Source organism: Notechis scutatus, chromosome Z (assembly GCF_049901735.1).
Source record: "Notechis scutatus isolate UNSWTSFEM ecotype Mainland chromosome Z, rNotScu1.2, whole genome shotgun sequence".
Classification (NCBI taxonomy): domain Eukaryota; kingdom Metazoa; phylum Chordata; class Lepidosauria; order Squamata; family Elapidae; genus Notechis; species Notechis scutatus.
This window is the reverse complement of record NC_142025.1, coordinates 113942589-114014677: the sequence shown is the minus strand read 5'-3', so window position 1 is coordinate 114014677 and position 72089 is coordinate 113942589. Positions and strand designations below refer to the sequence as shown.

The following is a 72089-nucleotide window of genomic DNA, read 5'->3' as shown; positions in this document are numbered from 1 at the left end:
GTAGCTTACACTCAGTAAAACAGATACACTATGCCAGTTAAATAGTTTTTATTCCAGTAAGAGTTATAGCATAGTCAAACAGTCCATATATCATACACTAGTTCAGTCCATCCGGGGATTATTCATTAGCAAAGTCCAGTGTCGAAAAAGAGGTCAGTAAACTTACAAGTAATCAGTCCAGTAATATATCTCTTTTTGCAGTAGAGATATGAAGAAAATCAAACCTCTTTTCTTCGTTCAGCAATAGCAGGGAAAACACGCAGTTATCACCATCAATCCATCATTGTCAGCAATCCAGTAAAAGCCAGCAAACAGTGAGCTCTCTTGCTCCCTCTTATGGTGATTTTACAACCGCACCCAAAATACATGTTTTACAGTTAAAGTGATACACACACTTAAACTCACTAACATAGTTTATATATATTATTTTACCCAAACTAAGTTAGGTAACCATGTTATTCCTAACAACAAGTACAAAAAATGGAAAGAAGGACATAAACTAAGGCAGAATATCAGCAGATAGCCAGAATCTGCAAAGACGAAGTCTGGATAGCAAAGGCTCAGAACGAACAAAAACTTGCAACAAAAGTCAAAGATAATAAAAAAAAGTTTCTTCCAACATATAAGTAACAGGAAAAAAAATCAAGAAAACAGTCGGTCCACTAAAGAGAGAAGATGGCAAGTGTTCTATATTAACATTCTCCAAATCCTGAGTTCTGATTGGTCCACGCGGACCGCAACCCGATTGGTTAACTAAACCACTGTGATTGGCGCGCTAAGAATCTACCACGATTGGCCGAGCCGATCGCAGGAAATTCAAAGCGCTGTCATTGGCCGCCGAGCCACCGGCGGGCTGAATAAAGCCGAGTGGCTCGCAGGTCTTGCACAGAACTGTATATTCAATAATGAGCTGACTGTTCACTTTGGTCTCGCGTCTCAATGAACCTGATCTACCCGATCTAACAGCAAGGAAGTAACAAGCAACAGAGAGAAAGCAGAGCTTGATTAACTCATTCTTTGCATCGGTTTTCACGCAAAAACAAACTAGCTCAACCCACCAAAAACATAACTGTAAAAGACAGACCAGAAATAAAAGTTAAAAAAGCAAAATAATAGTAAGAGAACACCTGTCTGATCTTGATGAATACAAATCACCAGCACTAATGGATTACATCCCAGAGTTTTAAAGGAGCTGGCAGAGGTCATCTCAGAACCAGTGCAACAGATGGGGTATTCAGCAGGTTCTAACAAGTTCTGGAGGATCAGTAGTGGAAATTTTGAGTAGTTTGGAGAACCAGCAAATACCACCTCTGACTGGAGATTTTAAAATATCCTTCCCATGCCATGCCCACCAAGCCATGTCAACAGAACTGATAGTAAAAATATTTGAATCCCACCACTGCACTGCACCATATCATTCAAAAATCTTGGAGCACCGGGGAACTACCAGAGGACTGGAAAAGAGCTGATGTGGTTCCCATCTTAAAAAAAAAAAAAAACAGACCCAGGAAACTACAGACCAATCAGCCTAACATCAATACCCTAGAAGATACTGGACAAGATAATAAAACAACAGATTTGCCAACATCTAGAAATAAATAAAGTAATAACGAGCAGTGAGGATGGGTTTGTTAAAAACAGATCATTCCAAACCAATCTCATTTCATTCTTCAACATAGTGACTAAATTAGTAGACCAGCGAAATACTGTGGACATAATATACTTGGATTGCAGCAAGGCATTTGACAAAGTAGACCACAACCTACTCCTTAGTAAGCTAGAAAAAAGTGGAATAGAAAGCACCACCACTAGATGGACTCGCAACTGGCTGGCCAACCGTACTGAACAAGTAGTCCTTAATGGGTCTAAGTTTACATGGAGGGAAGTAAGCAGTGGGGTGCCACAAGGCTCCATCTTAGGCCCAGTACTCTTCAATATCTTCATTAACAACATAGATGAGGGAATAGAAGGGAAACTTATCTCTCCTTGTTTAGTTTCCATCCATTATTCCTTGTCTGGCCTACAGTTGCTTTAGAAAATAGCTTGACCCTTCCTCCCTGTGGCAGCCCCTCAAATATTGGAAGACTGCTATCATGTCTCCCCAGGTCCTTCTCTTTACTAGACTAGCCAAGCCCAGTTCCTGCAACCGTTCATTGTATGTTTGAGCCTCCAGTCTCCTAATCATCCTGGTTGCTCTTCTCTGCACTTTTTCTAGAGTCCCAACATCTTTTTTATAATCTGGTGAACAAAACTGGATGCAGTACTCTAGGTGTGGTCTTACTAAGGCTTCATAGAGTGGTATTAGTACTTCCCTTGATCTTGATTGTATCCCTCTGTTAATACAATTTAGGATTGCATTAGCTTTTTTGGCTGCTGCTGCACACTGCTGGCTCATATTTAGCTGGTTGTCCACTAAGACTCAAAAATCCCTCTCACAGTTACTGCTATTGAGCCTAGTTCACCCAATCTATATGTGTACTTTGTTTTTTCTTGCCTAAGTGTAGGAATTTACTTTTCTCTACATTGAATTTCATTTTATTAGATATGGCCCAGTGTTCTAGTCTGTCAAGATCCATCTGGATCTTGAGCCTATCTTCTTGGGTGTTAGCTATTCCTGCCAGCTTAGTATCATCTGCAAATTGGGTAAGTTCCCCTTCTATTCCCTCATCTAATGCCAGGGGAGGCATGATAGCAGTCTTCCAATATTTGAAGGGCTGCCACACAGAGGAGGGGGTCAAGCTATTTTCTAAAGCTCCTTAGGCCAGACAAGAATAATGGATGGAAACTGAACAAAGAGAGATTTAACCTAGAAATAAGGAGAAACTTTCTGACAGTGAGAACAATCAACTAATGAAACAGCTTGCCCTCGGAAGTTGTGAGAGTGCCATCCCTTGAAATTTTCAAGAAGAAATTGGACTCCTATCTGTCAGAAATGGTGCAGGGTCTCCTGCTTGGGCAGGGGGTTGGACTAGATGATCGACAAGGTTCCTTCCAACTCTGATTATCTGTTATCTGTTATCTTCTACTTTTTCTTGGGTTACGTGTGTGTGGATCTCCTTCTTTCTAGCGTACCTGAGCACAAAAGGAAAAGCCATCGTAGCTGTGGAAGTCTTCTCTATCTTGGCCTCTAGCACTGCATTACTGGGGTGCATATCCTTGCCAAAATGCTACATGATTGTTTTTAGACCTGACCTAAAAGAGTAAAAGAAGTAAAAGAAGTATTTGTGTGTGATATTTATGATTATTAAGATTTAATATGATTGCCCATTCCCAAAAAAATGCTCATGTTGCTGTGTTATCATTTTCCAAGATTCTTTACCCAAGTCCTTTCTTCTTTTCAACACATGCATTTAACTTAATTTTGGTCATCTAGTTTTCTTGTACCCCATTAGGATTTTTCAGATATTGGCTCAAATAATGTCTAATGTTTGCAGAGACATGTTCATCATTTTTATACTATCGATTCCTAAAGCATTACATAAACACAGTAAAAAACTGATTATAATTTTATGAACATATAGTTAACACAGTATCTTAGGATATCAGTTTTGGATTTGTTAGGGTTCATTCAAGTGTAAAATATGTTGAGTTTGTGGATCTTGTCCATTTATCTCCATTTCTTTTTAAAAAGGTTGTCCATTATTTGAGCAGATTCCTCTGCATAGACTTTAAGCAATAAATCAGATTAGTTGAACTTGATTATGTGTGGAACTGTATTTATCTGCCTGACATTGATTTCCACTCCAGTAATTTTTTCCCAGGGAGCAACAGAAACAGCCAACATTGCATCTGACAGAAGCAGTGTCTGACCACTAAACAGTTGACACTCTCCTGCATTGTGTTCCCAATTTGTGCAAGTTTGCAGCACTTCAACTATGCAACAAATGCTAAATTTGGTACAACTTGTACCCTTTGCTCCTCTCACACCAGCAGCAGCCTCAGTACTACAATTTGTGTTGCAAAAGAGTCAAGAAAGCTTACCAGAAACATTCAGATGAGAATCAGAATGGACAAGAACCTTCAAAACACACGGAGAGTTGTTTGTGGGAACCTGAACAGTGGAAGCAATCCACTAATCATGAACCTTCTTCATTCTGAATCTATTGATGGCTTCAGCAACTCATTCGGCACTTATATCAATTAGGTAATGCCTCAGTTAGGGATCACTATCACAAGTTTATAGATACCTTAAGGGGCCACTTTGGAAATCTGATATAATTGTAATAACTTACATAATCCATTAGCTTAAGCAGGAAAATAGAAATATCAGACTGTCTGCAGAAAATACAAGTTAATCACAGCAGACCTAGAGTAGAATAAGGAATCTGTAATTGCTTTTTTTAGATGGGGAGTGATTGACCAAATTGGCAATGAAATCATAAGGCAAGGACATCAACAGATACCGGACTAAATCTGCTACATTTCTATTGTCATAGAAATAGAAATTAGAAATTTCATGCTTGGAAATTCTTCAAAGTCTATTTGGATGTCAGAGGCTGCTGATATCACAGATTACCTATTGAGCCCCACTTCCCTTATTGCTGCAAAGGATTGAGTCATCAGGAGAGTAGCCCATTGAAATAGGAGCCATAAAGAGATCACCCACAACTGAAAAAAGACAGAGGTGCAGAGACCTGGCACTCTATTTTTTTACTTTGGAGATTCTGGGCATGAAATGAGAATGTGTCCAACCAGGGCTTCAAGAAGAGGAGAAAGACCTCCATCCAGGGCAGGGGAGTTTATTGTGTTAAACACAGAAGCCACCACCAGGGAAAATAAAACAGCTCCTCTCACAAGAGCTCCCAAAGGGACTCTTCAAACATTAAAGAGAGAGCAACACCATCTAAATGAATATGAATTGCTGTAATTTAAATTGACCTGATCCTCTCAGATAAATAGAAATAAGGGACTGTGATGTTAGTGGATTCTGGGGCAAGAACCGACTTTATAGACTTCACAATGCTTAAATTTCATAAATCCCTACAGTCCTTTGAGACACTCCAATATAAGTAGAAACAATACTTCACAAAATTTAAAAGTTGGTCCAATTATGTGGTCCCCACTGCAAATATCAGTAAGCCATCATACTCAACTGTTAACTGAACTGTTAACCCTGTATGTCACCAGCCACCTTCACATTCAGATCATCTTGGAATCAAAATGCCTGAAACGTCATATCCCATTGAGGAAAGGAAAAAGAAGCCTTGGCCTTTTGTAATAGGCAAAGTTCTTTCCTTTTGTAGATTCAAATTTCCCAGCTGGGAGAAATGCAAAATGATTTGGTCAGCTGTGTTGAAAGTCAGAATCAGTTTATTAATAGGAAGGCATGTAAGAAATCTCACAGCGTTCCTAGGATTAATCTAATCTTGTGAGTAGAGAAACTCCTTTTTTATACCCTTCAGATCCTTTGATTTTGTAAGTGTGAACCTTTGAAGTCTTTGATTTGTGTGTGTGTGAGATGAGTTCCTGTCTTTTGACATTGGGATCTCTTCCTGGGATCTTGGTAATTGTTTTATAGTAGCTGTTTGTTGCATTAGGTTGCAATATCCTGAGTTTCCTCTTATGCCTTTTGATTTGCTTTTCACAAGTTTTTTTTATAGCTTGCCATCTATTTGTTTTTTATGGGAAAGGATCTTGGCTAGTTTGTAAGGTTTTTTTCTCTGTATCTCATGCCTGTAATTTTCTCCTTCCTTTGTTGTGAAAAGTAAGCTGGCTCCAGCTATTTTAATAGCCCTACTTGACAAAGGGTGGGGGCTGTTTTCCTAGAAGAGAGGGGAATCTTCCAACAATCCCTCATTTTTTTTTTCAAAACACCGGAATGTTTTGACAAAAGTTTAAAAGGTGATCAGATCAGGGAGACTTGATGGGTGCTTTTAATTTTTCTGATGCAAAGGGGAACACATTGAAAAAGAGGCAACAGAAAAGGATTCTTTCAGTGGCTCCCAAAAGCTTTTAACTCTGAAGGTTTAGTAGTCTGGGAGAACTTCTGGTTTTTCTTTTCTTTTCTTTTCTTTTTTTTTTTTTTTTTTTTTTGTATCCAATTTTTTTATGCCAATTAATTTTCAGATGTTTGATGTACCCCTTTTTTATGAACTTACAGTCAGGTTATAAGCAGAAGCCTCTACATTTTCCACAGCCTTTAAATTACAGACTGCTCATTTCCAAGGTTGTGGTTACTACCTGCCTAGCTCTTAGCTTCCAGGGTTTGTGAGGCCAAATTGAGGTTAGTCAGTGTGCAATCCAGGCTATTTAGTGTTTTTTAAAAATACACATGAATGGGCCCTGGACTCATGAGACCACCAGTGCAACATGTTCTACTTTACTGGGGAACTGGGCAGCATCATTTGTGAGTCACAGTCAGGGCTTGGGATTTGGAGATCTCTTTTCTGCTATCTCTTCAGGAATTGTCTGAGAGAGATGCCCCCTCCCCCATGGAATTAGCAGGGAGTTTTCATGGGCCTTAATGCCACAGAGCAGCAAAAAAAAAAGGCAATAAACACAAAAAAGGAAGCTAGGAGCAGCAAAAAATAAATAAATCTAGGAGCAGCTTTGTGTGGAGGTAGGTGAAAGGGATAACAAAGGGATAGCCTCTGTGTCTGTGTATGTGCTGTGTATGCAGCTAGTTTTACAATACAGATAATACAAACATGCTGTATAATTTTCCCTCCCACCAAGGTGTCCAAGGTGTGCAGAACTTGCTGGGCAAGCCACTCAAATACAATCCTTACATGAGTACATTAAACTGGTTACAATATAAATGATACAAGAAAGAAAACATTACAATGAATTTCACATTACAAAGAAAACACCCTGTTACATATCCACAGACTTGAAACCCCACATTCCCATTGGTTCGTTTAAACCGCTACCTGATTGGACAGCTTGGACAGTTCTGATTGGCTCGCTAAGAGTCTGCCGCGATTGGCTTAAACCAAGCGCAGCAGACTTGAAGCGGTGTCATTAACGCCCTAGCCACGGCCGGCTCTATAAAAGAGCCGCCGCGGCTACTGTTCTTTAGAGTGTTATCTAGCCGATAAATAAAGAGCTGTTGTTACTGAGCCGAAGTCTCTTGTCTTAATGAACCCGACCTTCCGAACATAACACTGGCGATGAAGGTGGGATAGAGAAGACAACGAGACAACTCAGCACATGGTAAACAGCGTGAAACGACCATCAAGATGGCAAGCAACACCATGCCACCCGCTCCCTTTAACCCGGCCATTGAGGACTGGGAGTCCTACATCGATCGGTTTCAGATATTCTTGGAATGCAGCAACCTGAAGGACACCAACGGGAACTGGAAACGGGCTGTACTTTTAATACACTGCGGACTCCGTATTTAAAATGGCCAAAGCTTTGGCAAAACCGGCAGACGTCAAGACGATGGACTGGGACGACCTCGCACCCATCCTCCAAAACCACTACGCTCCAGCCGTGCCCACTCTCATTCACCGGCATGATTTTTACCAAAGAGATCAGTGCGAAGGTGAGAGCATCAGCAAATTCATCGCTGATCTAAGGGACTTAGGAGGGTTATGTGGATTCACAGACCTAGAAGAGGCCATGCGCGACCAGGTCGTCCTTGGCCTAAAAGACCCCACACTACAAAGCAAGCTGATGGCAAAAGGCAGTATCTCCCTCGCCGACACCATAGCTGAGGCAACTGCAGCAGAAGCCACCCGCAAATCAGCGGCTCGAATGCGGCGAGCAAATACAACCGACCGCCATCCTGCCAGTGAGACGGCCTCAACACCGGAGAAACACACCACCTCCACCCACCACGGCAACGTCGAATCTCCCTCTGACAGTGACTACGAGGAGGAAGAAATCCACCGATCGGAATGCGATCGACGAGACCGGCGGGGTCGTAAGTCAGGGTTTCAATGCGCCGGATGCGGAGACAATCACCCCCGCTCTGAATGCCGTTTTTTTTATGCCATTTGTCGGCATTGCGAGAAGGACGGGCACATCGCAAAAGTTTGCCGAAATAAACGCAACCATAGTCCCCGGCGCCGAGGCGGCAGCCCTAGACAACGAGACGGCACCCGCCCCCAAAGCATCGGGATTGCCAAACTGACAGTTGCTGGAGCCGAGACGGCCGGACCAAACAATTCAACGAGGCACCGCAGAAAGAAGAGACCCATCAAACGGTAGTCATCGGCCACTCTTCAACCATAGACGCCCGAAAAGTACGCGTAACAGTAAACATCGAGAACCAACCGTGCTCCATGAGGTCGATTCGGGATCCTACCTCTCCATGGTCTCCTGGCACACTATCAAGCGCCTAATACCCAGCATATGCCGACACGAGCTTTGCGACCAAAAGCTGATCCTTAGAGACTACCAAGGGAACCGCATCCCCGTAACTGGCATTGGGCATTTCAAAGTCTCATTCAAAGACCGCACCAACATATTGCCACTCACCATTGTGGACAAAGACCATCCTAGCTTGCTCGGGCTACAATGGTTCGAGCCGCTAGGGATAGAAGTGGCTGGCACCCACCACACCAACGAAGAAGATTGGGAAGCGGCACTTGCACGGGACTTCCAAGAGGTCTTCGACAACGCCTTAGGCAAGTACAAGGGGTCCCCAATCTCCTTCAATCTTAACCCAGATGTCGCCCCCATCCGCCTCAAACCACAGCGAGTGCCATTTGCACTCAAGCCTAAAATAGACGAGCAACTAAATAAGCTCATTGCCCAAGGGGTATTGGAGCCTATTGACCATGCCCATTGGGAAACGCCTATAGTCACCCCCATCAAACCGGATGGCTCCATAAGAATTTGTGGTGACTATAAGGCCACCCTCAACCATGCCCTGCAGCAAAGTGCCTACCCCGTACCAGTAGTCCAGCACCTCCTGCACTCACTAGGGGGAGGCCGGGTCTTTGCAAAGCTCGACCTGGCACAAGCCTATCAACAGCTGCCGGTCGATGCAGAAACTGCCGAGGCACAAACGATTGTAACGCACCAGGGGGCATTTAAATGCAACCGCCTCCAATTCGGCGTCAGCGTGGCACCCGGGGTTTTTCAAAGCCTCATGGAAAGGCTATTGCAAGGAATTAAGGGAGTAGTGCCATACTTAGATGACGTGTTAATAGCAGCGGCTAATAAAAAACAACTAAAAAAACGCCTAAGGGCTGTACTCCAAAAATTTGACTCGGGGTTGAAAGTTAAACAAGAAAAATGTCAGCTATGCACCGAGAAAGTCGAGTTTTTCGGGTACCTCCTAGACAAACACGGAATTCACCCCACCGAGAAAAAACTTAAAGCCATCAAGGAAGCCCCAAGACCGAAAAACAAAGCGGAGCTTCAAGCGTTCCTAGGACTCATTAATTTTTATAATGTTTTCCTACCCCAAAAGGCGACCGTGGCAGAACCCTTGCATAGACTCCTGGACAAAACCGCTTCCTGGACTTGGTGAAAACGGGAGGAAAACACCTTTCAACAAATAAAAAACCTCTTAATTTCCGACGCCGTCCTCATCCAGTGTAGTGAAATTCTACCATTAACATTTACATGTGATGCATCTCCTTTTGGAGTAGGGGCAATCCTCAGTCATACCTTACCAGATGGAAAAGAGGCACCCATTGCCTTCTTTTCACGAACCCTGTCCTAGCCAGAAAGAAACTACAGCCAGCTGGACAAGGAAGCCCTAGTGATCATCTCCGGAGTGAAAAGGTTCCACGAATACATCTACGGTAGGACCTTTTCAATCATTACTGATCATAAACCCTTGCTAGGCATATTGGCGGGCAACAAGGCCACCCCCAACATTCTATCACCTCGCATGACGAGGTGGTCTGAGTTCTTGGCCGCCTATAACTACCAGCTCACACACCGCCCCGGCAAGGACATTCTGCACGCCAATGCCTTAAGCCGCTCACCCCTCCCAGACATGCAAGATGACCCAGCACCCACTTCCCAAGTCCTCCAAATAGAAACCCTGCCCAGCCCACTCCTCACCGCGCCAGACATTGCCCGTGAGACAAGAAAAGATAAGCGGCTGGCATGAGTCTTGAGCTGGGTAGAACGAGGTTGGCCGGAAAATGACAAAAACGAACACTTTAAAGCCTTCAGGAACTGGCAAACCGAACTCTTTGTGCAAAAAGGGTGCATACTTTGGGGAGACTGAAAACATTACAAACCAAAGTATTGGACATGCTGCATGAAGGGCACCCGGGCATCGTCCGGATGAAAGCCTTGGCAAGGAGTTACGCGTGGTGGCCGGGGATGGATAGACAGATCGAGAACTGGGTCGCCGCATGCAACAGTTGCCAGCAAACGCGATCCACCCCCCCACACACACAGCACCACCCCTGGAATGGGAAACACCCAGAGGCCCCTGGTCACGAATCCACCTTGATTTCGCTGGCCCCACTCATGGACACACATTTCTGATCACCGTTGATGCCTATTCCAATTGGCTGGAAGTTTGCACCATGAAAAAGACAACCACTGAGGCCGTCATAGCTAAACTCAACAAACTTTTTGCCACACACGGGTAGCCTGATGTAATAGTGTCCGACAATGGGCCACAGTTCACTGCATTGGCATTCGAACAATACCTAGCGGCCCGAGGCATCAGACATGCATTGACATCGCCCGCTCACCCGGCGGCGAATGGGTGAGCAGAACGAATGGTTCAGTTTACAAAAAAAAAAAACATACAAAAAATTGAGGAGGGCAACATCCAGGAAAAAATCAATAAAATGCTGCTGATATAACATATCATGCCTAACTAAACCACCAACAAGTGCCCAGCAGAACTGCACATGGGAAGAAAGCTCCGCTCCCCACTAGACCATTTGCATCCCACCTATAATCCAGAGAAACCCCCAGGCTCCACTAGCCGACATCGCGCATTCAACATCGGTGACACCATCTTCGCAAAAAGCTTCACCGGGGACCCTATCTGGGTACCCGCACGCATCACCCAAATCACCGGCCCCTGGTCCTACCACCTAGAAACAACGGATGGGTGAAGCTGGAATTGCCACATTGACCAACTATGGTCAAGGCTAGCCAGTCCAGACCTTAATAAAGAAACCGGAGGGGGGGAACCCCAAACACCGAAAATGAAAAACTCTACGCAGGCAGAACACCCCCAGACAAAAACCAAAAAATAAACCAACCATACTCACCTGAAAACTTGGAACCATTGCAGACGGGTGCTTCACCTGGAAGGAACGGCCGGACAGGCTCGACCAGCCCAGAAAATCCAGGCGGGAGCAGCGGAGCAAACGACTCGACCAACCCAGGCGAACCAGGTGGGAGTCGAAGCTATAGGCCCGGCTCACCCTTCCAGGTGGTTCCAGCAGCAGAGTTGAGAGTGACGTGGAGCCCGTCTGAACCGGCTGGCGACCAGAGACTAAATGAAGCATGCAAGTCAAGTAGGCTGGTATGGAGACCCGCCTACCTATGTGACTACATCACCCCGCCCCTTGGACGATACCAGGAGGGGAGGGGTGTTACATATCCACAGACTTGAAACCCCACATTCCCATTGGTTCGTTTAAACCGCTACCTGATTGGACAGCTTGGACAGTTCTGATTGGCTCGCTAGGAGTCTGCCGCAATTGGCTTAAACCAAGCGCAGTAGACTTGAAGCGGTGTCATTGGCCGCCTAGCCATGGCCGGCTCTATAAAAGAGCCACCGCTGTTCTTTAGAATGTTATCTAGCCAATAAATAAAGAGTTGTTGTTACTGAGCCGAAGTCTCTCGTCTTAATGAACCCGACCTTCCGAACATAACACACCCTCCCCCCATAATCTTTTTAACTGTCTTCTGGAGATTGAAAAGAGTCTTTTACTCTTTTACTGGTCCATCTCAGGGTCCTTTCCTTCATGTCTCTAGCGGGCATAGACTTGGCCTGGTGGTATGGGTGGTCAGTCAGGCTTCGGGAGGGCTGCTCCACTCTGGTTTGCTGAAACAACTTTCAGTGGATGCTGGATCCAAAGCCAATTCCTGGCTCTAATGGATGGAATGTCTCATTTAAGGGGGCAGCATCTGCTGGCACATGTTGCAGGGCTGAAATACAAAGAACAAGGGTCCCCTCCCCCTTCTCTGTAACTCTACCAGAAAAGGCTTTGTAAAAGGAGTAAAGTTCTTTTTTTTGGGGGTTAGATAGCTTGCAGACAGGGTTTGAGTAGGAAGAAAAATAATACATCTAAACAGATAAATCAATTTCAACAAAATGGGAACACAACAGATGAGAAAGGGGGGGAAATCTGGCTTCATGTGCTTCAGAAAAAAAGATCAGGTAAAGTTATTTAAACACACAGTCAATGCAAGGATAAAACTTTTCTTGTAAATGAACTTAAAACATTCGTTAATAACCTTGGGTTTTTCTTAAAAAGCACAGAGGAAAGAAAATTGAACTGTGTTCCTCATCCAGTCTAGTTGGCCTGACCAGACCGGGTGAAGACATTTTCTTTTCCCCTCAGTGTCTCCAACTCTTAACAATTTAAAATTAATATTTGAAAGGATCAGAGATGCTTAACAGTTGCAACAGTTACCTTGAGGACACTCAAAGACTTAGACACACAAATACTTGGACACACACACACATGCGCACACACAAACAAACAAGGATACCAAGAGGAAAACAAAACTCTGAGGTTTACACACAAACACTGTTCATTCCCACAATAAATCTGTAAAATTGGGGAAGGCACAAATCTTAAGGAACAAACCACATGGTTGCATAGAAGACAGATAATGAGACGCAGAAGGAAAGAATTTTAAAAAAAAATTCCATGTGATCCTGTTTTATATATATTGCCCATTTTAAGTACCTTTATTTAGCCAAATTGGTCTTCCTGTATCCCTTAGCAAAGCCCATTCTCTACATACACATTTAACTTTTTGCTTTTTTTCCTTATCCCAGCTAGGGTAGGCATCTGCCGCTTACCAAATTGTTGGAAGAAATATCCTTCTGGGTTCAGTTCCTAGTGGGAAAAAGACACTGGAAACACGGAGGCTATGGTGGACAGGATCACATGGCCTGGAGCTCCAGAGTGAAAAGGGAGGATGATCACATGCTTCAAAGTGAAGGAAGAGAGCAAGACAGGCTGATATACTTGACAAAGGGTGGGGGCTGTTTTCCTAGAAGAGAGGGGAATCTTCCAACACTGGTTCTTCTATTGGAGGCTGGAACTCTGTCTTTTGTGACTCCAACTTACATACTTATCTAAGTACAAGCAGCAGACCAGAAGATCCATTGCAGTCAGTGGCAGAACACCCCAAAGGGGAAGAACCAAGTTACCAGTTAAATGCCCAGATTTTCCAGATGTTTTTGGGGAGGAAGAAGAAGTCCTTCCCCCACATAGAGACCACAACTGTGCTTTCGACCCAGTCCTGGGGAGTGGAGCTAAAATGCCCACTTAGTTGTAGTACCCCATGTCAGTTAGGAGATGCCCCAGTGCTGATTTACCTGGATCAAAGCACAGAAAACCCTCAACCAGTTTTTAGGGACAACCAAGGGATGAGCACCAAAGAGCTCCACCAGAGAATTTATCCTCAGTTGAGTAGGGCTGCTGAAGCAGAGGACAGAATAGCAGTAACCCATCTTTGAGAGGGGAAATGTATTAGTTTTGCCATAATGACTAAAGAGGAAAGCATGAAAAATAGTTGCTGGAATTGGGTATGTCTAGTTGAATGAAAAGAAGAGCTGGAGTGACATTATAGCAATGTTCCAATATCTAAGGGGATACTATAAAGAAGAGGGGATCAACCTATTCTCCAAAGCAACTGAAAACATAATACAAAGCAATGGAAGGAAACTAATCAATGAGAAATCCAAGCTAGAACTAAGGAGAAAATTCCTGACAGTGAGAATGATTAATTTGATTCCAGAAGTTGTGAATTCTCTAACACTGGAAGTTTTCAAAAAGAGACTGGACCACTCTTTGTCTGAAATGGTATAGGGCTTCCTGCCTGAGCAGGAGGTTGGACTAGAAGACCTCCAAGATCTCTAAAAAATTTCTAAAATTGTGTACTCACATTTTGGCATGACTATCAGAGAAAAGAAAAACAGCAAGAATTTCAAAGTATATTTTTAAATGAATTTCCTGCAACTTGATATATACAATTTGAAGATGTTCTGCCTGGTTTAAGCTCTATTAGCAAGCATAATTTTGAAACAACAATGTGAAATATAGGAAGTAAGTATACATTGATATTCCACACTGGAGGGAAGATTTGAACTGTTCGCTGCTATGAAAAAAAAAGACATGTTTGAAATAATTCTAAGAAATTACTTTCTTTATTAATATTTAGAAGAATTTCAGGAAAATAAATTCTTCCTTGGATAAGAGGTCTATAGGGAGCATGCATAAGTGTACCAATGTGCCTACTGTCCCTGTCTTATTGTTTCTTTTATTTTTCTTATATGTATCCATGTATTCATAACTATGTTTATACTTACCTATTATCTTGTAAGCAATTGATGAATCAAATCAAATCAAATAAATAAATAAATAAAATAACAACTCAAGAGAATATTGCTCTACTCTCTTGCAGATGACATATGGCACATTAGTCCAAGAGGAATTTCAGACAGTAAACTCTCTTTAGTTTATTTCAAGGTCCCAAATGTGGACCACAGGGCCTTGGGATTTTCCAACTGCTTCATCATTTCAGCTGGACGTAGATTGGGACTTTTGCTGTTCATAACAATATTGGAGAAAATTTGTTCTTTTATCCCACTCTAGGAGGATCTCGAAGGAAATCATACAAAATTTCTTAAAATGGGAGAATGTCAAAATATCTGTGCATTGGCAGACTTGAACAATTGGCCCTATCCAACAAAATGAAGTTTAATATGGAGAAATTTTATACCCGGAGACAAAAAAAACCAAAAGCACAAGTACTTAAATTTTTTTAAATGAGGTCATGTTAAAATATCTGTTCATCTTAGTGCTATGCAAAGGAAGGTGAACTGCATTTATTATTCATTGTAAAAATTAGATACATTTCAAAAATAAAGCAGCTTGTATTGCAAATTTCCCTCTGTACATTTTATTAGCAAGTGCACATTTAAACATCGTCCATTTATTCTCTTATGAAAAACAAAGTAATTATCTCCTGTAGGCATCGCCATATTTTCTTCACTAGGCAAAAACCTCCAAGATTGAACAGAAGGCTATTTCAAGTCAACAACAATCAATGTATCTTGAACGCCAAGGGACTGACAGAAGGATAATAATGGCCGTTGGTCAGAGTCATTGCAATGAGTTTCCTGCCTCTATTTTCCTCTGCAAAAATATCTGTTCATTCTATTCAAGAGATGAATTTGCACTCTCATGGATCTCTAAATACCCAATGGTGGATTTTCTGATTAGATGCATTCTCAGATATAAACCTTGAATTAATCACTATTGGAATAATACAACCTTTATTGTAGGATAGGATGAAAGAGGAGACATTTTCTAGAGTGAAAATGTTGTTCCTCCTGATGTGCTTGATGAAGAAAATATTGACTCTGAGCTGCCCAGCAAGTGATGCTTTCCTTGTTCCACATGAGTGGAACCAGCCTGGGGATCTCATCATTGGTGGAATGGTGTCCCACATCTTCTACAACCTTTATGAAATTAATTTTAATGAACATCCTTATATAACATCTTATGATGAATCAAAGTAAGGATTCCTTTTTTACTTTTTCTAATCTTAATCAGTTTCTCAAAAACACCCCATGACAGTAAAAGGTTCTCAGTATATATGTAGGCTTTATATCTAACTGAAGTCTATCTTTTGAATGTTTTTAATTACAGGAGAATAAACCTTTTTTCTTTACTTTATGGTGAAGTGCTTGTCATATAATGTATGAAACATTGGTACAAAACATCTTTTGGAAGAACATTTAGTAAGCTTTCGGTAATATTTTTTTTAACAAAATCTGTATTGTCACTCTGAACAAAACATACATACAATAAATGACTGATACTGGAATTGTTTATATTCCATTTTTTGGGAGAAATTTAGAAATTAAATGGAGTTCCATGAAAAAAGCACTATTTTTATTTCTTGGAGCAGATATTGGTTGCAAATCATGTAAAAACTGGAGAAAAGCTAATTTGAACAGTGGACAGATTATTCAGTATTTTAGAAAACCTATTACTTTCTTACCTTCCTCAGAGAGAGAAATGTTTGTTATTTCATATAGAAATGATGCCACCTCATGAGAATTTGCCAACTTCCTTTTTCAACTGGGATATTTAAATCGTTTGCAGTGTAATAATCAAATTCTATCAGCACATCCTTGCCTTGGCCTTTGCTGTGAAGGAGATCAATGAGCACCCCCAGAACTTACTCAGCATCACTCTTGGGTATCACATCTATGACAGTTACTACAATTCAAGGATGACCTATCTCACCACTCTGGACCTACTTTTTAAATCCCAAGAATTTGTCCCAAACTACAAATGTGATTGTCAGAAGACTCTCATGGTTATCATTGGGGGACTGGATTTTGTCACATCATCTCATATAGCTGAAATTATAGGATTCTTCAAGATTCCACAAGTAAGTTCTTAAGGGGTTGAGAAGAAAATTCTTAATGGTTGTTACACAATAATTAATGGGGATCAAAGATTAGGCTTAGTTTTCTGTCGAAATGTTCTGCATGGCTTAAGGTCTAATGCTTGGCATTTTTTTCTGAAACTATAATGCCAGTTACAGGAAGTGCGTATCCATACCTGAGGGAAGATTTGAATGGGTTCTATTAAAACAATTGATCTAGTAAATGTGTTTAAAATATTTTTACGCAATGAGAACATTCTCAGAATAACAGAGTTGGAAGGGACCTTGGAAGTCTTCCAGTCCAAGAAGTTTGTCACTTTTTTTAAAAAGAATTCTAGATGAAAAATGTTCCTAGGATATATTTTATATGAAAACAAGATAGAAAAATTAAATTTAATCCTAGACTTAATAGAATACTATTGTATTTTATTTTAGCTGACATACGGCTCATTAGCCCAAGAGGAATTTGAGACCAGTAATCTCTCTTCACTTTATTTCATGGTTCCCAAAGAGCACCATCAATACATTGGGATTATCCAACTGTTTCATCATTTCAGGTGGATGTGGATTGGGATATTTTCTGTTGATAACAACAATGGAGAAAATTTCTTACACAAAATGAAGCCCTTACTTCTACAGAATTTAATGTGCTTGGCATTTATAGAAAGGCTTGCTGAACAGCAGCGTATTGATAGATTCTCAGAATTTATCAAAGATTCTCAATGACTTCCATTCACGTGATGAATAGTGAAACCAATGTATTTCTTGTCTATGGAGAAGCCTGGACAATTATATGGCTAATATTTGCAACATTTATGGTAGATCCTGAAAGCAACAAAACTGCATTATTAAGAAAGGTGTGGATCATGACTGCACAGATTGATTTTGTATCATCAGGCATTCAAATCAAATGGGATCTTCAGATGTACAATGGGCTATTTCCTTCAGTGTTCATTCAACAGCAGTTGCAGGTTTCAAGGAATTTCTTCAGACCATAAATCCTCTTTCAGACTACAGGGATGGTTTTTGGCAGAATGTTTGGGAACCAGCATTTTACTGTTCATTTCCAAAACCAGAATTACACAGAATGGACAATAGGCAGTGCACTGGGAAGATGAAGTTGGAGCTTCTTCCTGGGCCTGTGTTTGAAATGGAAATGACTGGCCAAAGCTACGGTGTCTACAATGCTGTTTATGCTGTGGCTCATGCTTTGCAGGCTCTACACATGTCAGGATTCAATAGGAAGAAAACTCTGATTGGTAAAATACCTGATCTTCCAAATGTGCAACATTGGCAGGTATTCTTTTTGAATTGGAATCTTCTTTTAGTTCAATCAGCAGTTTGATGTAGAATTATGTTTTGAACCCATTCTGGAAAGTCTTAATATTTTCTGCATGTAGAATCAATTTATGTATAAGAAAAACATAGAAATAAGAAAGAATTTCTTCACAGAACAATGAATTAATGCAAAAATGTGTCTTCAGAAACCCGGGGTGCTGCATAACTGGAGATTTTTATGAAGTGGTTGGCAAGTCATTTGTCTAATGAGTGTCTTCTCCTTGAGTAGGGTGGTGTACTAACTAGAAGACCTCCCATGTCCCTTCCAACTTTGTCAGGCTGTGTTGTATAAAACTGAAACACAAAAAACTGGTTTGTGTTGTTATTTTGTCATTCAGGTATTCTGCCATTCTGATAATGCAGAAGCCGCTATAAAAACCATGGTTTAGGTGCTGGTAGGAGTTATTTAATAAATCACCCTAGATTGCACAATAAGAGTTAGTTAAAATGATAATTTACATTACTTTTTACTATCTCTTCCAAAAATGATCAATTCTCTAAGATCTTTTGTGTGACTCCTGAACTTTTCATGAGTGATAAGCTGAGCTTTCTGTCTCTATCAGAGATTTAGAGGAATGAAAAGGTGGTCCTTCTTAGATGTGCCATGCATAGTTTGAAAACACTCTATGTTTGCAATAGTCTCTGCTTCTCATTTATCTATCAAAGAATGGTTAAATCTCAGATTCTGAAATCTGGCTGAAAGAAATTAATCCGATTCTCAAATGGCTTTGTACCGATGAGGAAAGATTAAATATGCTCTATCTTGAATTAGTTGTTTAAGTAGTGGACATAAAACAGAATTGGAGGACTTTACATAAGCCCAAAAGCCTATTTTCATTGTGCTTCAGTTCATTCCTACCTTTCCTTAATATAATATCAGGGGTGGGATTCAGTTTTTTAACAACTGGTTCTGTGGGCGTGGCTTAGTTGGTGGGTGTAACTTGGTGGTAATATGACTGGGTGGGCATGGCCAACTCGACATCACTCATGTCAAGGGACACTTCTCCTCACCTGGCCTCTCATGACAGTGGGGATGCTGCAACAGTCATAAGTGTAAAAAATGGTCATGTCACTTTTTTCATTGCCATTGTAACTTTGAATGGTCACTAAATGAACTGTTGTAAGTAAAGGATTACCTGTACAAAAATATCAAAAGCTTCTTTACTTGCAAAAAGCTTTCCTAAATACCAATCATCAGATTAAAAATACCTGCAAGCCAGAGTTACAAATCAGGCAGGGTGCCAGAGCACTTTGAAGAATGAAAATAGTTAAAATGCAATCATAACTATTAGCAGCCAACTCTTGGTCGTAAAGTGAAACCATTTAGCAGAGAGGTCATCTAAGCTCTCCAGAAAAAGCTCACCCAGGAAAAGCAACCCTTACATCCATTTGCTCCATTTAAAGATACCTGCTGGTCTCACTCACCCCACAAGATATCCTTAGGAAATCATCCAGATTTAAGGAAAGTTCATATGTCCCCCTGAAAGGCAGTAAAAATAAATAGTGCCAAGCTTGCAACCTGCCTCTTGGAAGTATACCCCAAAAGGACAGTGCCAGATAGTACTATAAAGCAGTGAAGGAAGACCCCCTCCCCAGATAGAAAAACAAATCATGAAGCAGGAAAAAATTAAAACACAGTACAAATAATTAAATCACAATAGTAGCTGTTGCTTGTTCAAGCTGAATAGGGAAAATTATCCTATCAATAAATACAGGATTAAAGCTCACCAAGCACAGATTTAAACTTCACCAAAAACCAGTTTTACACCAAAACTCAGAAAGGGTATGTAAACTCACGTTTAAATGTAAATCTTTCTAGCTAGCCAAGAAGCCTTGCTGAATATTATTCATCTTGGTTCCTTGTCATTAAAAGCTCCTTTCCAGTTATTCAATTATTTCTTCAAAGTGCTGATTGTCCAGGGAAATATTTCCTCCCAACAGCAGTATAAAAAGCTTAAAACACCTTCCCCTTTAAGAAAGCCAAGCTGCAGAAACTCCGGAGACAGGAAGTGTAGGCGTTTTGGCAAGAATGTAATAAGGGTGGAAAAAAACAAAAGGAGATTGCTTCTAACTATAACTATTTCCCAGCTGGTAAGAGTGAGAGGTGTTTTGCTTAGAGCTTTGCAAAATGCCGAACAACTGATAAGGTATTTTCCCAGCTGGTCTCATTGAAGTGGGGAGGGGCGGTTATGCCTGGCTTCGTTGGCTGTCATTGACATCGATTCGGGACCTTCAAGGGAGATAGCTCTCCCTCAACCACAACGATATGTCGGCCTTCATTCGTCAGCAGTGTTGTTGAAGCCTGACATGTGGCCCCCTCTACCATGTGACTCTCTGAAACAAAAAATAGGCAATAATTATCTTGTATATACAATTTCCCCCTCCCTGCTCTCTTTTGTGGGGTATTTCCTATGGAACCGCCACCACAACCGGGGAGCGGACACATCTGTACACGGTGTCCATGCTGCATCTGATAGTAGATACCCCTTCCAGCTAACTAGATATTGCAGGACACCCCATCGTCGATGTGAATCAAGTATCTTGTCAATTTCATAATGATCATCACGTACTGGTCCTGGCAGAATCACTCTCGGTTCTTGTCTGGTCCTCTTAGCCAGTTTTAATAGAGCAACGTGGAATATAGGGTGAATTCATTTAAAACGGGACAGCAGTTGAAGCTTCACTGTTACCGGATTTATGATTTGTGATATTTGAAATGGTCCAATAAATTTTGGTCCTAATTTCTTCAGGTGTATGTATTTTGTGGATAAATAAACCCAATCTCCAATACTGTATGGCTTTTAGTTGGCTTGTTTCTTGTTGCTTTGGATTGCATATGCTTCCTGGGCTGTTTTTAATGTGATTTGCACTGAATCCCATTGTTTTGCTATATTGGTTGCCCACGTATTGGGAGTTTCTTGTGTTTGTGCAGCTTGCGGCCATTCTAGTATGGGTGTAAATTCCATCCCATTAACTATTTGAAAAGGAGAATAACCGGTACTACTATCAACCATGTTGTTGTATGCAGGAGGGGGGGGGGGGGTGTGTGGTGGGGTTTGGGGTGGGGGGCCTCTGTTGGGGGGTTGTTTGTGGGGGGTCGGCGGGGGGGGTCTTCAGCATATGGCAGTAAAGTTGTCCAATTACTTTGTTGATAATCAACATAACATCAGAGATATTGTTCAAAGGCCGCATTCTCTCGTTCGGCTGCACCATTGGTAGCCGGATGGTAGGCTGTACTTAACCCTTGTGTTGATCCAACTGCATTGAGGAATTCACGCCAAAATTTGGATGTAAACTGCACTCCTCTATCAGATATAATCCGTTTGGGTACTCCATGTAATCGATATATTTGTTGTATGAATAATTGTGCTAGTTTTTTGGCTGATAGTATTCCTTTAAATGGTATAAAATGTGCCTGTTTCAAAAATAAATCAATAACAGTCTATATAACTGTGTACCCGTTATTTTCTGGTAAATCCACTATGAAATCCATTCCGATTTCTGCCATGGTTTTGTTGGTTTTGATACAGACTGCAATAGACCCATCAGTTTCCCTATTTTAGTTTTATTCATCATGCAAGTTGGACAGGACTTTACTATGCTTTGATATCCAACCTCATGCCTGGCCACCAAAACTGTCATTTTGTTAAATGTAAGAATTTCAGGAATCCATAGTGTCCTGCCTGCTTAACATACTGACATCTTTTCAGTACCACTGATCTCAATACATTTGGTACATAAATTTTGTTCCCATGCCAGGCTATACCATCTTTCATTTCAATTTGATTTATGTTATGTACCAACCAATCATCTTCTGCTAATAATACAGGCAGATCTGGCACTAGTATAATGGTTTTAGTTCCTGCCACGTGATCAATTATCGGTATAAGCGGTTGGATTGTGTCTTCACGTTGGCTACGATACTGTGGAAGTTGGGATAAAGCATCCGCCATAAAGTTTTTCCCTGCTGTGACATATTTCAATGTGAATCTAAACCTTTTAAAAAATAAAGCCCAACGAACCTGTTTCGGCAATAAACAACGTGGATTTTTGAGGGCTTCCAAATTTTTATGGTTAGTCTACACCTCGAACAGTTTTGGACTGCGCTGCAACAAATGTCTCCAGGTCAATATGACCAATGAACCATGAAAGCTTCCTTCTCCCATATTGCCCAATTACGTTCAGTTGGGCTGAACTTACGAGAAGTGTATACACATGGGTGTAAAACCGCATCTGTACCCCTTTGCAGTAGCACCACTCCTACTGCTACGTTGCTGGCATCAGCCTGGATTACAAAAAGTAACTCAATATCTGGAAGTTTTAATACTGGTTCCTTTGCAAATAACTCTTTTAAGTTGTCGAATGCCTGTTGACATACTTTTGTCTATGGCAACTTAGTATTTGTCTTTGTATCTGCAATTCCGAAAGGTTTTGTCTTTAATAAATCTGTCAGAGGTAGAGCAACATTGGCAAAACAGGGAATGAACTGCTGATAAAAATTTGCAAACCCCAAGAAACTCTGCAGCTGTTTTCGGGTGGTTGGGGCTTGCCACTTTAACACGGTTTCTACCTTCTTTGGGTCCATTTCAACCTCGTTCAGAAATACAGTAACCGAGGTAATCCAGTCATTTGGTATGAAACTCGCATTTTGAGAGCTTCACATAAAGTTGAGTGTCTAACAGTTTTTTGAGCAACTGTCTGACTAATTGGATATGTTCTTGTTCAGACTTTGAATAAATTAAAATGTCAACCAAATAAACCAAAACTCCTCTATATAAATGTTGATACAACACAAAGCTTATCAGCTGCATAAATACAGCTGGAGCCCCCTGCAGTCTGAACAGCATCACCCTGGATGGTGGCACAGACTGTCCAGAGCCCTGGGCAGCAGACAGCAAGCCTCCAGCCCAGCCTTTGAGCTCCCAGGGCACTGGTACCCCACAGCCCAGCCCAAGCCCAAGTGCCCGGCTGTGCTTACCTCCTTCTTGGGGATGCTGCTCGCTCTCCTCAATCAGGTTGCTCATGGTGTGTGTGGGAGGGCAAAGTGTGTGGGTCAGAGGGAGGCCCATTCCCTCTCCACACAGGGAGATCCAGCTTTGTAATCAAAGCATCCTGAGTGATAGGATGAGAGACAACTAGGAGAAGTGAGGAGGAGGAGGAGGAGGAGACAGAGGGATGGTGGTGCTAAGGCAGGATTTCCCTCAGTCCCTCCCTCCCTCTCATTATAATTTCCTTCCTCCCTCCCTCCCTCCTCTTTCCTTCTTTTTTTCCCTTTTCTTCTTTTTCCTTCTCTCTTCCCTCTCCTTTCTTTCTTCTTCCTTCCCTTCTTTCCTTCTTTTTCCTTCCTGGCTCTCTTCCCATGTTCCCTTCTTTTCCTTTGTCTTTTCTCTTTCCCTTTCTCTTTTCTTTTCCATTCATGGATGCTCAAATGCTAAAGTTTTCTTGATGTCTCCTTGCCTTGTTCTCAAATGCCACTTTTGCTAGTAGATCGGTTTGCTAGCATTCTGCCCACGAAAATGGAGCTTGGGAGAAGCACAGGAGGCCTTCCTAAGCTCTGTTTTGTGCTGTGACAGCCTCCTGCAGCACTCTGCTAGCAAAAATGGAGCTTGGGAGGGGCAAAGGTGGACCTCCTGAGCTCTGTTTTCTGCTGCAATAACCAGCTTCAGCATGCTGCCAGCGAAAATGGAACTTAGAAGGGCCAGGCTGAGGTACCATGGGCCAGTCCTTCACTGTTTCCAGGGCAGCCACATGGCCCTTGAGTTTGGCACCCCGATCTAGTACATATGCTTGAAATATTTCCAACAAATTTGTTTCTATATACTTTAAATAATGTTGGTGGAAAGTGTTCCTTGGATACATTTTAAATGAAAACAAATAGAAAAATTAAATTTGATCAAAAGACTCATCAGAATACCACTGAACTTTCTTTTAGCTGACATATGGCTCATTAGCCCAAGAGGAAATTCAGATCAGTAAACTCTCTTCACTTTATTTCATGGTCCCCAAAGAAGACCATCAGTACATTGGGATCATCCAACTGCTTCATCATTTCAAGTGGACATGGATTGGGATATTTTCTGTAGATAATAACAATGGAGAAAATTTCTTACAGAAAATGCAAAACTTACTTTCACAGAATAGAATCTGTCCATCATTTATAGAAAGACTTGATCAACAAATCCACTTGGAAGGCTTAGAAGGATTTTATCAAAAAATCACAATTACTTCTATTAATATATTAAATAGTAAATCCAATGCATTTCTTGTCTATGGAGAAGCCTGGACAATTATGTGGCTAAGATTGATAACATTTGTGGTAGATCCTGGAAGCAAGGAAACTGCATTATTTGGAAAGGTATGGATTATGACTGCACAGATTGATTTTGTACTATCAGGCATTCAAATCACACCGGATCTCCAGATGTACCATGGGGGCTATTTCCTTCACTGTTCATTCCAGAGCAGTTGCAGGTTTCAAGGAATTTCTTCAGGCCATAAATCCTCTTTCAGACTCCAGAGATGGCTTTCGACAGGATGTTTGGTAACAGTCATTTGATTGTTCATTTCCAAAAGCTAAGTTACAAGAAATACACAGTAGGAAATGCAGTAATGAGATGAAGTTGGAGGATCTTCCTGGGCCTGTGTTTGAAATGGAAGTGACTGGCCAAAGCTACAGTATCTACAATGCTGCTTATGTTGTAGCTCATGCTTTGTAAGCTCTGTCCACATCACAGTACAATATAAAAAAAATATGGTTAAAAAATCTGAGCTTTCAAAGCTGCAGGCTTGGCAGGTATTCTCTCTGCACTGGACTCCTCCTCCTCCTCCTTTTCCTCCTCCCCCTCTTCCTCTTCTTCTTTTTCTTTAAATGAGCAGTTTGATGTAAAGTTATCTTTGGACCCAATTTGGAAAGTCTTAATGTTTTCTGAAAATGGAAACAAGTATGAGAAACAAAGTAGATATAAGGAAGAATGTCCTGATGTGAGAACAATTAACAATTAGTTAATGGTCAAGTTGTCTGCAGACATTGTGGATGCTCCAACTTTTATAGATTTTTACAAAGAGAAGGGTAGCTATTTGACTGAAATGTCAAATGGTCTTTTCCTTGAGCAGGTGTCTGACTAGAAGACCTCCAAAGTCCCTTCCAACCCTTTTATACTGTTCTGTCTAAAATAAAATAAAAAGATTTCTGTTGTTATTCTGTTATTCTGATCACCAATGAGATACTGCATCGCATATGATTTAGATGTTGGCAGTTGTTGTTTAGTAAATCACCCTGGCTTGCACAATTACAGATAAAGTTATAATTTATCTTACTTTTTATTGTTTCCTCCAAAAATAATAAATTCTCCAAGAATGTTCAGTGTGACTCATAACAGAAGCAAAGCTGCAAGGAGTTTTACAGGAATAAAATTAAAGTGATCCTTTTTTACATGTGGCACTCACAGTATCAAACAAACCTAAGTTTGCAATAATCTCTTACTTTCATCTATCTTATCAAGGTATGCTTGAGTCTCATATTCTAAAATTTGGTTACAGGAAATTAGTCAGATTCCAAACTCTAAAATAGCTTTATACCAATGAGGAAAAAGTAGGCTAGGTTGAATTAGTTGTTTAAATAGGGAATCCAAATCATAATTGAAGGATGTTATATAATTCCAAAAGCCTATTTTCATTCTGCTCCAGTTCATGTTCACCTTTCCTTAAAATAATATCAAATTAATAATAGACTGGACATATATATTTCCATGCAATATCAATTATCAAATTTCAAAGCATACATATTTAATAATGAAGTAGTTATAGGAATGGTAAGAATGAGTGAATGAAACTTAAATATGATTTCACTCTGCTATTATATTGTTTTCAGTTGCCTCTCTCTTTCATTCCCTTTCAAGTAGCTCCATTCATTTCTTCAAGGCATTTTTTTTCAATAATTTAGCTTTGAAGAGAGTGTTCCTGAATGAGAAAGGGGAAGCAACAGGTGGATTCGACATCACCAACTTGATTACTTTTCCAAACAGATCCTTTCACAGAGTAAGAGTTGGAAAGCTGGATTTACAGGTTCCATCAAGGAACTATTCATTGATGAAGATGTGATTGCCTGGAATCCAGTTTTTAGCCAAGTATCAAATTAGTGAATTGTCCATGCCTTAATCCATTATGATCTCACCTTGAACCTAGTTTCTTTCGAAATCTGATCTCTGGTTTTTAAAGAAACAATGAAATATTCTTCCATCTGTTGTTGATGATCGAGCACTTCTTAAATTGACTTTGCAAAGTAATTATAATGTATATGCCATACATATTTTCCTATTTTATTTGAATTTCCATTTGAAACCACAAAAATGATTCTCACCATGTGCAATTACTTTCTCACCCTGCCCTTCAAATATTTTCTTCCTCTAAGTAATGTTTTATTTTCTCCCCCCTGATTTCTTCTTGCCTATAAAGTTCCCTAAAAAATTCCAGTACTATTTCTTTTTTTCTTTTCCATATTGTTTTGTACCTTTCCATCCTTATCTTGTAGCTGCTGAATCCATCTTTTTTTCTTTTTCCTTCCTTAATCTATAGGCAAGCCACCTTCCCGGCTTATTTGCATTTTCAAAACTGTTTTAAATATCTCCAATTTCAAAACTTTCTATGCTTATCACCAGATTCCTCCACTTTCACATTGCAATGACCCTTGTTTCCCTGGATCCCTAAAGAAAAGGATTGAGGGGGATCAGTTCTGCTGCTATGACTGTGTTCCATGCTTAGAAGGGAAGATTTCAAATCAAAATGGTAGGCTACAAATTCTACCATTTTTATTAGCCTTAAGAAAACTTTAGTAAATTAATTGGTTGCATGAAATTAATAAGGAAATATTCAATAATATGGAATACAAATAAAGGGTAATCATAGACCAAAACAATTCCAAAAATGCCAGGGAATTTCTAGAAGCCTGGCACTATGAAAAACCAGTCATCAATAGATACATAGACATTAACCACATCTATAGACCAGGGGTTGTCAGCCTTTTGGACCTCAGGGACCACCAAACTCATAATTTTAAATCCCAGGGACCACTAATATGATTTTGACTGACGGTGTCTTGCTGACATTGGTGGGAGAAAGAGAGAGAGAGAGAGATCTGATCTAACTTCTCTCTCTCTCTCTCTCTCCCTCTCTCCCCCCTCTCTTTCTCTCTCTTTCTCTCTCTCACATACACACACACAAACACACAGAGGCAGGGGTGGGATTCAAATTTCTTAACAACCAGTTCTGTGGGTGTGGCCTAATTTGTGGGTGTGGCTTGGTGGTCATGTGACTGGCTGGGCATGGCTTGTATGTAAATATTATAAATATTTATTTATTTATTAAATTGCCTAAAAAAGAAATAGAAATAATGCTGTCTATCAGAAAATATTGCATATAAAGTTATAGGAACAGGTATTTTTTTGTTTTTGACAAAAAAGTATTTGTGTATGATATTTATGATTTTTAAGATTTATAATGATTGCCCATTCCAAAAGAAATGCTCATGTTGCTGTTATTGTTGTTATCTCCATTTTTCTAGATTCTTTAATCAAGCCTATTCTTCTTTTCAACACATCTACTACCTTTATATTATCATAGACTCATTCTTGGAAGTGATTCAAAGCCAATTCGGATGTCAGAAACATCTGATATATATTGCTGAAAAATTTATATGAACTTCACCCTATCAGACAAATAGAAATAAGGGACTGCCATGTTACTGGATTCTGGGGCAATAACTGACTTTATAGAGTTCATGATAGTTAAAATTTTACAAATCCCTACAGTCACTCAAGACACTCCACTGCAAATAGAAACAGTGAAATGCAGCTGACCTCATGGTGAAGTGTTGTGGACGATTACTGAGAACATTTTAAATTTATTAAAATAAGGTAAAATGAGACTGCACGGCAAAATAAATGTCTTATTAAAATAAATATTAATGACTCTTGAAGGTATGTGGGAAGTGATGGCAAGTACAAACAATACATTATGAAATTTAAAAGTTGGTCTAAGTATGTGGTCCTTACTGCAAAAAGCAATAGGCCATTATACTCAACTATTAACCCTGTACGTTACAAGCCACCTTCACTTTCACAACATCTTGAAATCAGAGTGCCTGAAACATCAAATACCATTGTAAATTGGAGGCTGGAACTCTGTCTTTTACAACTCCAACTTACCAACTTGTCCAAGTACAAGAAGCAGACCAGAAGAACTATAGCACTGTAGAAAGTTAGAGCCCCCCTCCTAGAAGAATGAAATATTCTAGGAAATATTAAAAAGGCAGAATATTATATTTCCCTGGAACTGAAAAGGAGAAACATGTTTTTAAAGACAAGGTAGCTTTCTGCAGCTCCCTGCCCCGCCTACCCATCTCACCACAAGGCACTGGGAAGATTGCATCACCCAACAGGATTCTACCAAACTTAGCACACATACCACCTACAAAATGAGCTATTATTACAGACAGCAACCAATCAAGATGCTCTTCCTGTGCCCCAGGAAGTTCAAAGCTTAGAGAGGGCATAAAACCCAGGAACTCCCAGCATCTCTCCCCTTTTTCACCCAGGATCTCCAAGGCATGTGATCCTGTACATCAATAAACCTTATATATTTCTTCCAACAATTTGGCACCCAGCAGATGGGACTCCAAGCTAACTTGACCAATGGACCTGGCCCAGGTAAGCAGACCTTTGCTGGCAGCAGACCCATTGAGTCTGTGGGTGAGTTTTCCTGGATCTTGGCACTTGGAACAAAGGTTTTGAAGGGGTTTTGAGTATTGAGCTCAAAGGCTGTGTTAAGCCTGGATTCCCCAACGGGTGTTAAGGAAAACAAACTAAACAGAACGTGCAGCGAAGTCAGATAGGAAGACAGGTAAATGTGTGAGATAAGTTTTCTAGTTAACACGCAGTAAAAATACAGATACGCTTGTGCTATCAAAAATATAGTTTATTCCATTTAAGAATTATAGCATAGTCAAATGTAACGGTCCATTAGTCATATATCAGTTTCAGTCAAGTCTTGTCAGGGATACTCTATTTGCAAAAATCCGTGTTGAATAGCCAATGTCAGTACACTTACAATAAATCAGTCCAATCTTATCTTCTCTCCGTTGAGAAAAATCAACACTCCTACAAGAACGCAGTCATCAATCCATCCAGTAATTAGGGATCAGTAAGCCAGAGAGAGAGAGAGCTGCATTTGCCTCGCTTCATATATAGTGCTTTTACAACCACACCCTTAATTACATTCTTGCTGTTAAAGTTACACACACTTTAACTAACAAACCATGATACCTTATTTATTATTTTTACCCAAACCAGTTAGGGTAAACAATGTTATCCCTAACAGGCTGCTTGGAAAGAAGATGAGTACTTCTAAAATTCAACACCACCTATTCAACACCACTGACAATGCTACTGCTCTTCAAACTGATCTTGATTATGTGTTTGAATGGTCAAACAATTGGCAACTCCAAATCTCGACCAACAAATGCTCTGTCCTACACATTGGTAAAAAAAATCAGTACACCAAATACAAACTAGGCGGATATGACCTCATTGATGACCCTCACTCTTTCAAGGACCTAGAAGTACTCATATCTAATGACTTAAGCACCAGAGCTCACTGTGACAGCTTTGCCAAAATGGCATTAAGAGTTGTAAATCTAATCTTACGAAGCTTCTCCTCTGGAAATATTGAATTGCTAATTAGGGCATACAAAACCTTTGCTAGACCAATACTCAAATACAGCTCTTCTGTCTGGAATCCGCACTGTATATCGGACATTAATACAATTGAACGAGTCCAGAAGTATTTCACAAGAAGAGTACTACACTCCTCTGCTCGCAACAGAATACCTTATATCACCAGACTTGAAATTTTGGGCTTGGACAATCTTGAACTATGCCGCCTACAGTTGGACTTAAGTGTAGTACACAAAATTATCTGCTACAATGTCCTACCAGTCAATGACTACTTCAGCTTCAACTGCAACAATACAAGAGCACATAAGCGATACAAATTCAATGTTAACCGCTCCAAACTTGATTGCAGAAAGTATGACTTTAGCAACCGAGTGGTCAATGCCTGGAATGCACTATCTGACTCTGTAGTTACATCCTCAGACCCCCACTCCTTTAACCTCAAACTATCCACTATTGACCTCACTCCATTCCTAAGATGTCTGTAAGGGTTGTGCATAAGTGCACCATCATGCCTCCCGTTCCTGTCCTATTGTCCCCATTTAATCGTACCTATTTTCTGTATTCTTACTCATGTTTATACTTATACCTATTATTTTGTAAGATAATATGATTCCCAATCTGGTGGCCCAAAACCCCCTCTATTTTTAGAATCTTCCAACATTTTCAAGTTTATCCTTGCCTTTTTCCCCTTGCCAAATATATTTTAATATTGTTTTATTTAATTCTTCAAAATATTTTTTCTCCAGTTTTATTGGTAATGTTTGGAATAAATATAATAATCTTGGTAGGATATTCATTTTTATGGTGGCTACTCTTCCCTTTAATGATAGTTTACCTTTTTGCACTTCTCCAAATCCATTTTAATTTGTTGTGCCAGTTTATAATAATCTTCTTTAATTGTTATACATCTTGCCGTTAGTTGGATTCCTAAATATTTAATTTACACCTATTTTCCTAGATTCCTAAATATTTAACATATACAGATTTTCCTTCGGGTTTTTTTTTTCTGTATGTCTGTAACATTTTTAACTATTACTTTGGTTTTTTTCTTTATTTATTTCCAGTCCTGCAACTTCACCATATTCTTCTATTTTCTTAATTTGTTTGAGTCTATTTTCTTGTGGGTCTTCCAAGATAAAGGCCAAATCATCTGCAAATGCCTGTAATTTATATTGTTCCCTTTTTATTTCCATACTTTTAATTTCTATGTCTTGTCTAATATTTATATTTAGCACTTCCAATGTCAATATGAATTGTAAAGGAGATAGTGGACATCCTTGTCTTGTGCCTTTTTTATATTAAAATTCTCTGTTGTATCTCCATTTACCATCACCTTTGCCATTTGTTTATGGTATATTACCTTTGTATTTAAAATCATTCTCATATTGTTCTTAATCTGTCTCTTAGGCCAGAAGCCATTTTGATCTAAATGTATAAATTTATTTAGAAACCTTTTTAATCTTGTGCCATTATTGAAGCATATATTTTATAGTCAGTAAAGATATGAGCCTATATTTTTTTATCTGCATTAAATCTGAATCTTATTTTGGAATCAAAGTAATATTTGCTCCCATCCATAAATTTGGTACTTTTGTATCAATCAATACTTCATTATAGACTTCCAACATTGGTAGGCCTAAAATATCTTGTAAATATTTTGTAAAATTCTGCCCGCAACCAATCTGGTTCTGGTGTTTTATTATTATTTTGTCTTTTGACCACTTTTGATAATTCCATGATTGATATTTATTCATTTAACATAGTTTTTACTTTTTACTTTTTCTGGTACTTTTGGTAATTCTGCTTTTTCCACATATTGTTTAATTTTCTCTTCTGAAACTTTTTCTTGCTCATACACCTTTTCATAATAATATTGACTCATTATTTTTCCCCTCATTTTTGTAGTATAAAGTCCCTTTCTGATCTACTGGCCTATGTATCAATTTCTTTTCTTTCTCCATTTTCAATTTATATGCCAACCATCTTCCTGGCTTATTTGCATTTTTTTTAAAGTTATGTTTAGCATTTTGAGACCACAGGACCTTCTGCTAGGGAAAAAGGGAGAGAGAGTGTGAAATGGAATGGAAAAGTGAATGAGATAGTTGAACTGGGGCAACTAGCTGGGAAGTCACTGAGCAAAGCCCTGTGAAAGGAAGGGGCCCTAACCTCTGGAAGCAAGCAGAAGCTCTTTAGGACTTTCCTGAGACCTAAAACTCTGAGCGAGGAAAAATCCGGTAACAGGAGGTATCCATACTCACTATAGGGACTAGTGGAGTCCTCCAAGACCAGTGGTGGGATTCAACTTTTTTTTACTACTGGTTCTGTGGGCGTGGCTTGGTGGGCATGGCAGGGAAAGGATACTGTAAAATCTCCAGTCAGAAGTGGTATTTGCCGGGTCTCTGAGCTACTCAAAATTTCTGCTACCAATTCTCCAGAACTGGTCAGAACCTGCTGAATACCATCTCTGTCCCGGACCCTTTTTCGTCTGAAAACTGCTAGGCAGAAGACTCCCTACAGGAGATGTCCATACTCTGATAAGGAACCAGAGTCCTCCCAGATCCCTTTTGCTCCAAAAACTGCTGGCAGGGCAGTTGTCTAACTAGGAAACTCAGTTCGCTGGGACCCAGCAGAGCCAAATTGAACCCCTACATTGGAGGGGAAAACATGTAATGCTATAGCTCAAGGGTCATGGTTGCTTCCTCAATGTTTTTTTTTTACAAAAAATATTTTTTATTTTTTCTTGTTTTTTACAAACATATCATTGTGTGAACAATATGGCAACAGATTTTTAGAACAAATATGACAATATTCTTCATATTTATTACAATTGACAATCTTAATATTGATACATATATTTTGTTAAATTGTAACCTTTCATTCTTTCATTATTCATCATTTCAATATCTTATTTTTGTGTCTCCATATTCTGAATATCCCTCTTTTAACTACAAATAACATATTATTAATCATGTTTGTGATGTTTAACAGACTTACATAATTCTAATAAAAATTCACCAATTTATATTGGGATATAATCTTCCATTATTTATACCCTTTCTGATTTTTAACTATGCCACTATTATATTTAAAAATATCCCCTGTCTAATCACATTTTGCAACTTGTTTATTACAAATAAAATAGTATTCATCATATTTACATTTGACAAGATATATAATTCTAATAATAGTACAGTTGTTTTATTAAGTTACAATCTTTCATTATTATCTTGTATCAATATATTATTTTTGTTATTTTTATATCAAGAAAATTCTAGATGTCATTCCTCTTCCTTCAAATAAAATGTTAATATTCATATATACTACAGCAATCTTATATAAATTGGTTAATCATACACATATTTATGTTAAATTGTATTGTTATTTAATTATTCCATATCACATGTTCAAAATTACTCTCATTCAAATTCTAAATTCCCTTGTTATTAATTCACCTTACAATGTAAAAATTATATTCCCTTAACAAAATAGAATAGAATACTTTTATTGGCCAAGTGTGATTAGACACACAAGGAATTTGTCTTGATGTAAATACTCTCAGTATACATAAAGAAAAGATACATTCATTAAGAATCAAGAATCATAACGTGCAACACTTAATGATAGTCATAGGGTACAATCAACAATCAAATCATACTAGGAAACAGTCAATATAAATTGTAAGTGTTAGGGATAACATTGTTTACCCTAACTGGTTTGGGTAAAAATAATAAATAAGTTATCATGGTTTGTTGGTTAAAGTGTGTGTAACTTTAACTACAAGAATGTAATTAAGGGTGTGGTTGTAAAAGCACCATAAAAGAAGCAAGTCAATTGCAGCTCTCTCTCTCTGGCTTAATGATCCCTAATTACTGGATGGATTGATGACTGCGTTTTTCCTTACTGGAACGGAGGAGAGAAAGGAGTGTTGATTTCTCAACGGAGAGAAGAGATAATACGGACTGATTTATTGTAAGTGAACTGACATTGGCTATTCAACACAGACTTTGAAAATTGAGTATCCCCGACTGGACTGACTGAAATGATACATGACTAATGGACCGTTTATTTTGACTATGCTATAATTCCTAATGGAATAAACTACATTTTTGATAGCACAAGCGTATCTGTTTTTTACTGCGTGTTAACTAAAATACAAACTTATCTCACACATTTACCTGTCTGCCTATCTGACTACGCTACACATTCTGTTTAGTTTGTTTTCCTTAACATTCGTTGGGGAATTCAGGCTTAACACTGGTTATGGGCCCAGAGACTGCAAAGTCAGTTTAACTAGGATAAAAAACAGGTTTATGTAAAAAGTGAGATTTTGTGTTGTTACATGTTACAGTAAACAGACAGCTGTGTTTTTATTAATTATAGTTTTATATCCATATATTGAAACATGGCACAAGTCAGTCTACAAAGTTTGTCCCTTATATCCAAGCTGGATGGAACAAACTATGTTTCATGGTCTATGAAATGTAGTCTACTTCTACGAAGAGAAGATCTGTGGAACATAATTGAAAACCCACCAAACGTAGAGGAATGGGATCCTGAAAATGAGGAAGATAGTCAAAAGATAGAAGACTTTAAACAGAAAAATGAACAAGCTCTTTGCATCATAGGACTAACACTATCTGATCAGCAACTTGTTCATATACGCGGAGAGCAAACAGCTGTTGGGTGTTGGCAAAAACTGAGGAAGATTTATGTCCGAGATAGTGTTGGTGCTCACATAAATCTAACACGGAAGCTTTTCCGGACGCATCTCCAAAAGAATGGTGATATGCTGAGTCATTTGAATACTATGAAAAGCATTTTTCAAGAACTGCACGAGAAGGAGCTTATTTTCTCTGAACTACACCAGGTCTACATAATTCTATCTTCATTAGACAAAAGTTTTGATGACTACATAACTTCCCTTGAAATATTGCCTAAAGAAAGCCTAACTTTAACTGATATCACTGGCAGATTGATTGAAGAGGCCAGAAGAAGGCTTGAAAGAGATCAGTTAAGGAGGGAAACCTCAAAAGGAAAATAATGAATCTCCTACTGCATACGCAATTAAAAAGTGTTTTAATTGTGGAGGAAGAGGACATTTGGCAAGATTTTGTAAGAAAGCAAAGCGCCAGAATGCAAGTCAGAATACTGGAAGTCATCAAAGAAAAAATAAAAATTTTGAGTTAGCCATTTATAGTAATGGAGTTGTAAAAAATAATTTATGGGTGGTTGACAGTGGAGCATCCCACTGTATAACAAATGATAACAAAAAAAATTGTAAAAATGTCCATGAGTTCACAGCATATCTCATTGGCAAACAGCTGGAAAATGAAAGCAAAAGGTGAAGGTATTGCACATTGTTCTTGTATAAAAGAGAACGTAAAAATGTTATATGTATCTCAACTTAAATTTAATTTGCTTTCAGTTAGAATGTTGGTTAGATTAGGATACGTAGTTACCTTTAGGGGAGATACTTGCTTAATTGAAAAAGAAGGTAAGAGAAATACTGCATCTTTAAGAGGTGAATTGTATGTGTTAAATGATAATGGTTTAGCGGTGTCTAACATGGTTTATGATAATAAGAAACCTCATGATGAATGTATTCACATGTTACACCAACGGCTAGGTCATTTAAATTTTAAAATGATTAAGAGAACTGTTCAACTATCTAAAGGAATAAGTTTGAAACCTTGTAATAAGTATTTGCAATGTTCTGCTTGCAATCAAAGCAAAAGCAAAGTCATACCGGCAAATAGAGTTGATGGATTTACTACCAAAGAGCCTTTAGAGGTAGTATTTGCCGATATAATAGGTCCTAAAAAACCAAGTGTAGGTGGTGCTCGATACATATTAAGCATAATGGACCACTATTCTAGGTAGGGTTTCTGTTTTCTAATGAAGAGAAAAACTGAAACATATCTAAATTTCTTTAATTGGTTAAAATTTGCAGAGAGGAAAACTAAAAAAAAATTTAGTAACTCTTATAACAGATAATGGTGCGGAATTTACAAATAATAAATTCCAGAGTAGACTTAGGATGGCAGGTATTCAACATAAAAAGTCTGCACCATATAGGCCTCAACATAATGCCTTTATAGAGACGAGGCCAAACACTGCAATCAATGGGACGGACTATGTTGTCTGATTCAGGATTACCTGACAATTTGTGGGGAGAAGCTATAATGTGTGGTAATCACATATTAAATAATGTTGTTAATTCAACAACATGTGAATTACCATTCACACTGTGGCATGGTAGGAAACCTGATTTAAGTTACATTCACACATTTGGTGCACCAGCATGGGTGCATATCCCTACACAACTCAGAAACAAAGGACAGCATAGAGCTAAAAGATTATTTTTTGTTGGATATCAACCAAATCATAGATCTTATAGATTCTGGGAACCAGGTACATCTAGAGTATACTGCAGTGCTAGTGCACAATTCCTAGAACGTATAGGATGGAATAGATTAGAGCAAGATACAGATAATGATGTAATTATAGAACCCTACAAGAGGCAGAAAGAAAAGACTAGTTATAAGAAAAGTCCAATTAAAGAAGAAGTCCACGAAGAGGAAATAGAACCAGAACAAGAGGAAATAATTGATCAAGAAGAGATAGATAATCAAGAACAGGAAATAAAGGAAAGTCCACCTGTAAGTCCTGTAATACCTAGACGCACAACACGTGTAACCAGACCACCTGAAAGGTATCAGGCAAGTATAGTTTGCCAAATAAATAAAGTTCCTACTAGTATAGATGAACTTAGGATGTATCCTGTAAAGGATCAGGAGAATTGGCAAAAGGCAATGGAAAAAGAGTTAAATTCATTAAAGGAAATGAAAGTATATGAAGATACCAAATTACCTCCAGAAAAAAAATCCATTGGGTGCAAAAGAATATTCAAAGTAAAGACTAGAAAATAATCGAATGGTGTCATTATTGTTATTATTTACAGATGATATTGCTTTGATTACTAAGACCAATAATGAAGCTACTGAGATTAATTCATTATTAGCCAAAAAGATAAAATTAAAGCATTTAGGTGAAATTAAAAAGTATCTAGGATTGACAATTAACAAAACCAAAAATGGATTTAAAATATCTCAAGAAGATAAAATTTGCCAATTAATTAAATTGTATAAAATGGAACTTTGTAAGCCGACAAAGACTCCAATGAGTCAGGAAGTTTGCCAAACTGATGCTCAAAGTCCCAAATTCGATAAGACCATCTATCAATCTTTGATTGGTAGCTTATCATATATAAGCAATTGATCAAGGCCAGATATTGCTTATAGTGTTAATCAGCTGGCACGATTTAATAATGATCCACATCAATGTCATTGGCAAGCATTAAAGAGAATTTTAAGATATCTTAAAGGAACAATGCACCATGCATTGTATCTAGAAACCAAAGGTGATTTGATTCTTAGTGCCTATGCAGATGCAAGTTTTGCAACTGACATAAACACTAGAAAATCAACATCTGGGATGGCTATATTATTTGGTAAGACCCTAATAGGGTGGAGGTCAATCAGACAACAGCATATCAGCTTGTCCACGATGGAAGCAGAATTTTCATGTCTGTCATTACTATGCACTGACTTAATTCTGTACAAACAGTTATTATTAGACATGGGTATAACTGTTAAAGATTCCATTATTGTGTACGAGGACAACCAGGCAGCCATACAGTTAGCTACTAATATTGCTGTAAAGACTAGATCAAAGCATACTGATTTAAGATACTTAAATGTTAGAGAATCTGTGAAAAATGGTCTAATTAAACTAGAGTACTGCATGACGGAAGAAAACATTGCAGACCAGTTTACAAAAGCTCAAGGTGTAGTAAAATTTAAAGAGAGTTGAAACAATCATGATTTAAAGGTGTAAATGGTTATATTATTATTATTACCCAAAAGGGGAGAATGTTAGGGATAACATTGTTTACCCTAACTGGTTTGGGTAAAAATAATAAATAAGTTATCATGGTTTGTTGGTTAAAGTGTGTGTAACTTTAACTACAAGAATGTAATTTAGGGTGTGGTTGTAAAAGCACCATAAAAGAAGCAAGTCAATTGCAGCTCTCTCTCTCTGGCTTAATGATCCCTAATTACTGGATGGATTGATGACTGCGTTTTTCCTTACTGGAATGGAGGAGAGAAAGGAGTGTTGATTTCTCAACGGAGAGAAGAGATAATACGGACTGATTTATTGTAAGTGAACTGACATTGGCTATTCAACACGGACTTTGAAAATTGAGTATCCCCGACTGGACTGACTGAAATGATACATGACTAATGGACCGTTTATTTTGACTATGCTATAATTCCTAATGGAATAAACTATATTTTTGATAGCACAAGCGTATCTGTTTTTCACTGCGTGTTAACTAAAATACAAACTTATCTCACACATTTACCTGTCTGCCTATCTGACTATGCTACACATTCTGTTTAGTTTGTTTTCCTTAACACTCGTTGGGGAATTCAGGCTTAACAGTAAGGATACAAGCGACAAAGTTACAGTCCTACAATCACAAGTGGGAGGGGATGGGTGATAAGGAGTGATGAGAAGATTAACAGTAATAGTAGTGCACACTTTGTAAATAGTTGAACAGTGTTGAAGGAATTATTTGTTTAGCAGAGTGATGGCTTTCAGGAAAAAAAAAACTTTTCTTGTGTCTTGTTCTGGTGTTTTGAGGGAAGGAATTGAAACAGCATCATTTTGAGGGAAGGAATTGAAACAGTTTATGTCTGGGATGTGAGGGGTCTGTAAATATTTTCACAGCCCTCTTTTTGACTCGTGCAGTATACAGGTCCTCGATTGAAGGCAGGTGGGTAGTAATTGTTTTTTCTGCAGTCCTAATTATCCTCTGAAGTCTGTGTCTGTCCTGTTGCATTGTAGAACCAAACCAGACAGTTATAGAGGTTAATCCTCCTTTCTCTAATTTCTAGCCATTTTTAAATTATCCATCATCTCTCACTCACAATAAAACTTGGATTATTCATTTCTTAGCTTGTCTCCTGTATTCCTCTCATGGATCTTTACCTCTAAATGCTACCACTTTTTGTCCCATCCTCTCAGACATTTCTCCCTTCTCTACCCAGTTTACTTGTCTCATTTTCAAGTTATCTATGTTTACCCCGTCTCTCTCCCTGCAATTCCAATTCCTGTTTAATTTCACTTAAAATATTATCCCCTTGGTTTATATCATCAATCAATATCATTTTTATTTTTATCTCCATCTTATCATTTATTTATTATTTGTTGTTTTGCCTGTTGTATTTTTCAAACTGCTCTTTCTATTAACTCTTCCTCTTCCTGGACATCCTGTTTCTCTTTGTCATTTGTGTCCTAATTTCCAGGTCTATGTTCATGCTTTGTGTTTTATTTAATATCTCCTCACATCTTCTTGTCAAAGTCTCCTTCATATCCTAAATTTCCAATGTGATTTCTTCCCAAATTCCATTCATCTTTGTTTTGTTTCCTTTATTTCTTTTTGTCCAATAATCCAACAACCTTTTCTCCAAGCCAAAGTCACTTCTCAAACAAAGAATTCAATGTCCAATGTCCAGGAGTCTTTGTATCCCCAAGTTAGTCAATCTGTTCTAGATAATTCAAAAATAAAATCAGTCTATATTGAAACTTTCAGGGGTCTTTTTAATGGTAAAGTTTTCCTTATTCTCCTCTTTGAGTCTTCCAAAGCCAGGCCTTTACCAAGGTTTTGGGAATATAGTTTGCCTTTCTTTGATAGCAGGTAGTGCCCTTGCATCAGTTTTCACTTTATCTTCCTTATTTCTTATTTGATTTTACTCATTTTCTCCAAAATGCAAATATATCAACTTTTTATATAAAGCGGTTCCAGCAATTTACAATGCCTATCCACAGCCAGCATTTGTCCAAATAAAAAGTCCAGTTTTCTGTATTTTTAGCAAATTTTCTTTTTTATCCTTTTCCTTCCATTTTAAAAATCTAGAAATTTTACTCACTGTGCTGAGACACTACCACTTTAAAGTAAGTTCTGAGTCACTCTTTTCTCTTGGGGTTGCATTTTAAATATAAAGGATTCTTCCCACCCAGTTCCAAACACTGTTCACTGGCTCCACTCCAGCCATTTTTGCTGCCTCTTCTTCCTGGCATGGCACAGAGGGCAAAAAAGCCCTAGGGCTCTACAGGGAGTGCATTCTCCCCTGGAACCTTACACAATGCCCCTCTTTTGCTTCAACCACCCCTCCCAGGGCAATGTTGACTTTTCCAGAGCACAAAAGCAAGAAATCACCAATGCAGGGATGGAGAGCTCCATTCCCTTGTGTTTTGTTTTTCTGGTATTTGTGTGTGTAAGTCTTTGAGTGTCCTTGAGGTAATTGTAACTGTTAAATGTCCTGGATCCCTAAAGATATGAACTTTAAATTGTTGGAAAAGAGTTGGGGGCACTGAAGAGAATAGGGATTAAGCTCCTTCATTCCATGGTATTAGATTTGGCTCCAATTTAGACAGATAGTAGAATGACCAGTAAATTCAGTTTCCTTCCTTCTCTGTTGTTTTCTTTTGTAAGAAATTGAGCCCAAGGAATTATGACGCAAATGTCCTTCCTAAAGGGTTACTTTACAGGAAAAGTTTCATCCTTGCATTTACTGTGTGTTTAAATGATTTCATCTGTCCATCCTTTTCCTGAAGCATGTGAATCCAGTTTTTTTTCCTTTCTCATCTGTTGTGTCTCCAGTTTGATGAAACTGATTTATCTCTTTAGTAACTACAATACTGATGTGTTGCTGTTGTTTTCCTCAAACCCTACCTGCAAGCTATCTATTCCACTTCCCTCATCTCTTCTCCTGCAAGCAATGCCTTTCCTGGGAGGATTACCCACAAAAGGGGGAGGAGACTTTGTTCTTATTTCTTTCAGCCCTGCAACATGTGGAGACATTTCATCTATTGGAGCCAGTAATTGGGTTTGGATCCAGCCCTCCATTAGAAAGTCATCACAGCAACCAAAGTAGAGCAGGCCTTCCCAAGCCTGACTGACCACCCATACCACCAGGCCAAGCCTAATGCCACCCAGAGATATGGAGGAGAGTAAATTGACACAAACCAGTAAAAGACTAAATGGCTCTTTTCAATCCCCAGAAGACAGCTGGAAATATTATGGGGGGAAGGTGGAAATTTCTTGTTTCATTTATATTTTAATCAGTTTAATATACTCATGTAAGGATTGTATTTGAGAGTGGTTGCCACAGCAAGTTCTAAACACCTTGTACTTCTGTCTGATGGGAGGGGAAATTATCCAGCATGTTTGTATTGTTTGTATTGTAAAAATAGCTGCATACACAAGCACACATTCAGAATTAAACAGAGGTTATCATTTTCACCTACCTCCACACAAAGCTGCTCATAGCTTTTTGGCTGCTCCTAGCTCCTTTTTGTGCATTTTTTTGCTTTGTGACACTAAGGCCCAAGTAATCATATCTCCCTGCTAATCCAATCTCCTCTCTTGAAGAGATAGCAGAAAAAAATCTCCAAACCCCAAGTCCTGACTGTGACTTACATGATACAACCCAGTTTCCAAGTAAAGCAGGATGTGTTGCACTGGTAGTCTCATGAGTATGTGTCCCAGAGCTCATTGTGTGCAGTTTCAAAAATACTAAATAGCCTGGATTGCATATTGGCTGACCTCAATCTGGCCTCACAAACCCTGGAAACTAAGAGCTAGGGCAGGTTTAGTAACCATCTCTTGGAAATTGGCAGCCTGTACTTTGAAGGAAAACCATGGATGTGAAGAAGTTTGGGATTTGTGCTTGCTTGAAACCTGACTGTAAGATCACAGAAAGTGCATCAAACATCTGAAAATAATTGGCATGGAAAATTGAATACTATAAATTTCTTTCCAAGAACTTTTCCCCTGGCTGCTAGACCTTCATGGTTGAAAGCTTTTGCAAGCCATTGAAAGAATCCAAAGAATTTTCTCTATCAATGCTTTCCCATTTGCATCAAAAACATTAAAAGCACCAATCAAGGCTCCCTGATTTGATCAATTTTTAATCCTTTTCCAATAACATGGATGTTTGACCCACATATTTTGACAAAAAGGGGGGATATTGTAGAAAGACCTACTCCTCTCCTAGGAGAATGAAATATTCTAGGAAATATTTAAAGGCAGAATATTATATTTCTCTGGATGAGAAAAGTAGAAACGTGTTTTTAAAGACAAATAAGCTTCTTGCAGCTCCCTGCCCCACCTTCAGCTCCAGGGTAATGGGATTAAGACATGGTCATCAGGACATAATAAAATTACCTGTAAAAATTTTTCCAGAACATTTGCCATGGCATGGTTGAGCACTCTTCTTTTGGGAACCACTGAAGGAATCCTTTTCTACTGCCTCTTATCAATGCCTTCGCTTTGCATCAGAAAAATTAAAAGTACCCATCGAGTCTCCCTGATCAGATCAATTTTTTCCCTAGAAAAATGTTTTGCCAAAAAAGAGGGGGATAGTTGGAAGTATTTCATTCTTTAAAAAAATACATAAAATAAATAAATACAACTGTTTTTATAATTTTGTATATTTTTTTCTTATAGATAGCATTCCTTCTATTTATTTTTTTCAGCAATTTCTCTTTGCCAGTAATATCATGTGCTGAGCTAATTTCTCTTTGTGAGTTGCTGTCTTTGGTTGAGGTCTGGCCGGAAAACAATGATGTAGCAGAAATATGCATCCCAGTAATGCAGTGCTGGAGGATAAGATGGAGAAGATCTCCACAGCTACCATGGCTTTTCCTTTTGCGCTCAGATAGGCTGGAAAGAAGGAGATCCAAACACTGCAAAAGGCCAACATGCTGAAGGTGATGAACTTGGCTTCATTAAAGCTGTCAGGTAATTTACGGGCAAAAAAAGCCACAGTAAAGCTGGCAATAGCCATGATACCCATGTAGCCCAAAAAACAATAAAAGAAGAAAGCTGAGCCTTCATTGCACTGTAAAATCATTTCTTGCAGCTCTGATTTCATGTCCAACTCAGGAAATGGGGGAGATGTCAACAACCAAAGAATACAAAGACACACTTGGAAGAGAGAGCAGGAAAAGACAGTACAAAAAGCCAATCTATTCCCCACCCATCTCCTCATGTGAGATCCTGGTTTAGTGGCCATGAAGGCAACAACCATGGTGAGGGTTTTGGCCAGTACACTAGAAATGGCCACTGAGAAGGTGATGCCAAACAATGATTGTCGGAGAAGGCAGGTCACTTTGCCAGGCTGGCCAAGGAAGAACAAAGAGGAGAGAAAACAAAGCAGAAGAGAGACAAGGAGGATGTAGCTTATGGACCGGTTGTTGGCTTTGACAATGGGAGTATCCCTGTGCTTAATAAATATTCCAAGTACCCATGATGTCAACAAGGAGAAAGAAAGAGCTTCTGAGGCTAAACCAATTCCTAAGGGTTCTTCAAAAGTTAGAAAGACCAGCAGTTTCAGGATACATCCATTCTTTTTTTTATTTGGATAATGATCTTCTGAACATTCAAAACAACCTTCCACATCTGGAAAGAAAATCAAGGATTTTTTTTTTCATCTTGGCATTTCATATTATTGAGGGGTGCTTGGTACTCTCTGATCTTGTTTGTTTCCTTGCAGACATTTCATTACCCTAGCTAGGGAATACTGCGGGTCCCATCCCCTAGGGAGATACACCTTGTGGGACCCAGAAGAAGGTCCTTCTCTGTGATGGCTCCCTCTCTTTGGAACATCATTCTCCAAGAGATTGGAATGGCTCCCACTCTAATACTCTTCTGGAAGGCGTGGTTATGCCAGCAGGCCTGGGGAACCCAGAGCGGGATGGAGCCCATTAAATGGCTCATGTGATCTGCTGTCACTAGGTTAGGGGGATTTTATTGTATTATCTTTATTGTTTTTATTGTTTTAAATAAGTTTTTATATTCTGTAAGATGCCTTGAGTCAATTAGGTGGCAATATAAATTAAACAAACAAACAAATAAACAACATCATCAGTGCTAGTAAGGAATACTGTTTGCTCTCAGTTTATATTCTGCTGTCTTGCCTGTCTGTGTGGGAGGAGAAAGTCTTAGAGATTCTTTAGTTGGGCTCCTTATTGATGGCTCTTTGGCAGTTTCTTGATTGGGAGGTTGTTTACTTGATTGCTGATCTGAACTTAACCTTGGAGTTAAGGAATACTGATCCTGAGTGCTGATTACTGGTGGAGAGCTGCTGGAGTCTGTTCTCTTTTTGGGCTGGATGAACGTGTTTTTTGCATAGTCTATAGATGTTCTTAATGTCTATGTGTCTTTTGATGACTGATTTATCATAGTGCCAGGCTTCTAGAAATTCCCTGGCATTTTTGGAATTGGTCCTGTCTAGGATTATCCTTTATTTGTATTCCAATTATTGAATATCCCCTTATTAATTTCATGCAATCAATTAATTTACTAAAATTTGCTTAAGACTAATAAAGATAGTAGAATTCCTAGCCTACCACTTTTATCTGAAATCTTCCCTTCTGGACATGGAACACAGTCATAGCAGCAGAACTAATCCCCCTTAATTCCTTTCTTCCGAGATCCAGGGAAACAAGGGTCATTGCAACGAGAAAGTGGAAGAACCTGATGATAAGCATAGAATATTTTGAAATTGGAGATATTTAACAGAGTTTGTATTTTTTCTCCTTTATGGAAGGGAATTATTTTTTATTTGCCAAGGAAACTAAATGTATCTATTTCATCCAGTCTGTTCTATCTCCTTCAGGCAGAGCAATTTAATAGCCATTCATTGCATCACCCAGCAAACTTCAACCAAATTTAGCACACAGACAACTTACACAATTACCCCTGCATGGGATTTGTTGAGCTAATTTCCCGTTAGGAGAATGAGCGCACACAGGGAGACGTAGTGAATGTGGTAAAGAATAACATACAACCAGCACACAGATACACTGTACAGAAAAATGTAGGTTTTTACTTCCAGTAAATGGTTAAGCAAAGTTCAAATAAGCAGTCCAAGTCATTCACGGTTAAAGCAGTCAGTTTTCAGTCCAGGGATAATCCAAATATCAACGTCCAGAATCAAAAACAGTTCAGTAACAGACTTATATAAAATCCAACTATGATCAGCAACAGTAAATAGGAACGGCAACACTCTCCAGAACAACAGAACAACCCAGGTTTCTGGCTCCATCTTATGGCCGTTTGAAGAACCACACCCAATTACCATTTTAGCATTCCCTTAAAGAGACAGTATTAAAATGTCTATCCTGCTTTATATATTTTCCAACCCAACTGTTAGGTGACTTACATTCCTAACATGCTCCCCTTTGGGTAGGACAATACATACAATCTTACATTCTAAGTCCATAATCCTCACAGCAAGCCCTATGCTTTACAGAGCCTGGGGCTTTTGTAAAATGATCTGCAATGTTATTTTCTAACGTACAGTATTCCAGCTTAATCATCTTACTTTGAACACATTGTCTCACATTTAAATATCTTAAATCTGTGTGTTTTGATCTTGTCTTAACAGCAAGATTTGAAGCCATCTGTATTGCTGATTGATTGTCTTCATAAACAACAATAGAATATGTTACATCAATTCCCATATCAATTAATAGTTGCTTATAATAAACTAAATCTGTACATAATAAAGATAAACATGAGAATTCAGCCTCCATTGTTGACAAACTTAGATGTTTCTGTTGAATAGACCTCCATCCAATCAACACCTTTCCCAATAATACCGTGTTTCTCATATAATAAGGCCGGGTCTTGAAAAAGCCCTGAAAAAATGGCTAGGCCATCTTTTCGGGGGTGACTTAATTCCCCCCCCCTTGCATCTTCAGGCAGGCGGCGATGGCTTGGATGTTGACCTCGGCATTGGTGGGGCACTTCGTATCGGGGTCAACACAGGCAGCACCATATCCGGGTGTGCAACAAAAGTACTTCCTAACGGCAAATCCCCCACCATTCCCCCCATTTTGCATGTTTTAATATAGGCCTTAATTTGGGGGGAGGGGCTTAATTTTATTTCATGCCTATAAAACATGCTGGAACTTCCTATTGGGGGTGGCCGTATTGTTGGAGAAACAGGGTACTACAGTACCTGATGTAGATTTATGTGTATTTATGTCTGTAGCAAAACTTGCATTGGAATATGCAGTAAGACTTAATTCATCTTAAGGCTCCAAATACAATGCATAATGCATTGTTTGTTTCAAATATCTTAACACACGTTTAGCAGCTTGCCAGTGCCTGTCAGTCATCTCAGTATTAAACCTGGCTAATTGGTTAACACTGTAAGTTATATCTGGCCTTGACTAATTACTGAGATAAGATAAACTACCAATCAAGGACTGATAAATGTTCTTATCAAAAATAGGACTTTGAACATCACTATGGCTAAACTCCTGGCTCATCGGTGTTTTAGCCGGTTTACAAAGTTCCATTTTAAAACTTTTTAGTAATTGGTTAATTTTATCTGCCTGTGAGATTTTGTATTCTCCCCTAGTTCTATCTATCTTTAAACCAAGATATTGTTTAATTTCTCCTAACTGTTTTATCTTAAATTTCTTCTCTAACAGTGATATTATTTTAGTAGCTTCTTGTTCAGTTTTGGTGATTAATGCTATGTCATCAGTAAACAATAGCAACAATGACACTACACCATCACTTTCCTTTTTAAACAAACATGGATCACCCATGCCAGCTACAAAACCTATCTTAGTTAATTCCTTAACTATACATTGGTTCCACTCATATCCTGATTGCTTCAAGCCATAAAGACTCTTTTTCAATCTCCAGCAATCAGTTGTATTATCATTTTTTATACCTAAAGGTTTCTTCAAATGTATAGTGTGTTGCAACAGTGCATGCAGATATGCCGTTTCTACATACGCGTTTCGACCAGGGCAAAGCAATAGACGCAATCTACATAGACTTCTGTAAAGCCTTTGATTCAGTGGTACACGACAAACTACTCCTAAAAATAAAATCCTATGGTATCTCTGGACAACTGAATAACTGGATAGAAGCATTCCTGTCAAACAGACAACAAATGGTCAAAATCGGGAGCGTCCTATCAACTCCAGTACCTGTCAATAGTGGTGTTCCCCAAGGCAGTGTTCTAGGACCAACTCTCTTCATACTCTACATAAACGACCTCTGTGATCATATTAAGAGCAATTGCGTTCTCTTCGCTGATGATGTAAAGCTGTTCAATACCACAGACAATACTGCTACCCTACAAAAGATCTTGACTATGTATCAGAATGGTCAAACAAATGGCAACTTCAAATCTCAACAAACAAATGCTCTGTCTTACATATTGGCAAAAAAATCAGAAAATAAAATACAAGCTGAATAGTCAAGATCTTGTTGATGACCCATGCTCTGTAAAGGACCTTGGAATACTCACCTCTAATGATCTAAGTGCTAGAGCCCACTGCAACTACATAGCCAAAAAGGCATTAAGAGTTGTTAACCTAATCCTACGTAGCTTTTTCTCTGGTAATATCACACTACTAACCAGAGCATACAAAACATTTGCTAGACCAATACTCGAATACAGTTCATCAGTCTGGAACCCACATTACGTATCTGATATTAGCACAATTGAGAAAGTCCAGAAATATTTCACAAGAAGAGTTCTCCATTCCTCTACTCGTTGTAGAATACCTTATGCCACCAGACTTGAAATTCTAGAACTAGAAAACCTTGAATTACGCCGTCTTCGGTCTGACTTAAGCATGGTATATAAAATCATACATTGCAATGTCCTACCTGTCAATGAATACTTCAGCTTCAACCATAACAACACAAGAGCACACAATAGATACAAACTCAAAGTAAACCGCACCAAACTTGATTGCAGGAAATACGACTTCAGCAATAGAGTGGTCAATGTCTAGAATACTCTACCCGACTCTGTAGTTTCTTCCCCAAACCCCAAAAACTTTAACCTTAGACTGTCTACTATTGACCTCACCCCTTTCCTAAGAGGCCTGTAGGGGCGTGCATAAGCGCACCAACGTGCCTACCGTCCCTGTCCTATTGTTTCTCTTATTCTTTTATTTTTCTTATATGTACCCATTTCATGTATTCACAACTATGTATACATTTATACTTATTATCTTGTAAACAATTGGCAAATCAAATAAATAAATAAAATAAATAAATAAATAAATAAATAAATAAAATAAATAAATACATCTAAATGATTTACAATGTATTCCTCCTTAGCTGCCCATACTAATGCTGCTCTTAATGTAGTAGCCTTCAGACTAGGTGCAAACACCTCATCGTAGTCATTTGACTACGATGAATAACTGATAGAAGCATTCCTGTCAAACAGACAACAAATGGTCAAAATTGGGGAGCGTCCTATCAAATTCTGTACCTGTCAATAGTGGTGTCCCCAAGGCAGTGTTCTAGGACCAACTCTCTTCATACTCTACATAAATGACCTCTGTGATCATATTAAGAGCAATTGCGTTCTTTTCGCTGATGATGTAAAGCTGTTCAATACCACAGACAATACTGCTACCCTACAAAAGATCTTGACTATGTATCAGAATGGTCAAACAAATGGCAACTTCAAATCTCAACAAACAAATGCTCTGTCTTACATATTGGCAAAAAAAATCAGAAAATAAAATACAAGCTGAATAGTCAAGATCTTGTTGATGACCCAAGCTCTGTAAAGGACCTTGGAATACTCACCTCTAATGATCTAAGTGCTAGAGCCCACTGCAACTACATAGCCAAAAAGGCATTAAGAGTTGTTAACCTAATCCTACGTAGCTTTTCTCTGGTAATATCACACTACTAACCAGAGCATACAAAACATTTGCTAGACCAATACTCGAATACAGTTCATCAGTCTGGAACCCACATTACGTATCTGATATTAGCACAATTGAGAAAGTCCAGAAATATTTCACAAGAAGAGTTCTCCACTCCTCTACTCGTTGTAGAATACCTTATGCCACCAGACTTGAAATTCTAGAACTAGAAAACCTTGAATTATGCCATCTTCAGTCTGATTTAAGCATGGTATATAAAATCATACATTGCAATGTCCTACCTGTCAATGAATACTTCAGTTTCAACCATAACAACACAAGAGCACACAATAGATACAAACTCAAAGTTAACCGCACCAAACTTGATTGCAGGAAATACGACTTCAGCAATAGAGTGGTCAATGTCTGGAATACTCTACCCGACTCTGTAGTTTCTTCCCCAAACCCCAAAAACTTTAACCTTAGACTGTCTACTATTGACCTCACCCCTTTCCTAAGAGGTCTGTAGGGCGTGCATAAGCGCACCAATGTGCCTACCGTCCCTGTCCTATTGTTTCTCTTATTCTTCTTTTATTTTTCTTATATGTACCCATTTCATGTATTCACAACTATGTATACACTTATACTTATTATCTTGTAAACAATTGCCAAATCAAATAAATAAAATAAAATAAATAAATAAATAAAATTTGCTGTCTGATTGGACCCTTACTATTAACCTTTTTTGTGGGTAACAGTCCCATCTACACCTGTCTTTAGCTAATAAATCCATTTACACCCTATGGCTTGTTCACCTGGTGGTAACCTGACATTTTCATATACCTCCAGTTTTTGTAAGGATTTCAGTTCCTTATCCATTGCTTCATGCCAAGCAGCCTGATCCTTAGCAGGATACAGTTTTAGTTCATTATAGTTATTTGGAACTGTATTCACTTGGAATACAACACTAGCCTGATATCTATCAGGTGGTTATGTTACTCAGGTTGAATGTCTTGGTAATACAGGGCTAACTGGTGGACTCACTTGTTCCACCTGCTCCTGTTCTATCTCCTCCTGTGCCTGTTCTCCTACTTCCTCCTGTGCCTGTTCTTCTTCTTTAATGGCTATTCGTGGTTCACTTAATTCATCTTTAGGGACTATTTGGGTGTCAATAATATATCATTGCTGGATTTCTGTTCCAGTTTATCCCACCCAACGTGCTCAAGAAATTTTGCTCTAGCGTTACAATAAACATGAGCTGTGCCTGGATCCCAAAATCTAAACGATCTATGGTTGGCTTTGTAACCTACAAAAAATAATTTCTTAGCCCTATGTTGCCCTTTCATTCTTACTTGTGAGGGAATATGCACCCATGCTGGTGCTCCAAATGTGTGTAAATAACTTAAATTTGATTTTCTGCCATGCCAATGAGTGAATGGCAATTCACCAGTTGTTGTGTTAAACACATTGTTTAACACATGGTTACTACACATTATGGCCTCAACCCACAGTGTTTCAGGCAAACCTGAATCAGATAACATAGTGCAAGCCATGGCTTGTAACGTTTGCCCTCTTCGTTCTATAAACGAGTTATGTTGTGGTCTGTAAGGTGCAGAACGTTTATGCTCGACACCAGTCAATTTCAACATAGTTTGGAATATCTTGTTAACAAACTCAGTCCCATTATCAGTAACTAAAGTAATTACTTTACTCCTCATTTTTCTCTCAGCAAGTCTTCGCCAGTTAAAGAAATGTTGGAATGTTTCTGTTTTGTTTTTCATGAGATAGCAGAAATCATACCGTGAGTAATGGTCCATTATACTCAAAACATAGCAGGTATCTCCCAAACTAGGTTTCTTAGGACCAATTATGTCAGCAAAAACAACCTCTAAAGGTTCTTTGATCTTAAACCCATTTAATCTGTTTGCTGGAGTAACCTTGGTTTTATCTTGGCTACAGGCATTACAGTTCAGGTACTTGCTATAGGGTTTTAATTTTACTCCCTCTGACAATTCAACAGTTTGTTTCAATATTTTGAAATTAATGTGCCCCAGACGTCTATGCAGTAAATGTATAGATTCATCATGTGGCTTAACATTGTTATAAACTGAGTTAGCCATCTGTAACTGGTCTTCATGTATCATATATAAATCATTATCTAAATTAGCAGTAACACTTTTACCCTCTTTCTGTATTATACAGTTATCTTCCCTAAAGGTTACTACATAACCAATATTAACTAAAGCCCTTACTGATAACAAATTAAATTTCAGTTTAGGTACATATAACATAGGTAAATGCTCATTTACACATGAACAATATGCAGTACCTTCACCTGATGTTTTCATCTTCCATCCATTTGCCAATGATACATGTTGCTTACTTGTGGACATCTTTACAAACCTCTCTCTATCTTTAGTAATGCATTGTGATGCTCCACTATCAACAACCCACAAATCATGGTTTACAGTTGAATTTCTAGACATAGGTAAACTAACATTCTTCTTAGCCTTCTGGTGATTACCAGTATTCTGTTGTTTTCCCTTCTTAAAGAATCTATATGTCCTCTAGCCCCACAAGAAAAACATTTCCTAACAGTATAGGCAGTTGAAGACAAATCCTCCTCTTGTGGTTGTTCCTTCCTCAGTTGGTCCCTATCCAGTTGTCTTCTTGCTTCTCCTAACAACTTTCCGATTATGTCAGTCAATGTCAGTTTATCTCTGGGCAGGACTTCCAATAAAGATTCGTAATCATCATAATGTTCATCCAATGAGGAAAGAATGATGTAAACTTGATGCAGCTCTGAAAATATCAGTTCCTTTTCATATAGCTCTTGAAAAGTTCTTTTCATGAAGTTCAAATGAGCTAACATATCTCCACCTTTCAGAAGACGTGCTCTAAACAGTTTAAGATTTATATGTGCACCTACACTGTCATGAATATAAATCCTCTTCAAATTCTTCCAACACTTAGCAGCCTACTCTTCTCCACGAATATGGACTAGCTGCTGGTCACTCAGTGTTAGTCCAATTATACAAAGAGCTCGTTCATTGTTCTGTTTAAAGTCAGCAAGTTTCTTGGCATCATCCTCATTTTCTGGATTCCAAGCATTTACATCCGGTGGATCTTGACATACAGTCCATAACCCTTCTCTACGCAGAAGTGGACTGCACTTCATAGACCAGGAAACATAGTTTGTTCCATCCAACTGGGTTATCAGTGATAGACTTGTTGAAGTGTCTTGTGCCATCTTTACCAGGACAGTAAACCACAATTAAACAGTAAACAGCTGTCTGTATACAGTACTGTGCATTCACACCAACTCTCAGTTATGTGAGCCTGGTATGGCCTGGGCCCATAATCAATGTTGAGGTAATTCCCCGTTAGGAGAATGAGCGCACACAGGGAGACGTAGTGAGAGTGGTGAAGAATAACACACAACCAGCACACAGATTCACTGTATAGTAAAATGTAGGTTTTTACTTCCAATAAATGGTTAAGCAAAGTTCAAATAAGCAGTCCAAGTCATTCACGGTTAAAGCAGCCAGTTTTCAGTCGGGGGGAAAAAAAAAAAAAAAAAAAAAAATAAAAAAAATATATAAAAAATTAATTTAAATAAAACTAATTTTGTGGAAGGGAGAGGAGGGGGGGAAAACTCCCCCCAAAAAAAAAAACCAACATTTTTTTTTTTTTTTTTTTTTTTTTTTTGGAACCCAACCCCATTACTATTTTTTATTTTTTATAAAGAAAAAATATTATTTTTTATTTCTTTTTTTATTTTTTTTAATTCCAATTTTTGGGGGCTTTACTTTCCTAACAGGATTCTGACAACCAATCAAGTTACATTTCTTGCAACAGGAACAGGATGCAAGTTCAAAACCCAACAGAGGGTATAAATATATCTTATTCTCCACTCCATGTGGTCAGCTACCCAGAATCTGCTTCACCATTAAACCATCTTTCCAACCAGCCTCCATGTTTCCAGTGTTTTTTTCCCATATGGAACTGAACCCAAAAAGATATTTCTTCCAACAATGGTATGGTAATATATTTTTACATGACTTTGCAATGTCAATTTAATGAGTTCTTGATTACCAACAACACATTAAAATAATATTTCATTGTTTCTTTAAAAACCAAAGATCAGATTTGGAAAGAGATTATGTTCTAAATGGGATCATAATGGATTAAGGCATGGTCAATTCAGTAATTTAATACCTGGTTAAAAGCTGGATTCCAGACAATCACTTCTTCATCAATGAACGATTCTTTCCCTTTTGGAGCCTGTAAATCTATCTTTCCAACTCTAAATCTCTGAAAGGATCTATTTGGAAAAGTGATGAAGTTGGTGATGTCGAATCCACCTGGGGATTCATCACAAATACAAATTTTGTCCACCGTAGTTATGTTATATAACAAATATGACAAACCCTTTGCATTGCTTACTATTTTCCCTTTTAGCATTAAACCTACAATGGGCCACACAGATTATGGATTGTAAATTTAGTATAGTTAGACCATGTATAATTGACAGACTGGATTTTATTATAGATTTTAGTTGTTATTTATTATTTTATACTATAATTTTTAATTGTATATTTACTGAGCATTTTTATTTGTTCTTGTCTCTGGTCTAAGAATGTAAAAAACTGATTGATTGATTGATTGATTGATTGGCTGACTGATATATCAAAGGAACATTTTTTTCCCTAGAATTCTTCTAAACATTAACCTACAAAGGAATTACTTGCAATTACTTAAAACACACATAATAGATAATTTTTTTTAATAGAAAAAAAGGGTACTACATTCAAATCTTCACTCAGGTGTGGAGTAACTCTGGATACTCACTTCCTGTATTTGGCAGTTTGGTAGTTTTAGAAAAGAGTGGTAAGTAGGAGACCTGAAGTGATGCACAATTCCTTAACACAAACCTAAGCCTAATCTTTGATGCTCATCAAATATTCCATAACAACAAGAAAATATAGAATTTTCCTCCTCAACTCAATCACAACTTACTTGTGGAATCTTGAAGAAACCTTTAAGTTCAGCTAAATAAGAAGATGAGTCAAAATCCAATCCCCCAATAATAGCCATGAGAATCTTCTGGTGATCACATTTGTAGTTAGGGAAAAATTCCTGGGATTTGAAAAGCAGGTCCAGAGTGGTGCGATAGGTCATCCTCGCATTGAGATATCTGTCATAGATGTGGAACCCAAGAGTGATGCTAGGTAAGAACTGGGAGTCCTCATTGATCTCCTTCACAGCAAAGGCCAAAGCAAGGACGTGTTGATGAAATTTGGTGATTATGCTGCAAATAATTTAATTACTCAAGTTGAAAAAGCAAGTTGATGATTCTTTTAAGGTAGCATCATTTCTGTATAAACAAACATTTTTTCTATGATAGTAGTAGAAAGGTAACAGTCTTTATAAAATTCTCAGTTATTTATACATAGGGGTCCTTGGTTTTCTCTGAGCTTGGTTGCTTTCTTGCAACCAAGCTCAGAGAAAACATTTCATTACCCAAAGTAGGTAACAGCATCAATAGCTCGCGTTTGAGGATAGTAAATAGTTTGGATAATGAAATGTTTGCAAGAAGAAAAAAACAGTGTCAGAGAGTGCCAAAAACCCCTCATTTCACACCTGAACTAAAATATTCTCCTTTATTGGTAATTTCTACACTGTTGTTATTTACTTTCTACACAATATTTCATTGTCTTGCAAAATATATATACACTGCAACAAATGTGAGTAGTGATTTTTTCCCCAAAGTACTATATTTATTTTTAAGAGATTTTCACAAAATGTTATATTCAGCATGCATGTTACTCATTTACTCTATGTATGCTTTGAGACGAGAGACAATACCAAACCTTTTGTAAAAATTACTTTATTCTCTGTATATGTTCAACAAAAGACATCTGAAATTTTGTACATTGCATGCGAACATATTTTTTAAAAAGTAAAGATTATTTGTACTGCCAGAATCATATGTCATTGAAAGACACATACATTACCTAAAAGAATCCTATTTATGCAAAGTCAGCATTTATTCATATGAGAGATTTTGGGATTCTGTCTAAGATTAGATAGCAAAAAATTATTACATTGGTATGTCACAAGATGTTATAGTAGGGTTTTCATTAAATGTACTTTCAAGAAAGTGGTAAATGAGGGGAGACACCATTCCACCAATAATGAAGTCTCCAGGCTGGTACCACTCATGTGGAACAAGTAAAGCTTCACTTGCAGGGCAGCTCAAAGTACCTACTTTCTCCACCAAAAACATCAGGAAAAATATATGAATGCTTTTGTTATTATGAAAATGGTTTGCCTTCCATTCTACCAATCGGAAAGTCCATATAATCCAAAACTTCATTTTTTATTTTTTTATTTATTTATTTTTGTCAATTGCTTACAAGATAATAAGTATAAGTAAAAACATAGTTATGAATACATGGATACATATAAGAAAAATAAAAAAAATAAAAGAAACAATAGGACAGGGACAGTGGGCATGTTGGTACACTTATGCATGCCCCCTACAGACCTCTTAGGAAAGGGGTGAGGTCAGTAGTAGACAGTCTAAGGTTAAAGTTTTGGGGGTTTGGGGAAGAAACCACAGTCAAGTAGAGTATTCCAGACATTGACCACTGTTGCTGAAGTCGTATTTCCTGCAATCAAGTTTGGTGCGATTAACCTTGAGTTATCTATTATTTGCTCTTGTGTTGTTATGGCTGAAGCTGAAGTATTCATTTACAGGTAGGACATTGCAATGTGTGGTTTTATATACTATACTTAGATTGGACAGAAGGCGGCATAGTCCTAGGTTATCTAGGTCTAGAATTTCGAGTCTGGTGGCGTAAGGTATTCTGCAATGAGTAGAGGAGTGGAGAACTCTTCTTGTGAAATATTTCTGGACTTTCTCAACTGTGCTAATATCAGATACATAATGTGGCTTTCAGACTGATGAGCTGTATTCGAGTATTGGTCTAGCAAATGTTTTGTATGCTCTAGTTATCAGTGTAATATTACCAGAGAAAAAGCTACATGAGATTAGATTAACAACTCTTAACACCTTTTTGGCTGTGTAGTTACAGTGGGCTCTAGAACTTAGATGATTAGAGAAGAGTACTCCAAGATCCTTGACAGAGTTTGAGAAGAGAAGGCAGTTGCTCTTGATATGATCACAGAGGTCATTTATGTAGAGTATGAAGAGAGTTGGTCCTAGAACACTGCCATGGGGGACACCACTGTTGACAGGTACAGAATTTGATAGGACGCTCCCAATTTTGACCATTTGTTGTCTGTTTGACAGGAATGCTTCTATTCAGTTATGTAGGTGTTCAGAGATACCGTAAGATTTTAGTTTTAGGAGTAGTTTGTCATGTACCACTGAATCAAAGGCTTTACAGAAGTCTATGTAGATTGTCTATTGCTTTGCCCTGATTGAGTTGTGTAGTCCATATGCTTTTGCAGTGCAAGAGTTGCAGATTGCAGGATAGTTTTTTTCTGAAACCAAATTGTTTGTTGGTTGTTTGTCTCTTAGTGGAGGATAATGGATTGGTTAATAATTGATTCCATGACTTTACAAGTGATGCAGCATAAAGAGATTGGTCTGTAATTTTCAACTAGGCTGGGGTCTCCCTTTTTGAACATGGGGTGACCCTGGCTTGTGACCATAGTTTTGGCAAGGAGCTGGTCCTGAAAGATTTTTCAAAGATTATGCTTAGAGGTTCGGCTATGGCAGTGGATAGCTTTTTTAAGAAGTAGGCACATATTCTGTCCGGTCCAATAGATAGAGATGGTTTTAGATTGCGTATTGCTTTCCAACATTGTCTTCTGTAAAATCAATATGTATTAGATCATTGTAGTTGTCTGTGGTTTGACTAGGAAATACTGGGCATTATCCATTGCTGTTTACAAATACGGAGCCAAAGAATGTGTTAAAGAGGTTGGCTTTAATAGTGTCATCATTGCAGTCTTTACCATTAGGTCCTATCAGGGGTGGGAAGGACCTTGAGTCTTTTAGTTTGTTGTTTAAAAAATTGTAGAAAGCATGGGCGGAATTGGTGCGTAGAAGGTTTTCTTCTTGTTTAATGTGAAAATTGGTGCATTCAGTTTTTATCTGGTGGCATACATTTTTGTATCGTCTTTTGAAGTTGGCAACATGACCAGATTTGTTTTTCCACCAAAGTGATTTCTTTTTGGATTGAAGCTTCCTTATTGTTATGGGTAATTTGTTTTTTCTGGTTTTGGGAGTTGTTAATGGTACATGTAGTTTGATGACTCTTTTGACTTCAAGTAAAAATATGTTGTAATGGTCTTCTACAGTATTGCATCTGGTGAATAGAAATTGCCAATTAAGGGATGAGAGATCGTTGTTTATAAGATCATAGTTGCCTTTTTTGAAGTTATAATTGGGGATTCCGTTGTTGTGATGATTTTTGTGTGGACGTATGTTGAAACAAAAGTCTATCATGTTGTGGTCACTGTTGGAAAAGGGTTCTTTAATTTGTATTCCATAAATTGAATTTAAACTATTGCAGAAGATGAGATCGAGGCAGTTGTTAAGTCTAGTTTTGTTGGTTACTAGTTGTTCTAGTCCCAGATTTGTTACTGCATTGTAGAAGGTTGCATGTGTGGGTTCAGTTGTACATTCGTTAAGGGTCCAGTTAATATGAGGTAAATTGAAGTCACCAAGAAAGATAAAAATTTGTGGGCAGGATGCTGCCCATGTTAGTAGTGTATTTAGTTTGTTTGCATGTTCAATGTCATAATCAGGGGCTCTGTAACAGAGCAAGAACCGAAATGTGATATTTAAGGACAGTTCACAGATGATGGTCTCAGGAATAGCAAGCTCCTGGGTAACTTGAATGTTTTTTAGATGGAGGGACTTTTTATAGAAGATAGCAACACCACCTTCTCTATGGATTTCGCGATCTTATCGGTAAACATGATAGTCTCTTGCTGTGGTAAATTTACTTATTTATTTAGTATATGGTGATGTTTCATTAGGTAGGAGACTATAATGCTAATACAGACTAGTAACCTAAGACTGCTAGATCTGTTTGTATATGAAGATTCTCAGTCACCCAGGTTGTGGTTGTCCCAAAGGTGCTTTTTCAAGAGGACTTTCTGGATTTTCTTTGAAGATGTTTTGCTTCTCCTCCAAGAAGCTTCTTTAGCTCTGACTGGATAGTGGAGAATGGTGGGATTTATATTCCATGCAGAAAGCTGGTTATTAAAAAGCACCTTTGGGACAACTATGTTCTGGATGACTGAGAACCTCCATTGAGCTATGCATTTTCAGATGAACACCCTTCAAATGGTGTGGTAGTATGATGGATTTCCAGCAAAAATTGCAGACAACAGGAACCACTTGTGCTTTACTTTGAGAAACACACAACACAGACTCATCCCCAAAAACCTTCTCTTGTCTTCAACAGTGAAGGTGCACAGAGCAGAAAGGAACACACCTGCAGAAAGAAACACAGCAGCAGTTCCAAGAAGATTCTATCCTATTTGCATTACTTAAGTGACCCTGCGGACACAGGCAAACCTCCAAGTGAACTCAACAACTCTCTAAAAGAATGCAAATGACCAGCTATCTGCAAGGAATATAAATTCTTCCATTCCCACCATCCAGTCAGAATTGGAGAAGCTTCCTGGATGAGAAGCAAAACACCCAAGAAGATAGGCTCAAAATGAAATTCAATGTGGAGAAAAGTAAAGTCCTACACTTAGGCAAGAAAAACCAAAAGTGCACATATAGACTGGGTGAAACCAGACTCAATAGCAGTAACTGTGAGAGGGATCTTGGAGTCTTAGTGGACAACCAGCTAAATATGAGCAAGCAGTGTGCAGCAGCAGCCAAAAAAGCTAATGCAATCCTAAGTTGTATTAACAGAGGGATACAATCAAGATCAAGGGAAGTACTAATACCACTCTATAAAGCCTTAGTAAGACCACACCTAGAGTACTGCCTCCAGTTTTGTTCACCAGATTATAAAAAAGTTGTTGAGACTCTAGAAAAAGTACAGAGAAGAGCAATGAGGATGATTAGGGGACTGGAGGCTAAAACATACAACGAACGGTTGCAGGAATTGGACATGGCTAGTCTAGTGAAGAGAAGGATCAGGGGAGACATGATAGAGGTCTTCCAATATTTGAGGGACTGCCACAGGGAGGAAGGGGTCAAGCTATTTTCTAAAGCACCTGTAGGCCAAACAAGGAATAATGGATGGAAACTGAACAAGGATAGATTTAACCTGGAAATAAGGAGAAACTTTCTAACAGCGAGAACAATCAACCAATGGAACAGATTGCCCTCAGAAGTCGTGGGAGCACCATCACTTGAGACTTTCAAGAAGAGATTGGACTGCCATTTGTCAGAAATGGTGTAGGGTCTCCCGCTTGGGTGGGGGTTGGACTAGATGACCTACAAGGTCCCTTCCAACTCTGATTATCTGTTTGATCTTCAAAGGGAGCAAGCTAGTTCTGCATCAGAAAGAAAGTTAAGCAGCTTTTCTGCAGCATCATATGTGGCCCTGTCCCTTCACCAAAGCTGCCTCACCAATGGGAAATGCAGTGCCAGCAGGATTCTCACCATCCACCTGAAATGCCAGCTTTCCAATTGCTAGTGGGCAGAAGCTGAGGTGAATGATGGAAGCTCACCATACCACACAGTGCTTGGATTCAAACCATTGAAGCTTAATGACCTTCTCCAGCATCATTTGCCATTGAACAACCTCTCCTCTTCATTTTTTTAAATCAATCTAGTGAAAACTAGAGTAGTTTTCCTTCAGCATCATATGCGGCCCTGTCCCTCCACCAAAGCTGCCTCACCAATGGGAAATGCAGTGCTAGCAGGATTCTCACCATCCACCCGAAGTGCCAGCTCACCTACCCACCAAAGTAGTATCTATTTGTCTACTTGCATATAACATGCTTTCGAATTTCTAGGTGGGCAGAAGCTGAGGTGAATGATGGAAGCTCACCATAACACACAGTGCTAGGACTCAAACCATTGAGGCTTAATGACCTTCTCCAGCACTGTTAGCCATTGAACAATTCTCCCCTTCATTTTCTTAAATCAATCTGGTGAAAACTTGCTGGAATGTCTAACCTACCCTTTTGATTTGAAATTTTCCCTTCTGGACATGGAACACAGTCATAGCAACAGAATTGTTTTCCTCCAGTCACCTTCTTCCAGTATCCAGGGGAGCAATGGTCATTACACAGAGAAATTGGAAGAACCTGGTGAAAATATAAAAGGTTTTTGCAAAGGGAGATTTAACAAAAAATCATTCATTAATCTTGAAGATCCAATCTGATTCAGTCACTGGGACCAAAGGTTGACCAATGATCAACTCAGAGTAGATTCTTCAACATTATACTGGGACCCCTTCATTCATGAATTATTAATTATTCTCTTTTATTGGAGGGAAGAATTATTTACTTCCCAGAGGGCTAGTGAATATTACCCATATTTACATTATACATGAAAAGTTGTTGATATTACACTGATGAAGCAAAGAACCTCTTTCAAAAAGGCAAGTTGAGTGAATATATATACATACATACATACGTACGTATGTACATACATACATACATACATACATGATGACAATGTTATAGAAATGATGCAGTTCTAATGATTAGAAAGGCAATTCCAATCAAATATGGAAACCAGACTTTTACATTGTTATATCAGTTTGTTAGTTTTCTAAATACTTGATTGTGCACCACATTTGTTCAAAGTATGCAATTTTTTCTTATAAACATAGAAATTAGATTTCTAAAGTGGCTTTGTTCAATATGCTTTCAGAGACCAAAGCCTCTATCTGGAATCATAATGGCTCAAGATACAGTCCATTAAATGAGTCCATACCTGATTAAAAGCTGGGTGCCACACAATCAAATCTTCATCAATGAATAATTCTTTCCCTGTTGGAGGACTTGGATCTATTATTCTGACTCTCACACTGTGAAAAGACTGATTTGGAAATGTGATGAGGTTAATGATATCAAATCCACCCATTACTTCCCCCTTTTCATTCAGGGAAACTTTCTCTCCTGCAGAATTGTTAAAAGAAATGCCCTGTAGAAACATATGGAGCTATTGAAAGAGAATAGAAAAGGAGAGAGTTATAAGGATAATACAGGTAGTCCTCTATTTACAACAGCTTGTTTAGTGGCCATTGAAAGCTAGGATGAAAATGAAATTATTACAAGACAAGAGAGAAAGGTGTGGCTTTGGACTCCCAGATTGGAAATGTATTACAAGGCAGCTATGGTATGGATTAAAGACTGGATTAATTTGGAAAACAAATAATATTGCTAATAGAAGGCCACAATTTGCAAAGGGAGGCGGCATAGCTTTTTATGGGATGGGAAAAGCAAGCAACATTCATATTTTCAGAGACACATGATCAGAGACTCACTAATTCAAATATGGAATAAAATTATGTCAAAACTTTGTGTCAAAATACCACGCTGTCTGTCAACTATGGAAGCACAAATTTATCCAAATTCAATGGATTTGGTGAAAATGAGGAATTATAAAGACTTATTAGATGGACAAGGAAGTCTGAAAACAACACAAGAACTACAATAGAAAATATAGACATAGACTGGTGGCCATACATGCAAATACAGGCGAGATACAAAAAAGATAAAGAACAATATGGATTTTATATGGAAAAGCATCAATTAGATGGAATCCTACAAGGAATGGAAAAAAAGATGATATTGAAAATATATAATTTCCTTTTAGACATTAAGATGGAAGATGAGGTGGTTAAGGAAACGAAGGTAGTATGGGCGAAAAATGTTGGACACAAAATAGATTTGGAACATTGGGAAAAAATGTGGGGACTAAATTACAAATTAACTATGTCTACAGCGTACAGGGAAAACCTTTTCAAAATGTTTTATAGATGGCACCTACCGCCTACTAGGCTAGCAAAAATGTTTCACCAAAATCCAAATTGTTGGAAGTGTAAGAAAGAAAAGGGCACCTATTTTCATTTGTGGTGGACCTGCCCAGAAATCAAGAAATATTGAAATATAATTCTGTGATTAGAAGAAATAATAAAACAGAAAATTGAACCCTAACCAGAATTATTTTTATTAGACATAACAACAGAGAAATACAACAAAAAAGACAGATATATTTTGCTACATATTTTAACAGCTGCTAGGATCTCTTATGCACAACTTTGGAAGCAGGACTGTGCAGAGATGGACAGGCTGACTTTGAAACTGAAAGATAAAGAGGATTTGACATATTATATAGTCTGGGGCACCTGGTACAAATGGCTTAAGAATAAAAAGAAACTAAAATGGTAATTAGGTAAAGAATAGGAAATTATGTATATATCTATTGTGGAGAAAATGGAAATATATAATAAGAATAAGGAAAGAAATATGCAATGCAGTGGTGGGATTCAAATTTTTTTACTACTGATTCTGTGGGCGTGGCTTGGTGGGCGTGGCAGGGGAAGGATACTGTCAAATTCCCATTCCCTCCCCACTCCACTAACCTGCTTTCCAGCTCCGTTCTCCTGTGCAGGGCAACAAAATAAGACCCAGATGATCAGCTATGACTCAGGAGGCAGATAATAGATGGGGGTGGGGCCAGTCAGAGATGGTATTTGCTGGTTCTCTGAACTACTCAAAATTTCTGCTACTGGTTCTCCACAACTGGTCAGAACCTGCTGAATAGGTTGCTGATGCAATGGTAATGTAATAAAAAGTATATATAGAAACATGATAAGGAAATGGAAATAATGTCTTGATGTTGACATGTTGTATATAATTTTATTTTATGTTTTTAAAATTTGAAAATTGAATAAAGTTTATCTTTAAAAAAAGAAAGAAAGTTACAAAGGCACTGAAAAAGTGACTTATTTCACATTGATGACTTTTGCCACCTCCTGACAATCAAGGTCCATGGAGAAGCCAGGTTCCCTTAACAACTATGTTACTTAACAATATAATAGTTTCTTGATGTTCATAACTAACTGGATGTTATAAGCAGAAAATATCAAGACCTTCCACCATAGGTTCAAATGGTAATTTTTGATCAAATTGATCATTGAAATAAAAGAATTTTCCAATGCAGAGAGAATACCTGCCAAGGCTGCAGATATGGAAGATCAGATTTTTTACCCATCATTGTTTTTTTCTTATTGAACCCTGACATGAGTAGTGCTTGCAAGGCATGAGCCGCAGCATAAACAGCATTGTAGACACTGTAGCTTTGGCCAGTCAGATCCTCCAGTTTCTTCTTTTCCAGGCACCGCCTATTGGACATTTCTTGTAGTTCTGATTTTGAGAGTGAACAATCAAATGATTGTTCCCAAATGTCTTGCAGAAACCCATCTTTGCAGCCTGAATGAGGTTTGATGGTTTGAAGAAAATCCTTGAAACCTACAACTGCTCTTGAATGAACACTGAAGGAAATAGCCCCATGGAACATCTGGAGATCCCAACTGATTTGAAAGCCTGAGAGCACAAAATCAATCTGTGCAGTCATGATCCACACATTTCCAAATAATGCAGTCTGCTTGTTTTCAGGATCTGCCACAAACACGACACTTCTATGCCACAAAATTGTCCTTGATTCTCCATAGATGAGAAATGTAGTTGTGTTGCTATTCCTCAAATTAGTGGAAATACTTGAGACTATGTGATAAAGTTCTATATAGTGTTCTAAGTGAATTAGTTGTGAAAGCCTTTTGTATGAACGATGAACAGATTCCATTTTTTTGAAAGGATGGGCTGTATTTTCTGTATGAAACTTTCTCCGTTATTGTTATCCATAGTAAAAATCCCAATCCATGTCCATCTAAAATGATGAAGCAGTTGAATAATCCCAACATATTGATGGTCCTCTTTTGGGACCATGAAATAAAGTGAAGATCGCTTTCTGGTTGGAAACTCTTCTTGGGCTAATGAGCCATATGTCAGCTAAAAGAAAACATATTTTGTTGTTAGCTCAAATCTGATCTTTCTGTATCTAGTTTTTCTGTAAATATATAAAAAGAAGGAATTTTTTCTCTTTTTCTTTTGAAATATTAATATAGAATGGAATTTCTATGAATTATTTCAACAAATTTATATAGTTTATTTGATTGAACAGGACCATGGTGTGCTACATTTTAATCTTCCCTCTGGTATGGAATAATTCTAGATAATTGCTTGTATGGTTGCCACTGTAGCTTAATAAAACAATGTTAAGTATTATACCTTAAGATCTGTATAATGTCTCAATACAAATCTAATATCTGATTCTCAGTAATTATACCATAACAACAAAGTACAGAATTTTTCTGCTCATCTCCTCCATACTGACCTGTGGAACCTTGTAGAAACCTACAACTTCAGCTATATTAGATGATGTATCAGAATCTAACCCTCCAATGATAGCCATCAGATTCTTCTGTCTATTACATTTGTAGTTAAGGACAAATACTTGGGATTTGTAAAGGAGGTCCAGAGTGGTGCAATACGTCATCCTTTGATTGTAGTAACTGTCATAGATGTGGAACCCAACATTAGGTAAGATCTAGGGGGTCTTCATTGATCTCCTTCACAGCAAAGACCAAGGCAAGGATGCGCTGGTAAAATTTGGTTATTACACTGAAAATAGATTAAGTACACCTTTTCAAAATAATAATAATTTTGCAAATTATTTTAGTATGGTACTGTTTGTAATGACTACTGGAAAGCCTGTTTCTGACTTAAGTATTAAATAATTTTGTAATCACTCCAAATATATTTTGCACACAATCTTTTTCCTTTATATTTTTCTAGAAAATTACTCATCATAAGGCATACTACACCGTGTGCACAATTGTTAGGCAAGTGAGTATTTTGACCATATCATCATTTTTATTCATATTTTCCACCTCCAAACTGTATAAACTTGAATGCTTATTTGACATAAGCATATCAGGTGATGTGTATTTGTGTAATGAGGGAATGTGTGACCTAAGAAGATCAACACCCTATATCAAGGTGTGCACAATTATTAGGCAGCTTCTTTTCCTCAGGCAAAATGGGCTAAAAAGAGATTTAACTGACTCTGAAAAGTAAAAAAAAAATGTAAATAGTCTTTCAGAAGGATGCAACACTATTGAAATTGTTAAGATATTGGAGCATGCTCACAGAACCATCAAATGTTTTGTTGTAAATAGTCAACAGGGTCGCAAGAAATGTGTTGAGAAAAAAAGATGCACATTAACTGCCAAAGATTTGAGAAAAATCAAATGTGAAATTACCAGGAATCCATTATCCTCCAGTGCTGTCATATTCCAGAACTTCAAACTACCTGGAGTACCCAATAATACAAGGTATTCAGTGCTCAGAGACGTGGCCAGAGTAAGAAAGGCTGAAACCCGACCACCACTGAACAAGACACATACATTGAAATGGCAAGACTGGGTCAACAAATATCTGAAGGCAAATTTTTCAAAGATTTTATGGACTGATGAGATGAGAGTGACTCTTGATGGAACAGATGGATGGGCCTATGGCTGGATCAGTAAAGGGCACAGAGCTCCACTTTGATTCAGACACCAGCAAAGTGGAGGAGGGGTACTGGTATTGACTGGTATCAGTAAAGATGAGTTAGTTGGACCTTTTCAGGTTGAAGATGGACTCAAAATCAACTTTCAAACCTACTCTCAAGCCAGTTTTTAGAAGACACTTTCTTCACGCAGTGGTATAGCAAAAAGTCTGCATCTTTCAAAACCAGCATGATTTTTTTTTTTTTGCAGGACAATGCTCCATGACATGCATCAAAATACTCCGCTGTGTGGCTAGCCAGTAAAGGCCTTAAAGATGAAAGAATAATGATATGCCCTCCCTTCCTCACCTGACCTAAATCCTATTGAGAAATTGTGAGCCCTTTTTAAATGGGAGATTTATGGTAAAAGAAAACAGTACAACATTCTGAAGAATGCCTGGGAGACTGTGGTTGCTGCTGCACAAAAAAGTTGATTATCAACAGATCAAGAAACTGACCGACTCCATAAATGGAAGGCTTATGACTTTTATTGAAAAGATGGCTGACTATATTGGTCACTGGTTTTTTTTTTTTTTTTTTTTTTGAACTGTCAATATTTGTAAATTTTGAGTTGCTTGTTTATTATTCCCACTTTAGCAGATGAAAATAAACAATTGAGATGGGAAAATTTTCATTTTTCATTTAGTTGCATAATAATTCTGCACATTAATAGTTGCCCAATAATTCTGCACACATAGATATTCTCCTAAGAAGCCATAACCACACTTTTACTTTTTTAAATATTCAGTTTTGAGGTTTATTAACTTTAGGAATTGACCTTGAGCACTGTAGTTGTTCAATAATAAAATTAATCCTCAAAAATACAGCTTGCTTAATAATTGTGCACACAGTGTATGTTAATTTCTGAAGTTTTAACTTTAGCATTCAGTTTAACCTAGAATGCTGTGGCTTGTTTTCTCTGTTGACTTGGTTTTCTAGGAACTTTACTGAATTAGAAATAATTATAGATTAAGGGTGAAGTTCTTTCTAAACCCATACATCTTGCTCATGTGAATTGTTTAAATTCTGAAGGAATATTCCATGAGTGCTCATAATTCTTAGTTCACCCAGAGTCAATATCTAAAGTGTGTATCCACTTTGGCTGCAACAGATAGAAATATTAAAGGACCTTTAGTATATCCTACCATTCCTTACCTGTTCAGTAAAGTAGAATGACAATACATATGGCTTTCATGTGTTGGACTAGTGAGGAAGTGTGTTCCAGCTTTAGTATCAGTAAGATACTACACAGGCATCACATCAAGAGTGCCTTCAAAACAGACAGAAAAAAAACAGCCATCCTTAGAAACCCCAAAGATAAAATTGACCTGGAAAACCAAGGCATATATGAAGTCCCCTGTGCATCATGCCCCGCCACATACATTGGACAGACCAATAGAAGAATAAGTACCCGCCTGGATGAACACAAAAATGCAGTAAAAAAGCTGGAACACACTTCCTCACTAGTCCAACACACGAAAGCCACAGGTCATAGCATCGACTTCAATGGCACCAAAACCCTAGCCACTATAGAAAACCCCAGCCACAGAATTATCAGAGGAGTCATAGAGATTGAAAAAAGACCAGAAAGCATGAATAGAAGAGATGATTCTACCAGACCGTCAATTATCTGGAAGCCTGCACTCATAAACAAAAAAATCTCCACACCACAAGCAAGGCAAACACCTGGGCACAAACAGATCTCCCCTGATACCTCCAGCTCAAACACCCCCCAACCAGGCACCCAGATGAAACCTAGCTTCCTAATAAATGATAGCCATCCATTTACTTGGAGCCAAGCCGCACTAAAGGCCTCCAATACAGGAACACAATGTTGCCAGCCAATCAAGACAAAAAATGCCACAAAACAGACAGAAGATATTAGAAACACCAATCAAGCAGAACACAGCAAACTCCAAGACCAATAAACACAGACCAAGACTCCCAACCAATCAGGATGAAGAAAAAACCATTCTGGCACAACAGTAGGCTAGCCCCAAATTTAAAACTGAAGCTACTGTAAAAGTCTGACTCACAGACGAACACAATACAGAAGCCTGATGATGGCATATGAGATTCTGCGAAATGTTACTACAACTTTAAAAGCACAACTATAATGATGTGGGAAAATACCCGAACAAAGCTGAATAACACACACAAACACAAACACAAACACAAACACAAACACAAACAAACACACACACACACACACACACACACACACACACACACACACACACACACACACATATATATATATATATATATATATATATATATATATATATATATATATATATATGGTGTTCGGCTTGGTTCGGGTATTTTCCCACGTCATTGTAGTTCTTTTAAAGTTGTAGCAACGTTTCAGCAGAATCTCATCTGCCATCATCAGGCTTCTGTATTGTGTCCATTCTGGCACAACAGTAGGCTAGCCCCAAATTTAAAACTGAAGCTACTGTAAAAGTCTGACTCACAGACGAACACAATACAGAAGCCTGATGATGGCAGATGAGATTCTGCTGAAACGTTGCTACAACTTTAAAAGAACTACAATGACGTGGGAAAATACCCGAACCAAGCCGAACACCATACATGTAAGTACCCGCGAAAACTTAAGAAAACATATATATATATATTCTGAGGTTCTCGCGGGTATTTGTATGTGGATCTTTGGTTATTCGAGTTTTCTCCCACGTAAAATTGGAAGTATCTAGGCAACATTTCGATGAAGTCTCATTCATCATCTTCAGGCTTGTGTCTTTGCTTTGTGCTTCTCAGAGTAATGTGAGCTTGCAGCTGCTTCTTCCTTTTAACTGCTAGTGGGGGGGTGACTTGATTGGGTGGGGGCTTGGCTGTGTTCTGATTGGGTGGGGGTGTGTTCTCATTGGTTGGGGGCTTGGCTGTGTTCTGATTGGTTGGGGGGTTGGCTGTGTTCTGATTGGCTGGGGGTGTGTTCTGTTCAGGTGGGGGCTGGGTTGTGCTCAGGTTAGTCTTAGTTGCCGGGGGATTTGAGCTGGTGAGCTGTGATCCTGTTGCTTGGCTTCGCGTTTGTGGCCGTGCCACATCTTCATGGTGGGCGTCCATTCGCTTCATGTATGGGTTGGAGGGGTTTGAAGCGGGTAGTGATGCAGCTGTGCTATTGCTTCTGGTCCATGGTCCAGCCAATCGGAACACAACATATACATATATGTATGGTATTCAGCTTTGTTCGGGTATTTTCCCACGTCATTATAGTTGTGCTTTTAAAGTTGTAGCAACATTTTGGCAGAATCTCATCTGCCATCATCAGGCTTCTGTATTGTGTCCGTCTGTGTCACATAGTATTCCTGCTCTTTTAATTTCCAGCTTCTCATAGGTTTTGATCTGGCTGTTTATTTCCTCCCCGTAGAGGTTTGATATTTGTTTTCTCAAGTTTTCGCGGGTACTTACATTAGCAACATTTCGGCAGAATCTCATCTGCCATCATCAGGCTTCTGTACACACACACACACACACACACACACACACACACACACACACACATATGGTTTCTTAAGTTTTCATGGGTATTTATGTATGGTATTCAGCTTTGTTCGGGTATTTTCCCACATCATTATAGTTGTGCTTTTAAAGTTGTAGCAACATTTCGCAGAATCTCATATGCCATCATCAGGCTTCTGTATAGTGTTCATCTGTGAGTCAGACTTTCACAGCCGTTCCTGTTTTAAATTTGTTGCTAGCCTACGCTGTGCTAGAATGGTTTTTTCTTCATCCTGATTGGTTGGGAGTCTTGGTCTGTATCTATCAGTCTTGGAGTTTGCTGTGTTCTGGTGTTTCTAATACCTTCTGTCTGTTTTGTAGCTTTTTTTGTCTTGATTGGCTGGCAACATTGTGTTCCTGTATTGGAGGCTTTTAGTGCGGCTTGGTTCCGAGTAAATGGATGGCTATCATTTATTAGGAAGCTAGGTTTCATTTGGGTGCCTGGTTGGGGTGTGTTTGAGCTGGAGGTATCAGGGAGAGTCTGTTTGTGCCCAGGTGTTTGGCTGGCTTGTAGTGTGGAGATTTTTTTGTTTGAGAGTGCAGGCTTCTAGATAATTGACATTCTGGTGGAGTCATCTCTTCTATATAGATGGTTTAGTGGCCATGAAAGCCACAACTACAGTGATGGTTTTGGAAAGTACACTAGAAATGGTCACTGAGAAGGTGATGCCAAACATTGATTGTCAGAGAAGGCAGGTCACTAAGGTGGCTAAGGAAGAAGAAAAAGGAGAGAAAACAAAATAGAAGAGAGACAAGGAGGGTATAGATGAGGGACTGGTTGTTGGCTTTGACAATAGGAGTATCCCTCTGCTTAATAAAAGTTCCAAGTACCCAGGATTTCAAGAAGAAAAAACCAAGTGCTGCTGAGGCTAAACCAATCCCTAACATTCCTTCAAAAGTTAGAAAGACCAGCACTTTCAGGATACATCCTTTCTTTTTTTTATTTGGATAATGATCTTCTGAACATTCAAAACAATCTTCCATATCTGGAAGGAAAATCAAGGATTTTTTTTTTCATCTAAGCAATCTATATTACTGAAAATTACCTTATTAATTGTATGCATCCAAGTAGTTTTTTAAAGTTTGCTTAAGTCTAATGAAAAATGATGGTATTCCTAACCTACCATTTTGATTTGAAATCTTCCCTTCCAGGCATGGGACATAATCATAGCAGCAGAACTGATTTCCCTCAATCCCTTTCTTCCAAAATCATGGAAACAGGGGTCATTGCATTGAGAAAGTGGATAAACCTAATGGTATGTATAAAGGCTTTTCAAATTGGAGGGTTTTTTTCCTTTATGTAGGGGAAATATTTTTGACTTCCCAAAGGATACTGAATTCATCAACTTCATCAACAACTTAAAAAGATGTAGAAATTACAATGATATAATCGTCCTGTGTGAAGGGCAGATTGAGTAAATAATTGCACATGGTGACAATTTCATGTAAAAATGGCCACTCTCATTATTTAAAATTCAAATGCAAATGAAGTATTAAACATAAATTTTGTATTGTAATATCATATTGTCAATTTAAGGAGTGCTTGATCATCATGAACATTTGAAAAAAAATGTCACTGTTTCTTTAAAAAGCCAGAAATCAGATTTCTAGAGACGATATTCAATATGAGATAATCATGGATTAAATCATGACTGATTCACTAATTCGATACCTGGTTAAAAACTGGATTCCAGACAATCACTACTTCTTCAATGAATAATTTCTTCCCTTTTGGAGCCTATAGATTTATCTTTCCAACTCTAACTCTCTGAAAGGATCTATTTGGAAAAGTGATGAAGTTGGTGATGTCGAATCCACCTGTTGCTTCTCCTTTCTCATTCAGGATCACTCTCTCCCCAGCTGAATTGTTAAAAGAAATGCTTTGAAGAAATTAATGCAGCTACTTGATTTAACAGATAATCAGAGTTGGAAAGGAACTTGTAGGTCATCTAGTCCAACTCCCCACCCAAGCGGGAGACCCTACACCATTTCTGACAAATGGCAGTCAAATCTCTTCTTGAAAGTCTCAAGTGATGGTGCTCCAACAACTTCCTTTGGCAAGCTGTTCCATTGGTTGATTGTTCTCACTGTCAGAAAGTTTCTCCTTATTTCCAGGTTAAATCTCTCCTTGTTCAGTTTCCATCCATTATTCCTTGTCTGGCCTACAGGTGCTTTAGAAAGAGAATAGAAGAGAGAGGGAATTGAAAGCAACATAGTAGAAAAGATAACATCCTATAACTATTATTAAATATGTATGTTTAGAAATTTGATAATCGATATTGCATTGAAATGTACTTGTCCACTCTCTTATTAACTTTATATTTGAAGAAAAGGTAAGAATGAATTGAAGCAGAATGGAAATACCCTTTTGGAATTATGTAACTTTCTTCAATTATGATTTAGCTTCCTTTCTTAAACATCTACTTCAACCTAGCCCACATCTAATCTTTTGTCATTTCAATAAAGCTATTTTAAATTTTGTAGGATGTGAGTCCTATGGCTGGCTGGAATATACAGCTAGTCTCCCTTCTTTGTCAGATCCTCCTTCATTGTCACATTGGCTTTGTTGTCTCTGAGCCATTCATCTTCCTTCAGGGCTTCTTTTAGCTGTAGGATCAGCATGCTGTCACTGAGATCTGTGCAGCCAATTGCCTGGAAGGAATCATGGAGTTAACTATTTACTCTTGGGTGCTTTTGTATTGGGGTTATTGGTGAGGAAATTCTCTCCCCCCCCAGCAAATATTGGCAAAGTTGAACTGATTAAAGTAATGCACCCATTTCACTTGCTCAGGGGACAGTTTCCTTGATGTTCTTAATGCTTCTAGGTTCTTGCAGTCAATCCACACTTTGAATGGAATCTTACTGCCTTCTAGGAAATAACTCCAAGTCAGCAGCATCAAACAGCATACCCTTTCTTTTCCCACACTGCCCAATGTCTCTTGCTGTTGGTCAGTTTCTGCAAATGTAGGTGCAGGGTTACTGCATCCCCTTCGCATTTTTGAAGCAAAAAAGCCCCCCTCCCCCCCGCACTATATCACTGGCATCATCTTCCAGGTTCCGGTGTTTAACGATTTGTTCCACCACAAAAAGAGTATTTTATGCTTTTTGAAAGCCACTTGGTATTCCAAAATCCAAGCGAGTGTCTAGCTTGGTTTAGCCTTCACTCCCCTTCTACCCATTTTAATAGTTTGGTGATAGGCAGGGCTATTTGTGCAAACAAGGGGATGAATTGGCAGTAAAAGGTTCCCCTCATACATATGTGCTAGTCGTTTCTGGCTCTAGGGGGTAGTGCTCATCTCTATTACAAAGCTGAAGAGCCAGCGCTGTCCAAAGATGTCTCCATGGTCATGTGGCTGTAACCTTCCCACCAAAATGGTTCCTATTTTTCTACTTGCATTTTTTCATGCTTTCAAACTACTAGGTTGACAGAAGCAAATAACGGGAGCTCATCTCATTATACTGTGCTAGGGATTCAAACTGCTGATCTGCTGACCTTTCTGATTGACAAGCTCAGCATCTTAGCCACTGAGCCACTGCACCTCTATAGAATAGAACATAATTGTTTATTGGCCAAGTGTGATTCGACACACAAGGAATTTGTCCTTGGTGCATGTTATGTTTGGATAATA

At 38.4% G+C, this 72089-nt stretch overlaps 1 pseudogene; it reads right to left on the bottom strand.

The window, feature by feature from the left end:
* Window positions 1-42228: 42228 nt before the first annotated feature.
* Window positions 42229-62904, bottom strand: LOC148129137 (vomeronasal type-2 receptor 26-like; annotated as a pseudogene).
* Between the last annotated feature and the right edge of the window lie 9185 nt (window positions 62905-72089).